The sequence below is a fragment of the Sorex fumeus genome, unplaced genomic scaffold, assembly GCF_029834395.1.
Source record: "Sorex fumeus unplaced genomic scaffold, SorFum_2.1 ptg000044l, whole genome shotgun sequence".
Lineage (NCBI taxonomy): Eukaryota > Metazoa > Chordata > Mammalia > Eulipotyphla > Soricidae > Sorex > Sorex fumeus.
The window spans coordinates 15,892,913-15,965,001 of record NW_026606101.1 but is presented as its reverse complement, the minus strand read 5'-3'; the positions used below and the strand labels follow the sequence as shown (position 1 = coordinate 15,965,001).

At 41.7% G+C, this 72,089-nt stretch overlaps 1 protein-coding gene and 1 pseudogene across 1 annotated transcript; both read left to right on the top strand.

The window, feature by feature from the left end:
- Positions 1-741, top strand: part of LOC130030557 (ras-related protein Rab-14-like) — a 775-nt pseudogene extending 34 nt beyond the window's left edge.
- A 19,772-nt stretch (positions 742-20,513) lies between these two features.
- LOC130030321 (signal-regulatory protein beta-1-like) lies at positions 20,514-63,304 on the top strand. Its single transcript, XM_056121568.1, is given in 6 exon segments — positions 20,514-20,586; positions 26,400-26,759; positions 29,638-29,937; positions 62,111-62,431; positions 62,977-63,189; positions 63,192-63,304. Coding segments are annotated over 6 exon segments (1,380 nt in total).
- The last annotated feature ends 8,785 nt before the right edge of the window (positions 63,305-72,089 follow it).

Genomic DNA, 72,089 nt, shown 5'->3' with positions numbered 1-72,089 from the left:
TTAAATATACTATTATCGGGGACATGGGCGTAGGAAAATCTTGCTTGCTTCATCAATTTACAGGAAAAAATAATGATGGCCGATTGTCCTCACACAATTGGTGTCGAATTTGGTACAAGAATAATTGAACTTAGTGGCCAAAAAATTAAACTTCAGATTTGGTATACAGCAGGACAGGAGAGGTTTAGGGCTGTTACTCGGAGCTACTACAGAGGTACTGCGGGGGCACTTACCGTGTATGATATCTCTAGAAGAAGTCCATATGACCACTTAAGCAGCTGGTTGACAGATGCAAAGAATCTCACCAATCCAAATACTGTAATAATTCTCATAGGAGATAAAGCAGATTTGGAGGCACGGAGAGATGTTACACATGAAGAAGCCAAACAGTTTGCTGAAGAAAATGCCTTATTGTTCCTTGAAGCAAGTGCAAAAACGGAAGAGAATGTTGAAGATGCTTTCCTTGAAGCTGCCAGGAAAATCTGCCAGGATGAAAGCCTGGACCTAAATGCTGCTGGTGTACAACACAAACACAGAATGAGTCTGGTGTACAACACAAACCTTCAGCTCAACAGGGAGGCCAGCTAAGCTGTGAACCCCAACCTCAGAGAGAAGGCTGTGGCTGTTAGTGACCTCTTCGCTATGGCCCTCATTTGACCTTTCACCCCTGTCAGTTGGAAGCAGTATTTTCAACTGCCTCGTTGTCTTCTGTACATCTTACTGGGTTTAATTAAAAAGAAAGGTAAAGGTAAAGGTAAAGGCCCTCCCATTGATCGTCGATTTGCTCGAGCGGGCCCAGTAACGTCTCCATTGGAGACTTTGTTGTTACTGTGTCTGGCATATCGAATTTATTACTGTGTCTGGCACAGCTCTGTTGTAAAGACAGTGTAACACAATACTAAACTGCTAACAACTAGATGTAATCAGGTTATCAAAGGCAAGTAGAGTAATAAATCTCTCCTGCAATTCTAGATTTACCATGCAGGAGACGATAATTAAAAAGAAAAAAAAAAAGAAAAAACAGCTCTGTTGTAAAGACAGTGTAACACAATACTAAACTGCTAACAACTAGATGTAATCAGGTTATCAAAGGCAAGTAGAGTAATAAATCTCTCCTGCATGGTAAATCTAGAATTGTTTTCCCCTCTTGATTGTCTTCTCATAGGTATGTCACCAGCACATAATTTAAACTGAACACTGATGCTGTCTTCCTGATTTTTATCTCTTTATGGGCAATGCTTTGTCTCACTGTATGGTTTAATTTGATGGTATCTTAAACCTTTTTTTCCATCTTTTACTGTTAACGTATGTCTGTTGTAACCAATGTTTATTGCTGTGAAATGACTTCTGGTAGTTGAGAAAGGGTTCTATAACTGCTTTTATTTTGTTTTTGTCATATAAATTCCCTCGTGTGGGTGGAATCTTTCTTGAGGAGGTTTGCTTGTTAGCCTTGCACAGAAAAAATAGCCATTTATCTTTTCCTCTTGTGCATAATAGCTTTCTTTTTTTTAACACCATTTTATTCCTTTTTCTTTAGCAAAAAGTAAATATGTATAAATTTTGAAGGAACTAAACTAAAAATACATTCTGTGTATATTATTTTAATGAAGAAAATAAATTTATTACTGGCATTGGAACAGTATAAAATACCAGTTTGCACAGTATGACCTATATGGGACCATGTTACTCCCTTCCATTTCACACAAGGAAATAGACACAACTGCAATTCAAGTAATACTGTCTCTACCTGTTGGTGCTGACAGTGTTGGGGACATTATGCTGAAAAGAACGCCTGGTGTGAGAGGATTAACACTAGCAGATTCTGTTCCATCTTTGCACTGTGGCTGACCTGCTGATTTTCTTAACTGTTCTGTGGAATCGACAATGTGCTAACCTGCTTTTCTCTTTTTGTAAACGTTTTGCATTACAGGCTGCATTTCTTGCCTTACTGTATAGAAAAAAAAAAGAAAAAAGGCTGGGATTATTATTGTACATTTTAAACTTTTATACCTTTTTCTTCTTGGAATGGTGAGAGTATGAAACAGAACCACAGGTCTGCTGTTAAGGGATTTTAAAATGTGCATTTTTCTTTTATTTAATTTTTTAATTTGATTTTTCACTATGAACAGGGGTTACTCCTGGCTCTGTACTCAAGAATTACCCCTGGCGATGCTCAGGGGACCATATGGGATGCTGGGAATTGAACTCCGGTCGGCCATGTGCAAGGCAAACGCCCTACCCTCTGTGCTATTGCTCCAGCCCCAAAATGTGCATTTTTAACACTACTGTAGAATAATTAAAAATATCCTTTGTATTGTTAGTGTGAGAGGCTATTTTATGACACTTTGACATAATTGTTTTGTAGAAGAGAAAGTTTCTAGTGGTATTTTCATGTTAGTGATGATATACTTGCACTAGGTGATTTTACCATTGAAAGGATACTGTATTGCAAGGGAAAATAATCTTGTTTAGACATCAAATTTTTGATTTCTAAGTTCTGTTGATTGATAACTAAGTTGATGGTTTGGACTTCAAATTGAGAAGTTTTTTGAAGTGAGGTAAACCTCAGCATATTTATATAAAATAAACTCAGCTGCTGTGTTTAAAATACACATCTCAAATCCCTCTTTACAGATATGGAAGAAAAAAATACATCCTTTTTGGGTTGTAAACATGTAGTAGTACCGAAGTATTGTATAGTCATTGTTAAATAAAAGTCAATACTGGAATGCGCAGATAGTAGGATCTGGTTAATTTGTGGGCTGGTTTACATTTGTGTCTTTAAGTTAAACAAACAAAAAAGCTTCCTGGAGTAGATTGGTCTATTCTGTTAAAGACTTAACAGTGATCCATTTTGCTTACACTGCAAGGACTGCACAGGGATCATGAACTATGGTGTGTATATATATTTACAAAAATAAAACAAACCAACCACCCATTGGGATATAAGGTAGCAATCACAACCTAAAGATTGCTAGCTTGTTTAGGTGCAATACCCTGATTCCCAAAGTTAGTTACAGAGTTGGTCTTATTGTTTTTGTGACAGGATTTATTCTGGCTGGTGTACACTTCATTTGATGTAACAAAATGTTATTAATCTAAATATTTGTAAATAAAGTACCTATATCTAGATAAAAAACAAACAAAAAATAAAACAAGGTGAGTGTAGCCAAACGACATCACTGTGCTCCTTGGAACAACAGAAATGACGCCATTCTAGGACAGTCTGACCTACTGTGCATGAGTCTGATAGCAGTGTGCGCATCACCCCAAAGCTTGTGAAACACTATAACCATAACCAAGGGAGGAAGGAAACTAAACACTTAAATATCTGAAACCAAATTCCCAAAGTTTGGAATTGGAGCCATTCCCACAATACTTCCAAATAGGCAAGACCAGGTTCAGACTCTTATCATATGTGCCTCACTGCCCCAGAGGACAGACTGGTGGAAACACAACATGAAGAGAGTGACCATCTGACCAGCATATGTTGAATCTGTGGCAAAAACAAGTTCACAGGAGGGAAGCCTAAGCCACAGCATGTGGCGGTAAGAAGTGTTGAGCAACCGCCCTGACGCTAGGACCCCAGGACATGTCCTCAGGCATACTCCTCTTCCTCATAAACAGTGGTGAGAGAGCTCCCTGACTCAAGGGTGGCAGAAGGTTTGAGAAGGAAGGCCAAGTCTCACCAAGGCCCAGGAGTCACTACCTTTCATAGAACAGCTTCCCTCTTGGGCAGGGTTTGTACCAGCAATTCCTCTGGTACTTTCTACAGGTTCTCTAGAATTGCTGAAAGGCGCCCTCTTTGTCAAAGATTAGCATTTCTTAAGATTGAGATTCTGGGGAAATTCATGTGATACTGATGGAGCTGGGTTTCTCTCAGAGAAGGTTTGAACTCACAACATTGCTCTTTCCATGGAAGTAAGGTTTGTAGAACAGAGGCATCCGAGTGTTCACTGGCCAGCGGCTCTCTCTGGTCAATCTTGTACTACCAAGTCATGTCAGTTCACAGATATTTCACCTCTGCATGTAGGAGCCTCTCTCTCATTATCCTGAGAACTGCAGGTAGAAAGCCCCTGGAATACCAGGATGTTCCCCTGAAGCTAGGCCCCCAGATTCAGTCTACCTAAAACGGAGCCTTGTGCAATCTAAGAGCCTGCTTCCCAAAGCTAGGCGCATTATCCTGGTTCCAGAAAAAGAACTCTTCTGAAATGCCCATTCTAAGACCTTGAGCCAAGACACACACACACACACACACACACACAGACACACTCTCAAACACTCACACACTCAAGAGAAGTTCTCCTTAAAGAGCATTTCTTTTATCACGAGGTACTGCCAGACTCCAGCAGTGTTTTTACCCCTGTGATGGTCCACTGTCCTTGATGATTAGTCAGAGTTCAAGTGTAGATAAAAAGGACAGGGCACAACTTTGCTAGAGAGCAGCACCTGGAGTGTAAATATCAATAGTCAACCCTGGACTAAAAGACCTTCGTCTTAGGTCCCCCCTCAACCCCACTCAAAATTGACTTTTTGTTGATTTTTTTGGACTTACATAATGAATTGCTGAGTGGCATGAAGGGATGGAGATTCTCTAATTATCCCCAGTTATTGTGTCCCAGCATGTTCCTTGAATGAGGATCCTATTCGACCTGCCATCAGGATGGACTGATTGAAGAACCCATCTAGAATAAGACAAGAGAAGAGGAGGATGGAGTATCATCACTAGATAGAGATAAAAGAGGAAATAAGAGTAGGAGTATATGACTTGCCCAAGTAATTAACTGTGGCGGACACACAAAGATTAACTGAGATGGGAACGGATATAACAGGAGTGGGGGAGGGGGAAAGAGAGTGGACAACATAGAAACTTATACAAAATTAACAACCTGTGGGAGGAACACTCATTTCTTTGGCTGTAATTTGCAAAATATAGTCATTTTGAAGTATATCCACCCACTGAGAGAGCACTGTGGGAGTCTAGAATGTGAGAGTAGGAAGCAGGAGCTTGAAAACTGTGGCAAGAATGACCCACACAACAAGGCAGCTTTTGCACTTGTTTCTAACATAACTTAGCCATCTGAAAAAGTTAAGACCATGTGGGAACCATAGTGGAATTCCTCCCTAATATGGAGTGTCAGAGGAACATTAAGATCATAGATTACTCTGTATCCAAGGTAGATACAGACATGCCTGCATGGTGCTCTGAAGCATTAGTCTCTAGTGGAACCCTTCATCTGATTCTGTGCATTCTCTTGAGAGGAAACTTCCCACTAGGCTGCAGACACAAGATTATATAAAGGAACAATTTCAATCGTCCAAGTCCACTTCTGCTGCCAATCAGGCCAGTCAAACGTTCCTCAGAGTGGATGGATAGAGAAAGAACTTCATTAGGATTGTGGCTGAAACTTGGGAGATGGTGGTCTCAAAACCTTGAAATCCAGAGTCTCTCACGATTACAAAATAAGATCCTATCAGAATGATCTTGCAAGACAGTGTTGGAATATCCAGGAAACAATAATAAAAACTTGAGTGGGCACTAATGTATTGGAGGCAGGTCTTTTATTTATTTATTTATTTGACTTTAAAAATTTTGTTAAATCACCATGACAGTTACAAGCTTTCATGTTTGGGACACAATCACACAATGATCAAACACCCATCCCTCCACCAGTGCATATTCTCCACCACCAATATCCCCGGTATACCCCCCTTTCCCACCCTCCCCCTGCCTTCATGGAAGACATGATTCAGCAAAATCTCTCTCTACTTTTGGGCATTATGGTTTGCAATACAGACCCTGAGAGGTTACCATGTTTGATCCTTTATCCACTTTCTGCGCACAGGAATCCCGACCGATTCCTCCAGCCATCTTTTTCTTAGCAATTCCTTTTCTATTCCAGCTGCCTTCTCCCCTTTGCTCATGAGGCAGGCTTCCAGCTATGGAGCAATCTATCTGTCCCATGTATACTATCCTTAGGTGTCAGCCTCTTGTTTTATACTCCACAAATGAGTGCAGTCCTTCTATGCCTGTCCCTCTCTTTCTGACTCATTTCACTTAGCATGATACTCACTGTCTATCCATTTATAAGCAAAGCTCATGACTTCATCTCTCCTGACAGCTGCATAGTATTCCATTGTGTAGATATACCAAAATTTCTTTAACCAGTCATCTGTTCTAGGGCACTTGGGTTGTTTCTAGATTTTGGCTATTGTGGACAGTGCTGCAATGAACATATAGGTATAGATGTCATTTCTACTGTGCTTTTTTGCATCCTCGGGATTAATTCCCAGAAGTGGTATTGCGGGGTCATATGGAAGCTCAATTTCTAGATTTTGAAGTACTGTCCATATTGTTTTCCAGAAAGGCTAGACTAGTGGGCATTCCCACCACCAGTGAAAGAGTGTCCCTTTTCCCCCACATCCATGCCAGCACTGGTTGCTTTTGTTCTTTTGAACGTGTGCCAGTCTATGTGGTGTGAGATGATATCTCATTGTTGTTTTGATTTGCATCTCCCTGATAGCTAGCTATGTGGAGCAATTTTTCATGTGCCTTTTGGCCAATTGCATTTCTTTTTTGAGGAAACTTCTGTCCATTTTATCTTTCCATTTTTTGGATGGGGTTGGAGGCTTTTTTTCTTGTACAATTCTACTAGTGTCTCGTATATCCTGGATATTAATCCCTTATCAGATGGGTATTGGATAAATATTCTTTCCCATTCTGTGGGCTCTTTCTGTATTTTGGTCACTGTTTCTTTTGAAGTGCAGAAGCTTCTTGGTTTGATATAGTCCCATTTGTTTATGTTTGCTTCCACTTGTATGGTCAGTGCTGTTTCATCCTTAAAGATGTTTTTAGCTTCAATGTCGTGGAGAGTTCTTCCTACATTTTCCTCTATGTACTTTATGGATTCATGTCTGATATTGAGGTCTTTAATCCACTTTGAGCTGATTTTTGTGCCTGGCATTAGACAGTTCATTTTTTTTTGCAGGTAGCTATCCAGTTTTCCCAGCACCACTTGTTGAAGAGGCTTTCCTTGTTCCACTTCACATTTCTTGCTCCTTTGTCAATGATCAAGTGGTCAAATATTTGGGAGTCTGTGACAGAATATTCTACTGTGTTCCATTGGTCTGCAGGTCTGTTTCTAGCCCAGTACCATGCTGTCTTAATTACTACTGCTTTCTAGTACAGTTTGAAGTTGGGGAGGGTGATGCCACCCATCTTCTTTTTCCCAATGAGTGTTTTAGCTATTCGTGGGGGTTTATTGTTCCATATGAATTTCAGGAGTGTTTTGTCTATTTCTTTGAAAAATGTCATGGGTATCCTGGTAGGGACCACATTGAATTTGTATAGTGGTTTGGGCAGTATTGCCATTTTGATAATGTTAATCCTCCCTATCCATGATCAGGGGATGTGTCTCCATTTCCTAGTGTCCTCTTTTATTTCTTGAAGTAGTGTTTTGTAATTTTTCTTGTATAGGTCCTTCACCTCCTTGGTTAAGTTGATTCCAAGGTGCTTGATTTTCTGAGGTACTATTGTGAACGGGATTGCTTTTTAATGTCTATTTCTTCTGCTTCATTATTTGTATATAAGAAAGTCATGGACTTTTGGGTGTTGATTTTGTAGTCTGCCACTTTACTAAACCGACCTATTGTTTCTAGGAGCTTTTCTCTAGAATCTTTAGGGTTTTCTAAGTATAGTACCATATCGTCTGCAAATAGTGATAATTTGACCTCTTCCTTTCCTATTTGTATTCCCTTGATACCTTTCTCTTGCCTAACTGCAATGGCCAGGACTTCCAGTACAATATTGAATAGGAGTGGTGAAAGTTGGCAACCTTGTCTTGTGCCCAATCTTAGGGAGAAGACTTTTAGTTTTTCCCCATTGAGAATAATACTTTCTTTGGGCTTGTGGGAGATGGCTTTGAGTATATTGAAAAAAGTTCCTTCAATGCCTATTTTGCTGAGATTTCATCATAAATGGGTGCTGAATCTTGTCAAATGCTTTCTCTGTGTCTATTGATATGATCATATGGTTTTTATCTTTTCTTTTGTTGATATGATGGATTATGTTGATTGATTTCTTAATGTTAAACCATCCTTGCATCCCTGGGATAAATCCTACTTGGTCATGGTGTATGATCTTTTTGATGAGTCGTTGGATTCTATTTGCTAATAGTTTGTTGAGTATCTTTGCATCTGTGTTCATTAGGGATATCGGCCTGTAATTCTCTTTCTTTGTGGCATCACTGTCTGCTTTTGGTATCAGGGTGATATTTGCTTCATAGAAACTTTTCAGAAGTGTTTTTGATATTTCAATTTGTGGAAAAGCTCAAAGAGGATTGGGAGTAAGTCCTCTTTAAAGATTTGGAAGAATTCACTAGTGAATCCATCCAGGCCAGGACTTTTGTGCGTGGTGAGACTTTTTATTACTGTCTCAATTACCTTGATGGTGATAGGTCTGTTCGGGTATTTCAGGTCTTCTTGGTTCAGCCTTGGGAGTCTGTAGGAGTCTAGGAATTTATCCATTTCCTCGAGGTTTTGATGTTCCGTGGCATAAAGCTTCTCAAAGTACTCCCTGAGGATCCTCTGAATTTCTGTGGTTTCTGTTGTAATGACCCCCTTTTCATTTCTGATTCGGTTTATTAGGGTTTTCTCTCTCCCTTTCTTCGTGAGTTTTGCTAGAGGCTTATCAATCTTGTTTATTTTCTCGAAGAACCAGTTCTTGGTTTCATGGTTCTTTCGAATTGTTTTTTGGCTTTCCATCTCATTAATCTCTGCTCTGAGTTTTATTATTTCCTTCATCCTGTTCAGATTGGGCTCCTTTTGTTGGTCATTCTCCAAGCTCTTAAAATGTGAGATTAGGTTACTTATGTCAGCTCACTTCTCCTTCCTGAGGAATGCTTGTAGATCTATAAACTTTCCTCTTACAGCTTTTGCTGTGTCCCATAAGTTTTGGTTACTCGTGTCCTCATTTTTGTTCATTTCCAGGAATGTTTTGATTTCCTATTTGATTTCCTTTCTAAGCCACTCGTTGCCAAATAGTGTCCAGGTGTTTGATTTAGTTTTCTGTTTTTGTGTGTGATTTACTTCTAATTTCAGCACATTGTGGTCTGAGAAGATTGTTGATACAATCTCTATCTTCTTAATTTTATGGAGGTATGTTTTGTGGCTCAGCATGTGGTCTATCTTGGAGAATGTTCCATGCACACTTGAGAAGAATGTGTACTCAGCTCTTTGAGGATGAAGTGTCCTGTATATATCTACTAAGTCTCTTTCTTCCATTTTTTTCCTCAGATGTGAAGTATGTCCTTTCTAAACTTGAATCTGGTTGATCAATCAAGAGGTGATAGAGCGGTGTTAAAGTCTCCCACTAGTATTGTGTTGCTATTGATGATGTCTTTCTTCAAGTCTATGAGTAGTTGTTTTAAGTACTTTGCTGGTTCCTCATTAGGTGCATATACATTTAGTATTGTAAGTTCTTCCTATTGTATGGGATCTCTTTTTTCCCTTTCCTTTTCTTCCTCTCCTCCAGTCATTGTGGTTCTCATTAGAGAGTTAGGGAGGCCTCGGATGTGTGTAAAAGCTCAGGTCAACCTTACCCATTCTGCTGCCCAGCATCTACTCTGCCAGAGTAGCTACTACCTGGGAGCCAGGGCAATAGGACAACAGGTAGAGCATTTGCCTTGGACAGGGTCACCCTGTTCAATCCCTGACCCTGGTTCCATCCCCAACATCCCATATGGTCCCCTGAGCACTGCCAGAAGTATTTCTTTTTTTTTTAAATTTTTTTTTATTAGTGAAACACCATGAGGTACAGTTGTAGATTTACAATTTTTTGTGCTTGGGTTTGATTATACAATGATCAGATACCCATCCCTCCACCAGTGCCCATTTTCCACCACCATGGATAATATCCCCCCTACCCCCATCCCTCCATCCCCCCCTGCCTCTGTGGCAGGGCAATCCCCTGTGTTCTCTCTCTTCTTTTGGGTGTTGTGGTCTGCAAAAGAGGCATTGAGTGGCAAACATGTTCAGTCCATAGTCCACTTTCGACATGCATCTCCCCTCCTGGGAGGGTCCTCCAAACACCCTTTATTTGGTGTTCCCTTCTCTGTCTGAGCTGCCCTTTCCTCTAGAATGCCTGACTGGCCACTAAGCTATGGAGTAATCCTCCTGGTGCTGATCTCAGCTATTCTTGGGTATTAATCTCATATTTTGTTCTTTTATATCCCCCAGATGAATGCAATCTTTCTATGTCTATCCCTCTCTTTCTGACTCATTTCGCTTAGCATGATACTTTCCATGTTGTACCACTTGTATGTAAATTTCATGACTTCATCTTTTCTAAGAGCTACATAGTACTCCATTGTGTAGATGTACGAAAGTTTCTTTAACCAGTCATCTGTTCTTGGGCATTCAGGTTTCTTCCAGTTTCTGGCTATTGTAAAGAGTGCTGCAATGAACAAACAAGTGCAGATGTCACTTTGACTATACATTTTTGCCTCTCTGGGATATATTCCCAGGAGTGCTATTGCTGGGTCAAATGGGAGCTCAATTTCTAATTTTTTGAGAATCGTCCATACTGTTTTCCAGAAGGGCTGAACCAGCCGACATTCCCACCAACAGTGAAGGAGTGTCCCTTTCTCACCACATCCGCGCCAGCATCGGTTGCTTTTGTTCTTTTGAATGTGGGCCAGTCTCTGAGGTGTGAGATGGTATCTCATTGTGGTTTTGATCTGCATCTCCCTGATGATTAATGATGTAGAGCATTTTCTCATGTGCTTTTTTGCCATTCGGATTTCTTCTTTGAGAAAGTTTCTGTTCATTTCATTGCCCCATTTTTGGATGGGGTTGGATGTTTTCTTCTTGTGGAGTTTAACCAGTATTTTGTATATCCTGGATATCAACCCCTTGTCAGATGTGTATTCGGCGAATATCCTTTCCCATTCTGTAGACTGTTTTTGTATTTTGGTCACTGTTTCTTTGGAGGTGCAGAAGCTTCTTAGTTTAAGATAGTCCCATTTATCTATCTCTGTTTTCACTTGCTCGGCCAGTGGCGTGGCATCTTTGAAGATACCATTAGCTTCAATGTCATGGAGGGTTTTGCCAACTTTGATTGAACACAGGCCAGCAGAATGCAAGGCAAAGGCCCCACCTGCTGTACTATCACTCCAGCGGGAATATTTCTTGAATGAGGAGCAGATGTTTAAGTGCGAACAGGTTTCTCACAGTTCCTGCAAGCTCTGCACCTGTCACATCAACCCCTGCTGCCTGCTTTCTTCCCAAGCAGCACAGTAAGAGGAGGAATGAGGAGAAGCTTCCAGAGTCTCTGTTCCAGATGTTTCCTTCTCTGTTCAGCTGCCTATCATGGGCTCCTGTGGCCCCTCCTTACACTTTCATGCCCTCAGTATTGGGTTTTCATGCACTGTTTCCCAGAAACACATACTGCCGGATCCCTAATTATCACCTGTTCCCTTTCTCATAGTGAAAACACTAACGATTCAATAAAATATGGGTAGAGGTAATAAAGACTTTCCAAAGAAAACATATAAATGCCTACAACACCACAATTTTTTTCTCTCTTCTGGAATATAAACAGAACCATAATGCAGTGTCACCTTACAGACTGTTGTCATTGAAAGACAAAAGCAAGTATGTCAGCCCAGTGTGAACAATGGGAATGTTTAGTCATTGGTCAGCTACTGATAAAAAAAAGTGGGTGAGCTACTGAGGAAATCGACTTGGAAGAACTTAAAAAATATGATGAACTACTATTGGATCCATTATTATGCCTTTGGATTTAGAAGTTAAGTCAGTAATTTTCTTAAAGAGATGTCTACACATCCAGGTTCACTGCAGCATTATTTTAGCATAGCTAAGACCTGGAACCAACCTCATCTCCACTTTTTTTTCCTTTTGGGTCATGCCCAGAGATGCTCAGGGGTTTATTCCTAGCTGTACTCTCAGGAATTACTCCTGACAGTGCTCAGGGAAGCAAATGGGATGCCAGGGATCAGACCTCAGACCCAGGTCACCCACATGCAAAGCAAACCCCCTACCCACTGCACTATAGCTCCGGCCCCATCATCTCTACTTCTTTACAATGAAATATTATTTTTCTATTTGTGACAATATGGATGGGTCCACTACTTCCACTACCCAGCCACTGCCATGCTCCAGGATGCTTTCCAGATGCTTGGGCTGAGACTCACGCACGAGTGAAGCCCCACAGAACCACGTAAGTGGAACTCTGTGACCTTGGACTACAGGCTCAACAGGACCCTGGAACAGAGTTTCTCTGCCTACTTCCACCAATCTCCGGAGACCCAGAGATTAAACCCAGAAACCCCACCCTGTCCTGCCCTGTCTGCTTCCACCAATCTCTGGCGAGTCAGGGAGTACACACAGAAGACTCACCCTACGCGTACCAGATAAACACCTCATAGGCAGACCTCCACTACCTCCACTACCTCCACTACCCAGCCATCGCCATGCTCCAGGACGCTTTTCGGACACATCATAAGACACTTAATACCCATCTTCCAAGACTACCGTACCATATTTGATGGCGTTCAAGTGTGATTTGAACCATGGGAACACCTGCAAGGGCGATTAGAGGCCTCTCTTTAAAGCCTCTATCCCTCTCGGAGAGCCTGGAACGCTTCCAAGAGTATCCCGCCTACACGGCAGAGCCTGGCAAGCTACCCATGGCATATTCAATATACCAAAACCAGTAAATACAATGGGTCCCATTCCCCTGACCCTGAAAGAGCCGCCAATATGGCAGTGTTAAGAAGGATGAGGAAGGAGAGGCTGATAAAAATCTCAAGGCCAAACTAGGCTGCCAAAACAAAGGAACAAAAATGACTCTGTACTTTCAATGCACATACACTGGCATCAGATGCATCCATCAAGGACCTGATGGTACAAGCATGAAATATCAAATATGACATCATTGGTCTGACAGAGATGAGAGGGCATCAGTCATATCACGCCATTTTCAACACTGGAGAAGAACTGTTCCTCAGAACATGCAAAAAAAGAGGTCAGTGGTGTCAGTGTCCTTGTCAACATGAACTTGGCCAGAAGAATTGATTCATTTGAATGCCTAAGAACCTGAATCAAACAACTACACTTGAATAGATGTGGTTTACTGCAGGCAGTTTCTATCTTCATTGTCTATGCACCAACATCCAATTACGATGAAGGAGAAATAGAGAAGTTCTACATGGAGCTAGAGAAGTTCTATAAACAAGACCATACCTTCTACAAGATTGTTGTCGGTGATTTCAATGCCAAGATAAGACCAAGAAGATCAGCCGAAGAACTTCACATCGGGATCCATGACCTAGAATGGAACGAACATGGTGAGAAACTATCTGAGTTCATCATGTCGACCAAGACCATTCCATAGTAACTCACACTTCCAGAAGGCCGAATCTAAAAACTGGACATGGGAATCTCCCGGTGGATGGTTCCACAACAAAATTGACCTCATCATAGTCAATGGACGGGTTAACCTGACATATGTTGCTGTTATTCTCATATTCCAAAGGGGATTAGACCACTGTCTCCTTTGTGCAAAATTCTACTTCACAGAGTTGGGAGAAAGGGCTGCAAAGTTTAAGAGAACTCCCAGAACCACCACCAACTGGGAGCTCTTTGGCACAATTGCAACACCATGGAAAGATGCCATAGTTGACAACATTGACGAAGAAAACGATTGACTGGTTCAGCACCTCCATGATTGTGCAAGGAATGCCGAGAGAGAGATAGCCACAAAAAGACACCTGTCTTTGAAAACTCTTGAGCTCATTCGCCAATGTGGCTTGGTGCAAACCTCAGTCAACTGCAAGTGAATTTTAGAGCTCACAAAACAGTGCAGAGAAGCCATAAAGAAAGACCTCAAAGAAAGAAGAGCAGCAGTGCTGGCAGATGCTGCAGAAGCCGGGAAAAGCATTCGCAACATCTGCCTGTCCTTCACCAACTACAAGACAAAGATGACTGCCCTCCAACGTCCTGATGGATCTATCACATCTTTCAGAAGGGCAATGGAGAAGATTATCCATGACTTCTACTCGTATCTCTTCGATAGCCACGTCCACCTACTCACATACCAAATTCCACAGGATGGATATGTCATTCCCAGTGTTCTCCCTTTTGAAATTTGACATGCCATTTCATAGGTAAAGAAGAGAACAGCACCTGGCCCAGACAAGGTCAGACCCGAACACCTGATGAATCTGCCGTCAGTACTCATCAATACACTTGCTTGGCTCTTCACACACTACCTATATGAATGCAAGTTTCCGTCCCAATGGAAAACCAGCAGGAACCATTTTACTGTACAAGAAGGGAGACATCCACGACATTGGCAACTATTGCCCCATCTGCCTGTTGTCTGTTGTCTACAAGCTGTTCACTCAAGTCATCCTGAATAGGATTGGAAGAACACTATATGAAGGACAACCATGCGAGCAGGCTGGGTTCTGAAAAGGATTCAGCACGATCAACCCTATCCACACGATAACCAATTTCATTGAGGTTTCCGGGAGTTCAAGATGCCGCTCTGTCTAATGTTTATTGATTTAAAGAAGGCCTTTGATTCTGTAGAGACTGAAGTGATCATCAAACCCCTAGCAAAACAGGGCGTTCAAACTCAATACATCTCAGGATCCTCCATGAGCTGTATTACAGATTCACTAACAGGATCTCACCATTCTACAAGCAAGCGATCATCCATGTCAAGAGAGGGGTTCGGAGGGTGATGCCATTTCACTGAAACTCTTCATTGCCACCCTCGAGAATGTCATGCCACAACTGGAATGGGAAGGAATGAGAGTGAAGATAGATGATTGACAACTACACCACCTCCACTTCACTGATGACATCATTCTAATAACACCAAACATTAGCCAAACAGCACAATTGCTGGCCGCCTTCAACCATGAGTGTGGAAAGGTCGGACTACAACTGAATCTCACAAAGACAATGTTTATGAGAAATGGTCTCGATCCTGACATTCCATTCACTCTCAACAGAATGAACATTTCTGAATGCAACAGTTATATGTACCTAAGTTGAGAAGTCAACATGACAAATGACCTGGCACCTGAGTTGCACAGGAGGAAGAGAGTGGCTTGGAATGCCTTCAAGAGCATCGAAGAAATAGCTAAGAGGACGAAGAACCTCCAGCTCTGGCCCATCTCTTGATTCCACTGTTCCTCCTGCATTAACATACGCCCGAGAGACCTGGGCCCTACAAAAACAGGATGAGAACACTATTTGGGTCTCCCAAAGAGGAATCCAAAGAGCTATGATTGGAGTATCATGCTTCATTCAAGTGAGAGAAAGAATCTGGAGTTCCGACCTCCGTCAATGTTCAAGAATCAGGGATGCTGATCAAGCGTCGAAAATCAGATGTGCTGGACATGTAATGAGATGTGGAGATGACCGCTGGACTAGAGCCATTACCGACTGGATTCCACGGGACATCAAAAGATCACATTGCCGCCCACCTACAAGATGGTCAGACTTCCTTGTCAAGACCCTGGAACGATCGGTTTGAGGCTCTTCGTGCTCATGGAGCAAGCAGACGTCATTGGGGTACACTAGCATGTGACAGGGATGAATGGAGACATTACTGGCTCCCGCTCGAGCAAATCAATGAATAACAGCAATGTCAAATGATCAAGTGATCAAGCAATGGCTGGGTATATAGTATTTTGCTAAATAAGACAGTCAGACAAAGATAGAAATAATATGACATAAGTAAACATAAATTTTAAAACATTTAAAATTTTAAAAATAATTAAAAATGTAAAGACACCAAATTCAAAGATACAGAGAAGAGATTGCTTGTCATAGAAGGGAAGGAAGTATAAGCAGCTGGGGAAATTGGTGAAGCTAGTAAAGAGACACAAAATTCTGGTAATTCACAAATAAGTCCAGAAATGTAAAGAACAGCATGATTCTTATAGGTATATTGAAAGCTGCTTATTTAGTAAATTGAAAATTTTCACCATAAGAAAAAAGTGTGACAATGACAGGTAATGAATGTTAGCCCTGTAGCACTGTCCTCCTGTTGTTCATAGATATGCTCAAGCGGGCACCAGTAACATCTCCCTTGTGAGACTTGTTGTTACTGTTTTTGGCATATCAAATATGCCACGGGGAGCTTGCCAGGCTCTGCTGTGTGGGCAGGATACTCTCGGTAGCTTGCCAGGCTCTCCCAGAGGGAAGTGGATGTTAACATCATATTATTATTATATTATTATATATTATTGTGATAGTCATTTTATAAAACATACATAAATCAAATCATTATGTGTAAAATGTATACTATATGTTAATAATATCTTAGTAAAATGGGGCCAGAAATACTAATCTTTCATTGAGGATTGTTCTTTTATTGTACATATTAAGGTTATTCTGTTATGAAATAACTCTGAGAGTAGATGCTAATTGCTCTTTAGTCTGTAAATAATAAAGTATAAAGTCATCCAAATAAAAGAGGTTTCTATACCAGTATTTCAAACTAAGCAGGCTAGTTTGGTCATTATTAGGTCTTTTAGATAGACAGTGATAAATCCAAGAGCTGAGATTAAAAAGTGCTCTAGGTACTGATGCAGGAGAGGCAGAAGCAGCGGTGGCAGGTCTCTGCGATTCCCAGGTTCTTCAATAATTTTAGGAATGAAAATATTGAATAATATGGGGCTGGAGCAATAGCACAGTGGGTAGGACATTTGCCTTGCAATTTGAATCAAATCCTGGTTTGATTCCCAGCATCCCATATGGTCCCCTGAGCACTGCCAAGAGTAATTCCTGAGTGCAGAGCCAGGAGTAATCCCTGTGCATCCCCGGGTGTGACCCAGAAAGAAAAAAAATTGTGAATAATAAAGGTGCTCAGACTCAGAGTTGGAAAGTAGAAAAGTTTATTGGAAGCTAAAAGAGAAAAGAAAAGAAGCTTCCCAAATGGGTGTTAAGTGGCTCAGCTGCTGACTGAGACACACAGAGACAGGACAGATATTTCAAAGTTTTATTTACACAACAAAACACTCATCCAAGGTATTCAGTGCTGAGGGTTCAGAAGCTGGGACTGCTCCTTGGACTTGGATCCCTGATTCCCTTCAGGGAGAGGGTAAGCCTTATGTCCTCCTACCTGTGAGTCTGGATGCCCCCTCGCTAGGTGCATGGGTGCTTCCTGCCATGTGCATTGGCAGGTGCTCATGGCCTTAAGCAAGCATGTGGAGGTATAGAAGTGAAACAGAGTGGCTAATGCATCTTGCTGCATTTACTTAAATCATCCTTGTCATCTGTGGTCAGATGTAGGGGCTTTTCATGCCCCTGGGGTCTGGCATGTTTTTCTTAGTAGGTTGTAAACTCATGACCCATAGGCACAAAATGGAAGCTGGCTTTCTGTCTCACTGGCAAGGGGAAACTGAGGCTTTCTCTTTCAGTACCACCAAACTTAATCCCAAAGTGAGACTTTGGTTAAAAAGATTCTTATTCTAAATTATCACTTGCACAAATTTCATCAGTGACTTAGCCAGAAAGCGTCTTCTGTGAACTCAATACATTTGAACTTCAGGACCTTTTCTTCCTTTTTGAAATTGAGTTATCATTGTTTACAATAATATTGAAATCATGATTTTAAAGTTGCCCAGCTATTACACTCATACCTCCACCAGGGTTTCAAGTTCCCTGCACCATTATCCTGCCATCTTCTTTCCTGCCACCTCAGTTTTCAATTCAACTGATCTTATCTCAGAATCAGTTTCCATTGGGGATTGTCTAATCCCTTTGCTTTTTTATACTTTGTATATGAGTAAGACCATTTGGTATTTCTTACTATTTGACTCACTTCACATGACATCCCCCAGCGTGATCCAAGTTGCAAAATTTCATCTTTTCTCATAGTTGAATATTCTGTTGTGACATTTTCAAGTATTTCTTCTTCCTCTTCCAACCCTTCCTCCTCTTTCTTCTTCCTCTTTTTGACATCTTAACCACAGTTTATGACTGTTTATTATATTCAAACAATTATGAAATAAACCTAGGTACTTATCTAATTTTTCAAACTTAAACATTATAATCATTACACAACTCTATACTTAAATTTTTATAAGTTTATAAAATTACAAACTTTAGTTGATAGTTAAAAACTTATAAACTTGATAGTCATTAGATAATTTTCCCCTTCATTTAGATACTAGAAATCCTCTCTCTGCTTCACCTTTCCATGAGTCTGGATACTCAGATAGTATAAGTAGAATCATATGGTAATTTTTGCTTTCTTATCTTAATTCACTTTGCATAATGTTTTCAGTTTCATCCATGTTATAGTAGGATGCCTTCCCAGTAGAAAGAGAGCTTGGGTTAGTCTGGAGTGTGTCCGTTTCTCCTACAGTGTCTATGTGGATTAAATTTGATTTTTTTTGTTTTTGGAACATACCTGGCAGTGCTCAGAGCTAACTCCTGGTTCAGGGATCATTTCTGGCAGGGCTTGGGGAACCATATGGGATACTGGGGATCAAACCCAGATCAACCACATGCAAGGCAATCACCATCCTACTGTACAACCTCCCCAGCCCCCACATTTGAGTTTTAAATATCAGTTTCATATCCAGCAAACTTTCAGAAATCTGTTGCTAGTGTTAATATTATGTACATTCTTTGAGAACTCCTAGTATTAATTTAATTATCTAAAAAATTTTTACATCTTGATCAAATTTATAGGCTGGAGAGATAGCATAGTGGGTAGGGTGTTTGCCTTGCATGTGGCTGACCTGGTTGGCCCAGGTTCGATTCCTCAGCCCCTCTCAGAGAGCCTTTCAAGCTACCAAGAGTATCTTGTCCGCACAACAAAGCCTGGCAAGCTACCCGTGACGTATTCAATATGTCAGACACAGTAACAAGTGTCACAATGGAGACATTACTGGGCCTGCTCTAGCAAATCAATGAACAACAGGTGGACAGTGACAGTGACAGATCAAATTACCTATACACATTGTTGAAGGGTCAATAGTTTCTGAAGCTGAACTTAGGAGAAGAGGGATCTTCTACCCTCTAACAAACACTTCCACCTGCCAGACACAACAATTTTCAACTCTTCTAACAGAATTTTTTCTAGATTTTATTGCCATATCTCAAAAATGATGTGAGCATATTACCACACTTTTAAAATTTATCATTCTTAGGCATTATTTATCGATTCCATACTTTGGGTGATGAGGATACACTGTTCTGTCACACCTGCACTCATGCATAATCTCTGTCCACCACACCCTGTCATTCTCTGTGACTATGAATAACTTAATAGTGTCCACATTATAATGATTATGAGATGGGTTTTTAGAATTGAGTCTTGTACTACTCTTAGCCATGATTTAGGCTAATTTTTATGTAAATTTTGGTCAAATCAACTCCATAGTTGGGATGCAGAGGAAGGTGATGACCACAAAGTTCTCTCTTGTGCTAGTTTTTAGTGATTTCAACAGTGATAACCAAAGAAAGTTGGAATATTGCAATCTCTTCCCTTTCTCAGTTATGTTGAAGACATTTTAAAGGGGGATCATACAAGTCAGAGGGAATCATACATTCTGAGAGGGACTTATTCAATCTATCTAGAGCCTTACAAGTTATAGCACTTGTAATCATTCTTCTTTTTGCTGAGTGCTATTTTATTCTATGGAAGCACCACAGTTGATCATTCACTTATTGAAATTTTTGTTTGCTTCCCATTACTTGACATACAAGTAAAGCTGTTATAAAATTCACTCCCAGGTTTTTGTATAGGCACATTACTTATATCTCTGAGATAAATACCTGAGAGTGTAATTGCTGGGATATACAGCCCAGTTATCTACTGAAAGAAGTCAGGAACTGATTTCTTTTATTTGTTGAAAACATATAAAAGGTCCTCAGTGACAATGGATTTGAGCTGAATTTTATCAGTATATCAGTAAACATTTGGAATGGGATTCATTTCAGAAGCAGATTTGGTTCAATGTGAAAGTTGCCAGATGTCAGCAAACTCTCTTCCTCTTGTCAGTTGATAGCTCCTGGGACTGAAGCTGGTGCAGCATGAGCCCAGGTAAGTCGCTTCTGAGTTCCTGAGCTTGGAGTTTGACGCACAAGATACAACCAAACATCAATCTTAACCCAGAACTTATGAATACTGAACCACCACGAAGCTCTCAACGTCAGGTAAGGGTGCCAAGTGAACATAGCAGAGGTCTCACATGAAGCGGAAGCATTATTTGTAACAGGCCTGTGCAGGTCTCACTGAGAATATTCATGTGTAACTTCTCAGCTTTATTACCCTCCTGGACTCCTTTTTCACATTGTGGAGACAATAATTGCTTAATTCTAGAGCAGGCTACTGCCTCTCAGCCACTTTACCCACCAGAGGTTCTTCTCTTGTGTCATATTAGGTGTGGCTTGTCTGCACCAAATAGGGCAGGGTTCCCCCACACTACCCCTGAACACTGCCAGCTCCATAGGCCTCCGGAATGCCGGTCCTTGTCTCCCAGCCCAGCTCTCCTCCTCCCTACCTGCTTCTGACTCTACTACTGGGACTCACAGGTGAGCAATACATTGGGTAGAATCCTTTTCCTCCATCCTTCTCCTGCCTGTAGGTTTGTTTGTTTGGAGGTCAAGCCAGGAAGTGCTCAGGGATGACTCTTGGTAATACTCAGGGGACCAGAGGCAGTTTGAAGGATTGAATCCATGTCAGCTGCATCCAATCCCCTTATCGAATACATCCAATGGATCCAATGGATCCAATGCATCCAATGCATCCAATGCATCCAATGCATCCAATGCGTCCAATGCAGTCTTATCCCCCGTGCTATCTCTACAGCCCCTGCCTGTGGATATATAAGACTTCCAGATAAATACTGTGTCCACCAAAAGCTAAGAAAGGACTCTAAGCACTTTCTCCCTGTTACCAGGGTTGTCAAAATAGATGATGTTTCAAGCAGCAGAAATGATTCTGTGCATCTCAGCCCCTCTGAGCCTCACCACATGCTGGTTATAGCTAGTCCTATTTTTTCTGACTTGCAGATGGGAAAAATGAAGCAGAAGAATCATCCCCTCAAGGTTTCAGAACTAAGTCAGAGGTGCTATTGAAGCTCAAGTCCGGGGTTAATAGCTCCAGAGGGTTTGTTTCTGGTTTTCTTTGTTTTTTTGTTTGACTTCTCAGTGGAGGATAAGTAGAGAAAAATTTAGAAATGCAGAGAACTGAGGAAAATAACTCCTCAAACATCACACATCTCAGAGGTCTCTAGGGTTCACCTTCTTTGTGTGCTTACAAACTACTGTAATGATGTGTTGGATAATTTGTATTGGATAATTCAAACATGACAGATTTTTTTACTGAGCATTTAAGTTTCTCTAGAATTTGACTTAATTCTCAAAACATACTAGCATGTTAGTCCCTACTTTATATTTATTTGTGATATTTGTGAATATATGTACTTAAATGTGTATCTGTCTGAGCAGGAATGAGAAGTGTAATACTCATACACACATGCAAGATTTTTAGAAAGAATTTCTTTTTTTCTTTATTTCTTTGTTTTTTTTTTTTTGGCTTTTGGGTTATACCTGGCAATGTTCAGGGGTTACTCCTGGCTCTGCACTCAGGCTCTGCACTCAAGAATTACCCGTGACAGTGCTCAGGGGACCATATGGGATGCCTGGGATCGAAATCAGGTCTGTTGCATGCAAGGCAAATGCCCTACCTGCTGTACTACCATTCTGGCCCTATTTTTTCAAATCATTCTGTGACCAACATGAAATGCATATTTATAAGTGTTTAATTTTCTAAGTCTCTTTGTAATCCTCTCTCTTTGTTTATCTCTAAACTTCCTCTCCTTTTCCCCCTCTAAACTTCCCCCTTCCCTCCCCCAATTTTAAGACAAGTAAGAATTTGTGCATGAGTATCTTGGAATGGAAGCACAGAAGATCTCAAGATCACACAGTGAAAATTGAAGAGCTGTGATAGAACTCAGACAGCCTGATTCTGGAGTTCATGGTTTATCTTTAGTACTGTCAGTTACTGTTGCTTCACTTCCATGCCATGAGATTTCTGGAGCTTCTGTCAGTGGGTGTGAAACAGGCTGGGGATAGGGCATACCCACCCAGCACCTGTGTGACAGGCTTGTTACTGTGATCAGGATCTCGGGTAGTTTGGATATAAGTCAGGAGAAGAAAATTGGGGGCTGTAGAGATAGTACAGGGTTCTAGGCCATTGGCTGACTATGGTTCAATGCCCTGGCACTGCATACAGCATACAGAGCCTTGAGCATTGCAGGAGTGATCCGTGAGCACAGAGCCTGAATACTATTGGGTGGAACTCCAAACTTAAAAATTTTAAACAAAAATAAGTGGGGGTTAGGGAAGATGGCTTGTGATGTTCTTCTTCAGGCCTCCTCTGCTTCTGGCATATATGCAAGTTACTTTTGTTTAGTACAAAGCCATCTACATGGGAAATTCATAATTTCCACATTTATGTTTCAAGGACATGCCACATTGGGCAATTCATTGTAGCACTCTAGCATTGTTCTCCCTTTGTTCATCAATTTGATCGAGCGGGCACCAGTAACATCTCCATTGTGAGACTTGTTGTTATTGTTTTTGTCATATCAAATACGCCATGGGGAGCTTGCCAGGCTCTGCCATGTGGGTGGGATACTCTCAGTGGCTTGCTGGGCTCTCCAAGAGGGATGGGGGAATCAAACCCAGGTTGGCCACATTCAAGGCAAACGCCCTACCGGCTGTGCTATCGCTCCAGCCCAGTTCACAAATCTTAAAAAATATATTTCATAATGAATCTAGTCAAAGTAGATAGAGTGTTAACTAGAACTCATCTGCCTCACAGGAATGGGGAGGGGTGGGAGGTGGGGTTCTATTGGGGTTCGTGGTAAAAAATAAGTATTGGTAAAGGGAAATGTGTTTGATATTTACAAGACTGAGACCTAAACCTGAAAGCTCTGTAACTTTTCCCACAGTGATTCAATAAATAAATAAATTATAAAAAGTATATATATATATATATATATATATATTTCAATGGGTAGCTGCCACTTGCCAGGAGCCATTATAGAACTTGCTGTGCCTTAGAGAATAGCATAAATAAAATAGTTGTCCTCTTGAGCCTTATATCCTAGTGAGAAATGACCATAATACACATAAATGTCACTTAGAATGTGTAAGTACTATGGAACAAGTTGGAATGTTACTGGATAAGAAAATTGGGAGATTCTGTAGGACGGGATACACTTCAAAGAGGGTGGGCATTTTGAGTGAACATCATTGAAAGGGAAGTTTGAGCAGAGATTAAAAGATGCAGAATGAACCATATGAATTTCTTGGAGAAAGAAGAGACTTCCTCATAGGGAACAGCATGTGCAAAGGCCTGAGAAGAAGCTGTTTCTGCTGTACTCAAGGATTCAGATTTTCGCTCAGAGTGAAATGATTTAGCATTACAGGATCTGAAGGCAAAAAGGTCATGATCTGACTTCAGTTTTAAACTATTGTACATTTAGTTGAGATTAGGCAATGCAGAATAGAAGCAAAAACAAATAGAGCGTGTAGGACATCATTCTGGGGGATGGAGAGATAATACATGGGGTAGGGCCCTTGCCTTGTATGTGGCTGACCTGGGTTCAATCACTGAAACCCCACAAGTTCCCTGAGTCACACCAAGAGTGATCCCCCAGAACACAAACTCAAAAGAAAGTTTTTCTAGGCATGGTCCCCAAACAAACAAACAGACAGACACAAAGGAATCATTCTACTTATACAAGCAAAACTAGTGGCTGCACCAAACCATAGTTCATAGAGACCAAAGTAATAAATTCAGGTTTAGAAGCATACTGAATTGGAGCCAACAGGATTTTCTGATGTATTGGATTGGCATGGAGAGAAAAAGCCCAAGAATAAAGCTGACGGGGCCAGGAAATAGTATAGCAGGTAGGGCTGTTGCCTTGCATGCAGCCAACCCAGGTTCAATCTCCGGCATCCTATATGGTCTCCCAAGCACCTCTAGAAGTAATTCCTGAGTGCAGAGCCAGGAGTAACCCCTGAGCACTTCCAGGTATGACCCTCAAACAAAAACAAAACCATATTCCTCCTCCTCAAAATAAATTTAAAAATAAAGCAGAGATATAAAGGTCATGTGGGAAAGTCAACAATTTGGTGCAGGTATGTTAATTGTGAGATGTTTACTTTCACCTTCCATTTACTTCCATAGCTGATCCTCTATGTAGATCTCTGCTACCAGAACCATGTTGGGGGAAACCCTTCAAATCACAAGAAACATTTTTATAGTTTTATATAATTCCAGAACATGCCTAGTCTCAGGGGAGGGAATCCAGCTGAAAAGTTCTTCATTTGGTATAAAAAATCAGGGTGACTCGGGTCCCTTCAACTCATAACTCATTGTCCATGCAAAGCTCTGTTCTTTCCAAACCACAAATTTTGAAAAGTGCTATTTCTTATTCTCTTGCCTCCTGGTCTGTCTTCACATTCAAATATGCACTGTAGCACTGTAGCACTGTCCTCCTGTTCATCTTTTTGCTCGAGCAGGCCCAGTAACATCTCCATTGAGAGACTTGTTGTTACTGTGTTTGGCATATCGAATATGTCATGGGTAACTTGCCAGGTTTTGCCGTGCGGGCGAGATATTCTTGGTAGCTTGCCAGGCTCTCCAAGAGGGGCGGAGGAATTGAACCTGGCTTGGACAGGTCGGCCGCATGCAAGGCAAATGCCCTACTGCTATGCTATTGCATGCATTTTTTAAAAAAACTGCCAACCTCAGATACTGTACATAATATATTTTCCCTTGAATCATTTAACTCAACTCAAAGACTAATGACCTTGTCCTAGTACACACTTGTTATTGTGCTAATTATATATAACACAAAGCCTTCCTATTGAAAGTATAAAAGTCAACATTGTATACTTGAACTTAATAATGAAAAACTTTCATAACTCTGTGAATCATGGTTAATTAAAACATATTCCAGTTATTTTTTAAATAAACAAAAGCAGCAATTCAGTACAATCACAATGGTCAATCATCAGCACATTTCTAGAACTTTCCAACATCCTAATCATGTGCCCCTAATAACTCCCCATTAGTTAGTAACTCTTGCTTACCTTACCCCAGCTACAAGTGACTTTTTCCTCTATGGATTTGCTCATTGAAAGTACTTTCTATATGTGATAAATATCTCTCCTTTTGCATTTAATCTCATTTTTTTCCCTTGTTGATACAGTTGTTGTTTAGAGACCACATTAGTGGTGCTTAGGCTTACTCCTGACTCTGCACTCAGGGATCATGCCTAATTGGCTTGGGAGAACCATATGGGTTTCTGGGGAATTGAACCCAGGTTGGCTATGTGCCAGGCAAGTGTTCTACCTGCCATACTATCTCTCTGGCTAGCTGCATTCAATTTATTTCAATTATTACAGTATTTTAAGGTTCATTTATTCTGTAGGCTGGATCAGAACTTTGTTAACAATTTGGGTTGGATAATATTTTATTTTCTACACACCACATTTTGTTTATCCACTCATTTGTTGATGAAATATTATATTGCTTTAAGGCAATAACCTTTTGGTAATGTTCACAGTGACATTATGATACTAATATGCATTGATCAGGCAATAGCAATTATGAAATACAGGGACCAGAAATCAGTACAGGGACCTACTCTAACTCAGTAATCAAGCTGAGGGGCAGACCACATCTAGGGAAGAGGCAGATGAATTTACTGGGGTCCTGACAAATCAACGATACCCCCAGGCACCTCCATCCCTCTCCTCATACTCGATGGTCAGAATAGTCTCAGGAAGTGGTGGTTGAGGGACAGGGGAGAGGCTAGCGACAAAGTGACCATACAGTGGGTAGGGTGCTTGCCCTGCATGTGGAGGACCTGAGTTTGATCCTCGGCACCCCATATAATCTCCTGAGCTTGCCAGGAGTGATCCCTGGGTGATCTCTCAGCACCACTAGGTGTAGCCACCCACCCACAAAAAGAATAGTCACATGCAAAAAGGTGTGAGACAAAATATAAAAATAGTCACAATGCAAAGGAGAGAAAGTCTAACACTTCCTAAGGCCAGACAATGGAGGAACAGACGCCTTGGCCAAAGCCAGATGGTCCAGAGAAACCAGTCTCTGCCATGTCCTTAACCTACTTGTTCCTCAGTTTCCTTGTTTGCATCACACTCACGAAATGAAGGTTCACTGTGGGGGAAACTCTGATTGATTCACGGCATGTGCTGGATCCATCATGCTGAACACTCAGCTAAAGGTGGTTGTTGACAGACACCTGGGGAATGCCACAGGCTGACAAGGACAAGTGAAGAGCTGCTTGTGTTTCCCTCAGGAGTGGCGAGTCAGAATGGGGAACTGCAGGTGATCCAACCAGAGAAGTCCGTGACCTTCACAGCGGGAGAGACGGCCACTCTGCACTGCCATGTGATTTCGAACCAGAGGGGGCCGCCTGCCACATGGTACAAGGATACTGAGAAGGGCCGGAAATTAATCTACAACTTCCAAGGAGGTCACTTTCCCCGAGTGACAAACGCTTCGGATGTCACAAAGAAAGGCAACGTAGACTTCTCCATCCACATCCATAACATCACACTCGCAGATGCCGGCACCTACATTTGCATGAAGTTCCACGTACGGCCTCCTTTAATCTTTGAGCCAAAGTTAGGACAAGGCACCCTGGTCACTGTGAGAGGTGAGTGGGGGCAGGGTGTGGCAGGGAGAGAGTCCTTCATCCTGTTGTGTGACCACAGACAGTCAGGCCAGTTGCCCTCCTCTGAGAGCAACAACTCAGGGCAGGTGGGGCGCTGTGTTGGTCCTCTTGTCAGTTCCACCATCAGTTTCGCGCCCTTCTGCAGATCAGGGAAGAAGGCTGCAGAGATCCTGCTGTTTGTTCAAGGCCCTCTGACAGGTTCCTGGGGCAAAGTCTGGAACCTGCTACCCCAATCTCCAGGGGTCCCATTCCCAGTGTGTCCCATCCCGTCAGCCTCATCCTGCAGGGATGAGGGAGCCAAGGTCTGAGTGACTTGCCCAGTCACCCTTTGGGCCTCACCTCTGTGCCCTGAGAAGGTTCCCCTCCGTAGGGGGCATCTCCTCTTTCCTCAGTACCTGTGGAGCTCCCAGGTGTGGCCGGCTCTTCACTGGGTGTGCTGGAAACAGCGGCCACAATTGGCAATTGCTCTTCTTGGCTGATGTTCCATGTTTGGCCTTGCAGGAAGGCCAGGAGGGGAGTAGGTGTATTTTGTTATTTCATCATCAGAAACAGGTTCAGAGAGAAGTACATATTCCTTGTTTAGCAGATGGCACCAAGTGGAGGGGGGCAGATTTGGGGGTTCAGTGTCCTCCTGTCCTGAAAATTCCTCCTGGGCTTCAGAAACAGATTCACTGTCCTCAAAGGCTCTGAATGAGCAGATCATACTCTGAATAAAATCTCAGAATGTCTCTCCCCTGGGAACAGTTTCCATGTGGTGACTGAGGGATTGTCCCATTAAGAAGCAAAATGGGTCAATTGGGGGTTTCTCCCCGAAGCTCAGAGTCCTGAATTCTGTCCTGGTAGCATAGTCTGAACTTGGACACCCTCCTGCTAAACTCCCCAGAACAGGGCAAAACTGGGACTGAGGGGAGACAGGGCCTGATGCCATGCCTGTGAGTGAGAGAATTGTCCCACTGTCCCAGGTGGTTTCCTGGTGTTAAACACATTCATGGAGCCAGGGGAAGGTGGGGGGAGCTGAGTAATAGTAAGGTATTTACCTTGTATTCGGCCAACCCAGGTTTGAACCCTAGCATCCCATATAGTCCCCCAAGCACTGCCAGGAGTAATTTCTGAGTGCAGAGCCAGGAGTAAGCCCTGAGCATTGCTTGGTATGGGCCCCAAACGAAACAAACCAAAAAAGTTTTCATGGGAAGAGTGTTGTGATGATCACACCAAATCCTTCCTTGATGCCAAACCTCTGATGCCACCAAGGCAATGAGCTGGGGCCCCTTCCATCAATTTCCCACAGAGCAACATGTGCTCCCATCCAGTTCCCTAATAGCCGACAGTGGGTTAGAAACTTTGCCAGCCTTCAGCCACCTCACCCCAAATTCCAATGAGGTGTCAACCGTGACACAACCAAGACTTGCCACTATGGAGACAAATGTTTTACAATCTGCTGACAACAGAGTTGCTCCCAGCCCAGGGATATAAAACGGTGCTGGGAAGATAACCAAGTCTACGCAGCCCTCTCCTCTCGGGGAGATGCCCTGGCCTGGCTGTGCTGATGGAGCTTTCATCTGTGTAAACAGAGTCCCACTAGACCCACCATCACCAGTTCAGACACAGGCAGGGAAGGTGGTTTCCCTGACATTGGAGTCCCAGAGGTGCACCCCTCATCTCGGTCATCACAGCTGCTTGCTTTGCTGCTCCCACCGAGTGTCTCCATCCTCTTTCCTCTTTCTTCTCCCTCCTGGTGCCCAGGTGAAGGTGATGCAGGTGAAGCGATGGGTCTCTATGTTGGTTCATGATTCCCAGGTTCTTCAATATTTTCAAGAATGAAAATGTTGAGTAATAAAGATGCTCAGACTCAGAATTGGAATGCAGAAAAGTTTATTGGAAAGTAGAAGAGAAGGGAAAAGGAATTCCTCAAGTGGGGAAGAACGTAGTAGAGAACTAAGTTAAAAGGGAGTTTTGTGTCTGTCCTTTTAAAGGCTCCTACATCTCTTACTGGTTGACAAAGAATTGCAAATGAAGCCAGAAAAATCACAGGATATCTGGCTGGTCTAAATCTCTCCAGGCATAATTGCCCATGATCTTAGTTTCCCTGTCAGTCTAAGCTCCAGGGCAGAGTTTTCTGTTCCTGGGATACCCTGGGAATGCAGAGACAGAACCTTGGGGGAGGAATGTGATAGGGGAAAGAAAGATGGAACATCTGGAAAGAGAAAACTGTGGCTTTCTCTCTCACTGACAAGAAGAAACTGAGGTTTCCTCTTCAAGAGCCTGGAGGAGGGGAGGCTGGGGGAGGCAGCGAGCAGCAGTGCTCCAGAGGCTGAGTGTTTCCTGGCATTTGCTTTCCCGGCAGCACCGCGAGGACCTTGGTCCTTATAGAAACAAAGGCTCCAGGTCTGACCAAGTAAAGGAGACAATATCTGAACCCCAATGGTCAGACTCACGGGCCTTGCTCTGCAACCTCCCCTGTGCTTCCGGGGGGACCCTGCTTGGGCACACAGCAAGCTTCACTGCAGGCCCTGTGGTTAAGCCCCCAGAAACATCGGCCTGCGGTGGTTCAAAAAACAAGAGCATGCAGCAGTCAGCCTCCCTGACCAGCGTGGATCACCCATGCCTCCTACTCCGTCTCCAGCACAGCCAGGTTGTTGCTGGCCCCGGGGAATGTGCGCTCCTGTTGTGTGCTATATATTGTGCTAGTGATTCCGTTCTTGAGCAAAGAGCACTCAGTGTTCAGCTCCTCACTGCTTAGCTCCGTAAGCCTCCCTCTGCTAGGATCAATCCCTGCAGTGGGTGGGAATTCCGTGCTGGAGCTCCACCCTTGTGATCTGTCTGTTCGCTGAGATCAGAGCTTCTGTCCTGTGCTTTTCAGTTCCACCCACCCTAGAGATTTATGAATTCCCTGAAGCAGAGAACCAGGTGAACCTCACCTGCCAGGTAAAGAAGTTCTACCCCCGGAACCTACAGCTGACCTGGCTGGAGAACGGAAACGTGTCCCTGACAGAAACGACCTCCCTCCTCCTAGAGAACAAGGACGGGACCTTTAACCAAACCAGCTGGCTCCTGGTGAACTCCTCTGCCCACCAGGAGAACGTGGTGTTCACCTGCCAGGTGGAGCACGATGGGCAGCCGGCACTCACCATATCACACACCCTGGAGTTGTCTGTGCCTGGTAAGGGTGCAAATCTACTGACCTAGACCTTCAGATTTAACTTCCTTTTAATGTTCAGTATTGTAATTAGTGCTTATTATGATGTAAATTAGAAGTCTGTAAGGTAAAATAGTTTAACTCCTCTGCCTCCTATTATTGCAAGAGGAACCACTAGAAAGATTTGTTGTTTGCTGTTTGGCATATACATACCATAAGAAATAAAGTGGAAAGGCCGTACTTCCTGGGGTCCTACCTCCCACCAGCTTCTCCTCACAGTGATGCCCATCACCATCTTTATCTGCTCACCTCCCCTCCTGTTCCCTAACCCTGCTGAGACTCAATTCCAAGCAGACCTTCCATCTGTAATTAGGAAGATCACCCAGATGACACCCACATCTTCTATCTGTGCAAACACATAGGAAAAGTCACTCAGTCCCTAACTCAAGTCCCTGAGTTAGGAACCACAAGCTTCTACATCTAATAAGTGATAATTAGATGCACTGTCCATATGTTGGGCACTGTTTAAAGACTTGCAGCATTTTTTTGTGAGAACAAATACATCTTCTCTCATGTAACACCATCAGATTTTTAGGAGACTTTAGTCATAGAAATCAGGTTTTAGTCAGATCAGGTTTTCAGAAAATTTCAGTCTAAGACCCAGCACCATTCCAGCATACCCTCTGGTGTTACCATCTGCTGGCCAGGGGAACTGAACAATTTTCTTAAAAGAAGATGCACACAGAAGTTGCTTGATAGTGTCCACAGGACCATAGCCTTGTATGTACATCCAGCTAAAAATTGAATCCATGATTATGCCATCCTATTAAGATCAAAACCAGCACAATTATGCCTTTAGTAAAAATAACACCTATTTCCCAATGCTCATAAAATGCAATATATATTAAAATTTCCAAAATGCAACAAGGTTTTGTGCTCCCAAAATGATTGAGATTCATCTATAAATACTTAGTAGAATTTTCTGTGAAACCATCTGTCCTTGAATATTTAGGGAGGATATTTTAAAACATGAACTCATTTTTTTTACTTTAGATATCTCTCTCATTGAAGCCCAAATTCACACTATTCATGTTCTCTGGGCAAGCTTCTGATGACCTGACAGGTTGGACTTGTATTGGCCTAAAAGAGAAAATCTGGGAGTCATTTTATCGAAGCACAGTGATAATTTATCTTGGTGGAATCTCACAGACCATGGGGAACTCCTGAATATTGAGTCTCAGTTTCCTATTATCATCATCATCATCATAATAATAATAATAATGTTGATGATAGTAATGTGACCCATAAGGGATTGAGGACCAAGTCAGTTAACCAGACTCCACTGAGGTGTCACTGAGCACATTCTCTTAGCACTTCATTCAAGGCAGACAATCCTCCTTTCTGAGAAGATATTATGGGAGAATGGGGATCCATTTTATACTGATTCCCCTGTCCTAACCTGGGGAACCTAACCTGGGTGCAAAAGTTTCAAAGTGATGGACTTACAGATTTTCAGGTGGAGCAAGTAGGGGCTCCTGGGAATGGACTTCTGTGTAGCTGTTCTAATATCTCCTCCTGTCCCTTGATTTCTAGATTCAAGGCCATCTTTTCTATTCCTCACACTTTCCCTAAGCCTCCTCTTAGGCACAAAGATGATGATGGTGATATCTGCCTCTATCATGTACCTCGTCAGGAAGTTAGAGATCTGACCATACATTTTGGAAAATGAAAACCAGGTTAAGGTCTGTCCCTGAAAGAGCAAATAGCAGCAAAAATAGAAAAAAATCTAAAATTTTATGGAACTACAAAAGAATTGAATGATCAAGATAATTTTGAAAAAGAAGATCTACATTGAAGGCATGATGTTTCCTGATTTTGCATTATACTACAAAGCTATAGTACTAAAAAATATCTAATTGGCATAAAAACACACATGCAGATAAATATAAAAGAATTGATGACAAACACATGAATCATCAAACTATTCACCCACATAGGTATCAAGAACATAAAATGGGAGACCCAGAAGTTCAAAACTTCCACACTCCACAATCACCACCATGCTGGCAGCAAACTCCACTGCCTCAGGACGAGACTCATCTAGAAATTAATCTGCTGAAAAATTCAGGCATGCGGGTTTTGTGACTAAAATCTCAAGGCTTTCACAGAGTCAGGATGGGCTATCTCCCCTCATCTCCCTATATTTCTGGAAACCCAGGCAGTCATACCCACGAACCATCACTGGCTCCATGTAAACTCATTTACAGACCAAGATCCAGAGACTCATAAATAAATCTCGAAAGAGAGCAACAACCTGCAGAAGACTCTTCTGGACACTCAGGCAAGGCTGAGTCATCAAGGGCATTCTGGAGTGGGGTAGGTCAGCCCAGTGCCTGCCCAAACAGAGCCCTGGCAGCCCAAAACTCCCACAATCCATACTCATCACCATGACCTCCTGCTGGACTCCACTACTGTGAGATGAACCTCATTCGGAAATTAATCTGCTGAAAATTTCAGCTATGCGGATTTTGTGACTGAAATCTCCAGGCTCTCACAGAGTCAGGATGGGCTACCTTCCACCATGTCCCCATACTTTTGGAACCCTGGCTGTCATGCACATGCCCCAAAGATGTCACCCCACCAAAAATTTATCTTCAGTTATACTACCTCGTTAAAAACTTCAAATTTCCTGGAATGACATCTTAAACTCTACAAAACTGATAAACTAGTAGCAGCACACCAGATTGGATGGGATGTAACAGAGAAAGCAGCCAATCTTGATTAACAAAATGTAAACACAAAAGGCTTAACCTGTAGTAACATCTTAGTAATCTCTTATACAAGGACTTAATGGCTCCATATTGAGATACAATTTTCATTAAGTTTTTTCTAAGGAAGCAATTTTTTAATAATTATGTTAGCAAATTATTGATAACAATCAATAAAAAAAATTATTGACGGCCTGCTATGGGGGCAGGCTTAAGAGTGGTTGGGAAAATTGGAGACAATGGTGGAGGGAAGGTGTAATTGTGGTGGGATTGGTGTTGGAATATTGAAGCCTATAACAAATCATCATGAAAAACTTTGCAAACCACAGTATTTATTATATAAGGTGTAAGGGGAAGCTTACATTTTTCTATTACCTTACCTATTGCCTTACCTATTCCATGTATAATCCAAAACATATTAACACTGAATTGCTTTAAAAGTGTTATTAATGTCAGGTGAGATGATTATTACTATAACTAGATCCAAGTATAAGATAAAATTTAATGTAATATACTATAGATTCCAGAGTTGAAAATGTAAATATGTAAATGAGAATAGGCATTTTTATATTATGTTGAATGATTCTAATTTTCTTATTTAATACATAGGTCAAAATCATAAAGTAATCACTAATTGGCCTTCACTGATTTATTTGCTGATCATCATATTTCTCAGATTTTAAAGTTTTATTGGAATAAATAATATAAAGTAAATTAGTTATTGTCAAAGTGGGCAGGTTGGGATATGGAGGGAAACTGCAGATATTGGTGGAAGGTGGTCACACTATTGGTGTTGGAACACTAAATGCTTGAAACAACTGTATAATGAAAACCTTATAAATCACTGTGCTGTTAATAAAATAATTAATAAAAAGGAACATAAAATGGGGGAAAGAATGGCTCTTCAAAAATTGTTGGGGAATGTTTTATTTTTGATGTGGGAAAAAGAATAAAAATGAACACCTATCATGTTCCATATGCAGAATTCAAGCTAATTGATTGGGGGCCAGAACAATAGTACGGCAGTTAAGGCAGTGTAGCATGCATCCTGAGTGCAGAGCCAGGAGAAACTCCTGAGCATTGTTGAGTGTGATATAAAAAGCCAAAGCAAATTGATTAAGGACTTGAATATAATAACTTAAATTTTAAAATTCCTAGAAGAAAATAGATATGAAGTTTTTGCCATTGCTTTCGATAAAGATAGCTGAAACAGACCAAAGTAAAGACAATAAATGCAAAAATTGGTGGGACCACAGTTAACTGCAAAATTTTTATGGAGCAAAGAAAACCATCAACAAAATGAAAAGACAACTACAGAAAGGGAAAATTTATTTGCATATTTATTTTATATCTTTTAAGGGGTTGCTATAAACTTTACATTAAGAACTCAAGCATTTCAGTAGTAAACACACACACACACACACCGCACGTACAGACTCTCTCTTTCATACACACACGAGTAAGCATTGGCAAAAATAACTGAATAGACATTTCCCCACCAATAAAATATTCAAGTAATCATCAGTTGCAAGAAAAGTTGCTCAAACAGATACTCAAAAGGGAAATGCAAATAAAAATCACAATAGAAGATTACTTCACAGATTATAATAACTTGCCAAAAAGAAAAGAGATCCAAAATATTGGTGAGAATGTGAAGAAAATAAAATAGCTTGAAGGCTGGAAAGATAGTACCACAAGTAGGGTGCTTTCCTCGCACACAACTAACCCAGGTATGATTCCTGTCATCCCATATGGTCATGGTCCCCTGAGCACCAACAGGAATAATTGCTGAGTGGAGAGCCAGGAATAACACCTGAGCACCACTGGGTGCTGCTCAAAAACTAAAAAAGACAAAAAAGTTTTGAGCTGTTAGATGAAATGCAAATTGGTAAAACCTCTGAGGAATAAAGCCTAGCAGTTCCTCAAAAAATTAAAAATAGCTTCCACAACTCGATTTCAGACTCTCTAGCCAAAGGAAACAAAATCACATTTTGAAGAGAGAGCAGTAGCTCTTATCCATTGCAGCATTATTTACAGTAGTTATGACACTGGAACAAACTAATTGTTAAGTATCTACACACACAAGGTACATCCATGTATGATAAAATATTTTTAGCTATGAAAGGACACCATGCCATTTGCAACAACACATATGAACCTTCTAGCCATTACACTGAGGTCTGTCAAAGAAAAATACTGTAGAATTTCTTTTTATCAAGAAAACTCTTATGTGGAATTGGTTTCCAGAAACAGAATACATGTGATTGGAGTGAGATTTGAGGAAATGTGTGAAAAGTGGTCAAAAAGAGCTGATTTCCTCTTATAAAATAAGTAAATCCTGTTGAGGCAGTGTACAACATGGTGAGTATAGTAAAGTAAGTAAGTAAAGTAAAGGCCCTCCCGTTGATCATCGATTTGCTTAAGCGGGCCCAGTAACGTCTCCATTGGAGACTTTGTTGTTACTGTGTCTGGCATATCGAATACTCTCGGTAGCTTGCCGGGCTCTCCGAAAGGGGCGGAGGAATCGAACTCGGGTCGGCCATGTTGGCTGCGCGCAAGGCAGACGCCCTACCCGCACAGCGGTGGTGAGTATAGTAACAATACTATATCAAACATTGCTTAGAGTATGTTTTAACACTGTCTTCTTAAAAATAATTATGACCATAAAATAATGAATGTTAGCTAAACTTGCAGTGTTATCTTTTTAATGTACAATACATCTGATTATTTCTTGTGCACTTTACTACAATTTTAGAAATCAATTCATTATGTATTCTTTTTTGTATTAAATCACCGTGAGATACAGTTACAAAGCATTCATGTTTGAATTTCATTCATAAAATGATCGAACACCCATCCCTCCACCAGTGCACATTTTCTACAACCAATGTCCCCAGTATCCCCCTCCCCCCACCTCACCCCTCCCCATGCATCTGTGGCAGACAATTTCCCCCCTAATCTCTCTCTCTCTACTTTTGGGCATTATGATTTGCAATATAGATACTGAGAGGCTATCATGTTTGGTTTTTTATCTACTTTCAGCACACACCTCCCATCTGAAACTATCCCTCCAACCATCATTAACTTAGTGATCCCTTCTCTATTCTAGCTGCTTTATCCTCCAGCTCATGAGGCAGGCTGCCAACCATGGCGCAATATTCCGGGCCCTGTCTACTGCCCTTGGGTGTCAGTCTCGTATAATATTATAGAAATCAATCCTAAATAGCAAAACTGGGCAAAGCATTAATCTTATTTAAGGAATTATTATTCTGTATTATATGTCTTTAGCATTAATACTTTTTTTAAAAAAATAATAATGAAAGTACATAGTAACTCCTTTTGAGTATATGTAATTAATAAAATGTAAATGGATTAAAATAAGAACTATAAAACAACTCAAATGTCCAAAAATAGATGACTGAACAAAGGAACTATGGCATATATACACAATATATTCCATATTTCATGTACTGACTACTCAAAAGGGAAATGCAAATAAAAATCATAATGAGAGATTACTTCACAGATTATAATAACTTACCAAAAAGACAAGAGAACCAAACTTTGGTGAGAATATGGAGAAAAGAAAATAGCTTGAGGGCTGGAGAGATAGTACAGCAGGTAGGGTGTTCTGTATATGAAAAAATAAAATCAGACAATTTGCATGAGCTGGAGGGTATCTTGCTGAATAAGTGAGCCAGAGGAGAGAGACAGATACAAAATGATCTCTCTCCATGCAAAATATTAATACCCATACTAAAGGAACAATATATTTTCAAAAACAACAGAATCTAAGAACTGATCTGTAGAACAGAGCTAATTAAGGGAGTGAGGCTTGGGGAGCGGGTGGAGACGGTGAGGCAGTCATGAGGAAGGTAAAAGGGGGTCCCTGGGAGGACCCTGGAGGGAAATGGGCATGACAGTGGAGGATCTGGTTTCGGAGTGTTGTATGTATAAAACCCTACCATTCACAGTATAGTAAAACTGAAAATCACAGTGACTGAAAGAAAATTTAGAAAATAATCAACATTGCTATGATAGGTAATGAGATGAAGAAATTAATGGAAGATGCAATTAATAACCTTGAAAAATTTTTAAAAGTGTCCAAATAGAAATGAAGGAGCCAAAGAGTACCGTAACTGAGCAAAAAAGCACAGTGGGACTTAAAAAGAATAGAAACTGAAACTCTAATCAGTGACCTTTAGACAAGGTTATATGATTACATTAACAACAACAATAAAAAGGACAACAAACGAGTTAAGAAATAGACACATGTATTAAGATGACATTATGGGAATTTCTAATGGAGATAAATGAGAAGGAAAGGATTTTGATGAAAGAAAAAATAACTGAAAACTTTCCCAATTTGTGAGCAGGGAGATATGCACCCTGACCCAGGTAGCTCAAGGAATTCAAAACAAAATAAATCCAATCAGAAGAACACCAAAATACTTCGTGGCAAGAACCAAAGAAAGAAAGATGGACCCTAAAAGAAGCAAGAGAAAGCAAAGCCTCATTTTGGGATCTTCAAAATATTCATAAGAAATTTCAAATAAACGTTTTTAGACCAGAAATAATGTGATATATCCCAAGTTTTAAATAAAATAATTAAATACTATAACCAAGAATCATCTACCTGTCATATTATCACTCAAATTTGTAACTGTGATAAAAAGTACTTTCAACCAAAAACAACTGAAGGCATTCACTGTCTTTAAACTTGCTCTATAAGTAATACAACTTCTATTTAAAAAAAAAATTCCATTTGGAGGCATAAAGATACATAAAAACGAAAAATGATGGAATGATGGAGATAAATCATGGGCACTCACAGATCAAATTTGAGACTTATTGTTTAATGCAAAATAAAAAAATAAGCTTAGAGCTCCTGATGGCAACTTTTAGGTAAAAATGCTTAGGAGAAGCTAATAGTAATAGGCAATAGATACTTAACACCTCATAAAATCAAGCCTCAAGGTGCAGGTGAGAGTAGAAAAAGAAAAAGCCCAAGAAACAAAGTCAATCTTTAAGAACATCCAAAATGCTCATAAGAGAATGGCCAAAAATTCATTTTTGTCAATTTCACTTAATGTTAACAATTTGCACCCCATCCCCCATCAAAAGGCACAGACTGACAAAATAGATTAGGAAATGAATAAAAGTCACTTCTACTTACAAGAGACACACTTAAACATTCACTATACACACAGGATCAGAGTATTAGTCTAGAGAAAAAAACAGACAGGAAAGTGGCAGCCTAAAAAAATGCGGGGATAGCCATACTTGTGCCAGATTAAAGAGCATTTAAATTTAGTTTAACAGTAGATATAAATTCTCATTATATGCTAAGGGATCAAGATGCATGCAGCAAATGAAGGAGCAGCAGAGTACTTACAGAGACTAGGTTGGACCTGAGGAGATACATTAATGGCGACACAGTAGCAGTGGGAGACTACAATAGCTCACTCTTATCACTGACCAGATAGAAAATCAATAAGAAAATCCAAGTCTGAAACGAGGATCTGTAAGAGCTGGCATTAATAGACATGTACAGGGCTCAACCCACACCCACCCCTCCCATCCCCAAATCCGTATGCACATTCTTCTCCAGTTCACATGGAACTTCTATAGGTTAATTCACATTCTGAAATTCAAAGCAAGTGTACATTAAGCTACAAATAGAGTAATCTTATAAAATCTCTTTTCAGACCACACTGCTATGAAGATAGAAATAGAAGAAAAAGCAAGGAAATGCTCAAATATTTGTAAGTTAAACAAGTGTTCTTCAATAATCTTTGAATCACTGTTACTGTTACTGTCCTCCCATTGTTCATCGATTTGCATCAATAACGTCTCCATTGTGAGACTTGTTGTTACTGTTTTTGGCATATTGAATACATCATGGGTAGCTTTGCCAAGCTTTGCTGTGTGGGTGAGATACTCTCGGTAGCTTGCAGGCTTAGGAAAGGACAAATAAAACCTAAAATACAGAAGAAAGAAGATAATAATTTTAAATAAAAGAATACAAATTACACTGGTGGAGGGATGGGTGTAGGAATACTGTATGACTGAAATCCAATCATGAACAGCTTTGTAAAAAAATAAATTAAAAAAAGAGTATAAATCAAAAAGGCAATGCAAAATATAAAAAAAAACACAGAATCTGGTTTTTGGAAAGAATAATAAGAGATTGTCAACTCTTTAGACTCCCAAGAAGAAAAAGAGTGAATTCCAATAAATCAGATCGAAAATGAAAAGGAAGAAGTTACCCCAGAAATTTTAAAAAATCTTAAGATATTACTAAGAATACATTGATGTCATCAACCTGAAGAATCTAGAAGAAACAGACAAAATTTTAGAATCATTAAAACTGAATTAAGAGAAAGTACAAAATAATGCACAGATAAATTGTTTGCAAAAATGTAAACATCAGTAAGAAATATCTCCCCAAACAAAATCCAGATCCCAACAAGTTCATTAACATATCTGTGGTCCATTCTAAAAGGGTTAAATACTCATACTCATACTTTTCTATTTCTTCCAGAGAATTCAAGAAACTGGAATTCTTTCTAATAACTTCTGTGAGGCCTACATTACCCTAGTACCAAAAGCAGAGACACTACTGAAAAAGAAAATTACAGAAAAAGATCCATAATGAACATAGAAAAAATCTCTGACTCTTAGGAAACCAAATTCAATGATATATAAATATATCAAAAGGATCCTACATCATGAATTAGTGATACTATAGGTCTTCAAGGATTGTTTAACATATGCAAATCAAGTTATATGATATAGCATGTCAATGTCAACTAAAGCAGATGGTTACATAAACAGATGCAGAGCTGTTTTTGACAAGTTGAACACCCATTCATCATAAAAATTCTCAACAAAATAGGGATATAAGGAACTTGCCTCAATATAGTATAGGTCACATATAACAAATCTACAGCTAACTTTGAACTTAATGGTGCAAACCTCTCTGAAATTAGCACAAGGCAAGGATGTCCACTTTCACAACTGTTATTCAATATATTATTGAAAGTTCTAACCATAGCAATTAGGCAAGAAAAAAGAAATCAAAGGTGTTCAAATTGGGAAAGAAGAAATTAAATTGTTGCTATTTGAAGATGATATGATAACATCTATAGATGACCCTAAAGACTCCTCCAAGCAACTTTAGAAACGATAAACCAGTATATTACGTATCAGGCAACAAAATCAATGCACAAATGTATGTTGCATTTCTGTATGCAAACAATGGATAAGAGAACTATTTTAAAAAAAAAGCATTTAACGTTGTTGCACACAGCCGAGCCGGGTTCGATTCCCAGCATTCCATAAGGTCCCCCCAGCACTGCCAGGAGTGATTCCTGAGTGCATGAGCCAGGAGTAACCTCTGTGCATTACTGGGTATGACCCAAAAAGAAAAAAAAATCAAAAACATTTAATGTTGTATCCAAAATACTGGATGATCTCACTCACCTGTGGTATGTAGAGAAATAAAGGAATAAATAAATCCTGGATACTGGATTGCAGACCTGAGAATATGAAGTACAGGTACCTGAGGTGGTGAGGGGAGTGACGAGGTGACACAAGGATGTTGGTGGGGTCTTGGGCACTTTGATGATGGCAATGTGAGGTAGTACATACTCAAACCACATTTGTCAGTCAACAAATAGGGAGGGTGTGGTGGAGAGGGGAGGGAATAAAGATCAGACAAGGACAGAAGCGATACAAGGACAGTGGCAGAGGGCCATGACAATTTTGTTGTTAGTAAGCACTGTAGCACTGCACTGTAGCACTGTCCTCCCATTGTTCATCGTTTTGCTTGAGTGGGCACCAGCAACATCTCACAACAAATTGTGAGACTTGTTGTTACTGTTTTTGGCATATCGAATATGTCACAGGGAGCTTGCCAGGCTTTGCCGTGAGCGAAATACTCTCGGTAGCTTGTCGGGCTCTCTGAGAGGGGTTATTGGTGGTAATGTGTAATAACTTTGAATGCCAATACTATAAACTTAAAAATGATTAAAACCATATCACCTAAACTATAGGGTTGGAGGGATAGCACTGCGGTAGGGCATTTGCCTTGTGTGCGGCCAACCTAAACTATAATAGAAGAAATTAGGTTGTGTCCAGAAATAACAAGTAACTAAGAATCAACTTAACAAAGGATAATTACTCATATACCCAAAACTACAAATCACTGTTGAAAGAAATAAAAGAAGACACGATAAAATGGAAACAATATTCCACATTTGTGACTAGAAAGAATTAACACTGTTACAACGATGATTTTACCCAAAGAATTATGTTGATTCAATGCAGTCCCTGAAAAAATGTTTCATCGACATTTTTCAAGCCATACAACAAAAACTACTAAAATTTGTATAGAACCATGCACTTCCTGATGAGCCAGAGCAATTCTAAGGAAAAAGCATAAGTAGGGAGGCACCTATTTACTAATTTTATTTTATTTTATTTTTTTCTTTTTGGATCACACCCAGCGTTGCACAGGGGTTACTCCTGGCTCTGCACTCAGGAATTACTCCTGGTGGTGCTCAGTGGACCATATGGGATGCTGGGAATCGAACCTGGGTCATTTGCGTTCAAGGCAAATGCCCTACCCACTGTGCTATTGCTCCAGCCCCAGTTATTTACTAATTTTAGACTACACTAAAAACTGCAGTAATCAAATAGTGTGATGACAGATTAAAATTAGACTTCCAGACCAGTAGAATAACGTTGAAGTCCCATTGTTTGGGTTTTTAATTTTAATTTTTCTCTTTCACATTGAAATAGTTTTATTTTGTTATTATCATAATTTGGCAACATATTGATAATTTACTGAACTCACGCTTCACTCAAATGAAAGAATCCTGAGTTCCGACTTCCATTGACAATCAAGAATCAGGGACGCTGTCTCATTTGCCAAGGTGTCGAAAATCAGATGGGCGACAGCATTCAGCCAATGAGAAGGACAACATGGAGGGCGGGATCCACAGATCCCGAAGGAAAAATAAATAAATAAAAAACAGGTTCCAAAAAGAGCCGAGACCATCGGGAAGCCCCAGATGGGGTAGGTCCCGCATCCCGCCTCCCCCAGATGGAACCCCGGTGACCAGAAGCCTCTACAACCACAGCCGAGTATGCGGGAACTTGGACTTTTCCTCAAAACCGCGCGGCCGCTCACGCGGCCGCGCAACATCTCTCTGTATACAAAGTGATCCATGGGAAGTAAACCACCCAACGTTTCTCTCTGAAAATCATAGTTAAGCTTGGAGCATGGCCACAGCCCCAGAAACACAAGGACTTAATGCATAACCCAGCAGCTTGGAGCAGAAAAGTGAACGGGCTATGCATTAATCCAGGCCATCATGACTATCCGGAGGGGAAAGGGTGTTGCCCCATTCGCCCTCTCCTCTCTGGAAAGAAAGATGGCGGCCACATGGGAGCCTTGTGGACAGCAGGTATGAGCCCGGGGTGAGGGGGCGACTAAAACCTCATGGGAAAGGGGGCATTCCGGTCCGTCCTTCACGCCCTACCGAGGTCGACAGTTGCCCCCCACGAGCGGCTCTCCAGCACGGCCACGGCCCCAGAAGCACAAGGACTTAATGCAGAACCCGACAGCTTGGAGCAGAAAAGTGAATGGACTATGCGTTAATCCAGGCCATCAGGTCTGTCCGGAGGGGAAAGGGTGTTGCCCCAGTCGCCTTCTCCTCTCTGGAAAGAAAGATGGCGGCCACATGGGAGCCTTGTGGACAGCAGGTATGAGCGGGGGGTGTGGGGGCGACTAAAACCTCATGGGAAGGGGGGCGTTCTGGTCCGTCCTTCACGCCCTACCGAGGTCACCAGTTGCCCCCCACGAGCGGCTCTCCAGCACGGCCACAGTCCCAGAAGCACAAGGACTTAATGCAGAACCCAGCAGCTTGGAGCAGAAAAGTGAAAGGACTATGCGTTAATCCAGGCCATCATCTCTGCCCGGAGGGGAAAGGGTGTTGCTCCCTTCCGCCCTCCTCCCTCTGGAAAGAAAGATGGCGGCCACATGGGAGCCTTGTGGACAGCAGGTATGAGCCGGGGGTGTGGGAGCGACTAAAACCTCATGGGAAGGGGGACGTTCCGGTCCGTCCTTCACACCCTACCGAGGTCACCAGTTGCCCCCACGAGCGGCTCTCCAGCACGGCCACGGCCCCAGAAGCACAAGGACTTAATGCAGAACCCGGAGCTTGGAGCAGAAAAGTGAACGGACCATGCGTTAATCCAGGCCATCAAGTCTGCCGGAGGAGAAAGGGTGTTGCCCCATTCGCCCTCTCTTCTCTGGAAAGAAGGATCACGGCCGCATGGGAGCCTTGTGGACAGCAGGTATGAGCCAGGGGAGCGGGGGCGACTAAAACCTCATGGGAAGGGGGGCGTTCCGGTCCGTCCTTCACGCCCTACCGAGGTCGCCAGTTGCCCCCCACGAGCGGCTCTCCAGCACGGCCACGGCCCCAGAAGCACAAGGACTTAATGCAGAACCCGACAGCTTGGAGCAGAAAAGTGAATGGGCTATGCGTTAATCCAGGCCATCATCTCTGCCCGGAGGGGAAAGGGTGTTGCTCCCTTCCGCCTTCCTCCCTCTGGAAAGAAAGATGGCGGCCACATGGGAGCCTTGTGGACAGCAGGTATGAGCCGGGGGTGTGGGGGCGACTAAAACCTCATGGGAAGGGGGGCGTTCTGGTCCGTCCTTCACGCCCTACCGAGGTCACCAGTTGCCCCCCACGAGCGGCTCTCCAGCACGGCCACAGCCCCAGAAGCACAAGGACTTAATGCAGAACCCAGCAGCTTGGAGCAGAAAAGTGAACGGACTATGCGTTAATCCAGGCCATCAGGTCTGTCCGGAGGGGAAAGGATGTTGCCAGTCGCCTTCTCCTCTCTGGAAAGAAAGATGGCGGCCGCATGGGAGCCTTGTGGACAGCAGGTATGAGCCGGGGGACTGGGGGCGACTAAAACCTCATGGGAAGGGGGTCGTTTCGGTCCGCCCTTCACACCCTACCGAGGCCACCAGTTGCCCCCCACTAGCGGCTCTCCAGCACGGCCACGACTCCAGAGCACAGAAACCAATTTCTTAACTATCTGACTTTCTGTAGAAATACTTCCAGGGTCAATAAGTAAAATAGCAGAAATCCAAAACCAACATATAATTCTTGAACCCAGCTGTAGACAGCAAATCACTTCACAATGCTTTGTCAGCATGTCTGACTTGGGGGGGGTTGGTGAACTCTAAATAATAGTGGTGAATCTTTTATTGAAACAATGAATCTAATCAAAGCAGATAGAGTGTTAACTAGAATTCATCTGCCCCACAGGGACTGGGAGGGGTGGGGGGTGGGGTTTTATTGGGGTTCTTCATGGTAAAAAATAAGTTTTGGTAAAGGGAAATGTGCTTGATATTTGCATGACTGAGACCTAAACCTGAAAGCTTTGTAACCTTTCCCATGGTGATTCAATAAATAAAAAAATTTAAAAAAAATCAGATGGGCTGGACACGTAATGAGATTTAGAGATGACCGCTGAACTAGAGCCATTACTGATGGATTACACTGGACATCAAAAGATCGTGTGGACGCCCATCTATGACATGGTCAGACTTATTCGTCAAGACCCTGAATTGAATGATCGGTTTGAGGCCCTTCATGTTCCTAAAAAGAGCAGACGTTAGCTCTTAGGGCTACATTAGCATGCAACAGGGACGAATGGAGACATTACTGGCACCAGCTCGAGCAAATCGATGAGTAACGGGATGTCAAGTGATCAAGTTGATAATAGTTTTAGACAAAGCACTGTTGCACTGTAGCACTGTCCTCCCGTTGTTCATCGATTTGCTCCAGCAGGCACCAGTAACGTCTGTTACTGTTGTGAGACTTGTTACTGTGTTTGGCATACTGAATACGCCACAGGGAGCTTGCCAGGCTCTGCTGTGCAGCCGGGATACTTTTTGTAGCTTTCCTGGCTCTCTGATACGGATGGATGAATCGAACCCTGACCAGCCGCATGCAAGGCAAATGCCCTAACAGCTGTGCTGTTTGTTGCTGGGCTGGAGCTAGCACAGCGGGTAGGGCATTTGCCTTGCAAGTGGCCATCCCAGGTGACCCGGGTTTGATTCCTCCACCCTTCTCAGAGAGCCCCGCAAGCTACCAAGAGTATCTCGTCCAACGGCAAAGCCTGGCAAACTACCCATGACATATTCAATATGCCAAACACAGTAACAAGTCTCATAATGGAGACATTACTGGGCCCACTCGAGCAAATCGATGAACAACGGGAGGACAGTGACAATGACAGTTGATAATAGTATTGGATACATACATATTTTGAAATAATTTAGTTGAACAATCACTTTTATAATAAGTAATAATATAAAAATTTATATGAACCTACTGTTCTGTCTTGGAACCTATTAGTATATTGCTATTTTGTTCCATGATCATTTTAAAACAACATTCTGACTATGGGATTTATATTCTCTAGTATGATTTATCATTTTACCACCTCTCTCTATATATGCACACACATAAATATGAGGAAACATGTCATATATCATTATATATTTTAAATGTCATTGGATACTCATTTTATTGTATACAGTATTCAGGAACTTAGTTTTGTTATTCCTCACATAGCTTGTAGGATTTGCTCAAGATACATGTAGCTCCATTTCATTAATTTTCCATTACTCCAAAGTTTTATGTTTAAGAAAAGCTCTCAACTGATTCTCCTCAAACTGAATAGTGAGGCTCTGTTAAAGTTTTGTTAGCACAACTTTCTTGTTTGTCTTGTTTTGTTTTGGGCCACACCTCACCATGCTCAGAGCTTATTCCTGGATCTGCACTCAGGAGTCACTCTTGATGATGCTTGAGGGACCATATGGAATGCCAGGGACCTAGCTCAGGTTGGCTGCATGCAATGCAAACACCTTACCTACTGTACTATTGCTCTGGCTCCTCCTAGCACAACTTTACAACAAACATTCTTTGGTAGAATCTCTTCTGTTCCTGTGATATGAGTAGCAGTGTTGTCTCATTTGTTTATTATTTTTCCTTTATTTTTTTTCTTAGTTTTTTTTATTGTATCACTGTGAGATATACCCTTACAAAGCTGTTCCTGATTGGGTTTCAGTCATACAGTGTTCCAACACCTATCCCTTCACCAGTGTACATTTCCCAGCACCAGTGTCCCCAGTTTCCCTTTCATCAAGCCCCCCCCACATCTGCCTCGGTAGCAGATACTTTTCTTTTCTCTCGCTCTCTCTCTCTCTCTCTCTCTCTCTCTCTCTCTCTCTCTCTCTCGCATTGTGGTTTGCAATACAGATACAGAAAGAGCAACAGAGATATTACTTTACCTACTTTTAGCACTCAGTTCTTGACCAGTGTGATCATTCCCAGCTATTATTGTCATACTGGTCCCTTCTCTATCTTACCTACATTCTGCCCCACATACACAGCCAGTGGTTGATTTCAACCACTGGCTGGTCCTTGTAGTTCCTGTTTTCCCTGGCCGTGGATATTAATCTTGTAATATATACATATATACATACCACAAATGAATGCTGTCATTATATATCTGTCTCTGACTTATTTCACTAAGCATGGTACGCTCCATGTCCATTTATAGACAAATTTTCATGACTTCATTTTTCCTAACAGCTGCATAGTATTCCATTGTGTTGACTTGCCTTTATTCAATTGTCTGTTCTCAGGCACTCAGGTTGTTTCCAGATTCTGACTATTGTGAATAGTGCTGCAATGAATATACGAGTGCAGATGGTGTTTCTGCCAAGTGTTTCTGGACCTCCAGAGTATATTCCCAGAAGTGGTATTGCTGGGTCAAACAAGAGCTCAATTTCCAGTTTTTTTGAGGAATGTCCGTATTGTTTTCCAGTCTTCATTCCCACCAACAATGAAGGAGAGTTCATTTGTGTATTTTATAAGCATAAAAAGGTTTAATTTGAACCATGCCACTGGATCCCAAGGCAGGCTATTTCAATCAGGGCTCCCCAGAGGAGGGTGGGTGAGACCCCCTCCCTGCCCCTAGGGGCCCAGCCCCGGAAGCTAAAAACCTCCAGAACTCAACTGCTGTCATGCTCACGGCTACTCTCCTCACCCTTGGGCTGAGCCTCACCCAAAAGTGTACCTATTCTTGGACCACGCAGCAGCTCACAGGACACACCCTACCTATACTTCAAGAATACCACACCACATTTAATGGGGTTCAAAGTAGGAGGCAACCAATCTTAGAGGGAATTTTTTAACAGACCTATATAAGGTTTTAATGGCCCCCGGGTGAAATACAACAATCTTTACACTCCTTTCTCTAAGGGTACTTTTTTGTAGCATTTTCAACATTTTTTCATAACAATACAAAATATATTATTTCAGTTCTGCTTTGTGGCAGGGATTGGGGTTCTGGATGTAAATATCTGAAATATGGTGATGAGAAGGTGTAATGGTGGTGGAGTTTTTGTTTGAATATTAAATGTAATCAAATATTGTGAACTACTTTATAAAATAAAAAATAAGGTTTTATTTAATTATGAACATTTTGTTTTGTCCATTCATTTATTTGATGTAATTCTATTTTTCTGGAGGGGTGTTTGTGTGTGTGTATGTGTGTGTTTGTGTGTGTGTATTTGTAGGGATAGTAGGGATCTTTTCTGTCCTAAAATACTCAGCACTCACTGTTCTCAATGCCATCTCCACCTTATATTTCCACAAAACTTGTCATTTGATTCCTTAAACAACACTAATCAGACAAAATTTGTTTTTAATAATATCTTATTGTTGTTTTAGATGAGGCAGCAGGTTAACAAGAGTATTAACATTTATGTAGAGTAAATTAGCTTTTATATTAAATTTGAGAATGATAAAATGACAACTTAAAAATATCTCCTAGACTCAGTGAAAACAATCCTAGTTTCAATAAAGTGGAAGGAGACTGGAAGAACTTAATAGAGCGGTCTTTTGGGGGAACTTTGGATTGGGAATGATGAGAATTAAATACATATAGAGTTATCATGATAAAATCCCTAAAATTTCATCATATTGTCAATTAGTAGCACTGTAGCACTGTTCTCCTGTTGTTCATTGATTTTCTTGAGCGGAAAACCAGCAATAATAATTTATCTTTTAAGACATCAATAATCAAATAGTTCCACACATGAAAATTTAACATCCCACAATTTTCAACCTTCCAGAAGCAACCACTTTCAACTTGTCTAATGGATTACTTAAATGTTGCTGCTGTATCTAATTCAGTATCCTTGCATGCTGCATTTTGATTTCTTGCTCTTAGATATTGCTTACTAACTTCCCTATTCAGGTGATGAGGAAAAACTGTTCCATCACATCTCACATGCACACACGTCTAGAATACATCACCCTAATGTCATTCTATTATAATTTGGGACGCCTTCCAACATCTATATTATAAAGATTGTGAAGTTTTAATTTATGGCTGAATCTTATAATGTTGATTCTCTTATGCATCTAGTTGCAATCATGTTCACACTAAAATGCAGAACAAGTTCATGACCACAAAGGTCTCCTGTGGGACAATGCTCAGAAGTGACTCAATTATTACCACCTAGCCTCTGCCAAATACTGATTTGTTCTCTAGCAATGAAAAGTAACTGAATTCACACATTTTGATATTTTGCTTTTGGGCCACACCATACTTCTCTTGCCTCTGTACTCAGGGGTCACTCCTGGCAGGGTGTGGAGAACCATATGGGGACTGAACTTGGACCAGTAGCATGCAAAGCAATTTCCCTACCTGCTGTACTATTTCTCCAGCCACCTTGATTTTATTTTTTCATGAAATGTAAGATTATTGATTCATTTACATGTGGTTGCACATATGAAAGACATCCCTTTTTTATTGCTTGTTATCAGTTCTTGGAGTGGCAGTATAATGCTGAAAGTAAGGCTTGTGTTAGAGAGGACAAAGAAGCAGGCTGAGTGGACAGAACAACAGGGACCTGGGGGTCAGAACACTGGTGCTGGCTGACTGGAACACACTGAAGTAACAGTCCTGAATGTGTTCCCCTGTGACCCGACTTCCTTGTATGAGAAAGCAGACCCGTAGGAAAGTTTTGCCCCAAACTGCCAAGGCATGAAGTAATGAAGTGACTTAGCTTAGAAGAGTTATTGTAAGAATAATTATGCTTATAGTCAAAGTATTATGTGTGTCCCCTCACCACCCAAGTCCCAAAAACAATGTCATTCCCCATTCTGGTTTCCTAATGGAAGGCAACAAACACATTCTGCAGGAACAGATGGGCTCTTAGTCTGGGAGAATTTTAGCCCCTTGATCTCACACCTTTTCCTCTCATTCTGTCTTGCTTCTTAATCCTTGGTGGCCCCCCATCATCAACAATGTTCACCTGAGCTGGTCCCAGTCCAGTGGCCCCTTAAGAGTCTGATTGATGGGAGCAAGGAGACTCTGACTGATGGGAGAAACTGAGAATCTACAAGGGGACCTGGAATTCAAGAAGGAAATTTCTGCTAGAAAGGAAATTGCTGCTGAGCAGGATTCTGAGGATTTGTCACTCAGGGTAGCATTAAAGCAAGTACTTTCAACATGAGGAGCTTATTCAACACCTAAGGGAGCTACTGCGATGTCCAAGGTGAATGGAAATAAAAGAAACTTTCACAATTGTTCCAGACTCTTCACCCTCAGAGGCCCATTGTTTTTACTGTTTTAAGAGGACAAAGAACTCCAGCTCTGGGCACGTCTTTTTGACCACTCTTCCTGCACTAACATATGCCTCAGAGACCTGGGCCCTACAAAAACAGGACAAGAACACTATTCGGATCACCCAAAGAGGAATCGAAAGAGCTATGCTTGTAGTATCATACTTCACTCAAGTGAGAGAAGGAATCCAGAGTTCTGACCTCCATCAACGATTGAAGATCAGGGGAGCTGCCTCGTTTGCCAAGTTTTCTAAATCAGATGGGCTGGATATGTAATGCAATTTAGAGATGACCACTGGACTAGAGCCATTACCGATTGAATTTCACGGATGTCAAGAGAATACCTGGCCACCCACCTATGAGATGGTTTCACTTCTTAGTCAAGACCCTGAACAAACGGTCTGATGCTCTTCGTGTTCCTGGAGTAAGCAGGAGCCATTGGGCTACATTAGCACATGACAAGGTCGAATGGAGACATTACTGTGCCCGCTCGAGCAAATCAATGAACAACAGGATGACAAGTGATTACAAGTGATTACCCCCTCAGAAAGATTAGAGTTAAAACAGCAAAAAGATTTGATAGCTTGGTTAAGGAAGACAAACACAGAGGGAACAGCGATCCCAATATCTGATAGGTCCCTCAGAAACCTGGTATCTCTGAACTTGGAGAAAATGCAGCACCTGCTGTTCTTGATCAGGAAAACTCCCCCCTCCCCCCAGAAGTCCTCATAGTTTGTCCTGTGCCATTTGTGTGAAACGCTGGAATGTTAGAGTCTGTTGAAATCAGAAGTAGGCATGGGAAGATTTAATGATGGTGGGATTGGTGTTGGAATATTGAATGCAATAAATCATCAAAAACAACTTTATAAAAATGAAATAATTTTTTTAAAAAAGAAGAAATCATAACTGGGAATCCTCAGGTATGAATCTGACCTGACCAGTCAACAAACAGAATAAGCTTCACCATCACTTAAGATCACAGCAGTATGTACCCAACAACATTTAAAATTGGGGTGCTTTAATTTGTTAACTATAACCTTGTAGAACCATAATTAAACTGAAAGATTTTTTTGTATATATTTTTTATATGAGGGCTACATCCTGTGGTACTCAGGGCTTACACTTGAAGACATGAATTGAACCTGGTTCACTATGTGAAAAGGGAAGGCCCAAATAGCTATAATATAGGTTGAACCTATAAAAAAAACTGACTGTTGAGTCTATAAAAAAAACTGAACTTTGCCCCCACACCCCAATCTTTTTTTTTTTGCTTTTTGGGTCACACGTGGCAATGCTGAAGGGTTAGTCCTGGCTCTGCACTCAGGAATGACTCCTGGCGGTGCCCAGGGGACCATATGGGATGCTGGGAATTGAACCTGGGTCGGCCGCGTGCAAGGCAAACACCCTACATGCTGCGCTATCACTCCAGCCCCTCACCCCAATCTTTATACTCTCACTTCTATCTTGTTTCTTAATCCTGTGGCTCACCTGCTTTGATCTTGTTCATCAGCGCTGGACCCCAGCAAACCAGTCTAACCACACACTTAGTGGATACTTAGGGGACATTGCAATTATTTCTAGTTGGGTTATTACCCCCAAACAACTATCACGCATGCTAATTCATCAGTTGTTGTATGGACACAGTTTTTGTTTCTCAGATAAATGCCTGACAGTCTAATTGCTGAGACACAAAATTCACATTCTCTGTGCCTGGCACTGCATCACTAGATCCAGGTTCTGACTCTCAGACTCACATACTGGCCTAAGCATGTCATCTTTAGGAATGAGGCAGAAACTGGCTTCTTTTTATCATTTGCTTACTAACTTCCCTATTCAGGTGATGAGGAAAAACTGTTCCATCACATCTCACATGCACACACGTCTAGAATACATCACCCTAATGTCATTCTATTATAATTTGGGAATAATTAATATAATTCTATTATAATAGAATGGCATTTTCTATTATAATGTTCATCCACATTGCACTCTTACATCAACAATAAATGTTGCCAGTGACATTAATAAATGGTTGGAATAAAGAGGTTTTTCATAAACCATATGACTCTGTCCTAAAGTTTTCCAGCTCCCCTAAATACTCTTCAAATCTGCTGAACCCTGCCTGCAGAATGTAACCATAAGCCCATCATAGTCAGGAGCACGAAAGTTGGAAGTCTGGGACACAACTCACACTCAGACATCACTCTTGCCTGGGAGCTCCAGAGTGTGAAATCACCATGATGACTCCAAGATGTATGAAAGTTCAAGTGGAGACAGCATGGGAACCAAGGTGAGGAGGAAGCATTATCTCTAATAGGCTTGAGCAAGTCTCACTGATGACACTTGATGTGTAACATCTCAGCTTTAACCCCATCCCTGCCTGACTCCTCTTTCACAAGGAAGAAGAAATGCCTGCATGTAAAGCAGGTTACTGTCTTGCACTCATTTTATTGGTGAGAGTCAGTTCCTCTCATGTCAGGAAAGGTTGCACGGGGCAATCTTCTCTGCACGGAGCAGAGTTGGTTCTGCCAGCACACGCACTCAATACTTCAGGCTCCTTGGATGTTCAGGATGTCAGTCTTGGTCTTCTGGCTCTACCTTCTTCCTCTCCACGTGCAGCGGTCTCCACTGCTGGAACTCACAGGTGAGAATCATGTTGGGTAGGATCCCCTTTATTTCTAACGTACTTGTGGATATTTAAGTCTCTAGTAAACTTACAGGAAGCCAGGGTCTAGGTGCTATATTGGAGTAGGAAGGCATGGTATGAACTCTTTCTCTGATCCTTTCCAACTATCTTTATCATAGCTGTCCCTTCTCTACTGTTCTTGGATATTAGTCTTATACTACATTTATTTTATGTCGCACAAATGAGTACAATCATTTCGTGTCGGTCCTTTTCCTTCTGACTATTTCACTCAACATGGTACTTTCCATGTTCATCCATTATATGCGAATTTCATGACTCCATTTTTTCTAGGTCTGAAGCAATAGCACAGCAAGTAGGGTGTTTGCCTTGCATGCAGCCAACATGGCCGACCCAAGTTAGATTCCTCCACCCCTCTTGGAGAGCCTGGCAAGCTACCGAGAGTATCTCACCCGTGCGGCAAAGCCTGGCAAGCTACCCGTGAAGTAGTCGATATGCCAAATACAGTAACAACAAGTATCATGATGGGGACATTACTGGGTCCGATAGAGCAAATCGATGAACAATGGGAGGACAGTGATACAGTGATACATTTTTTGTAACAGCTGCGTAGTATTCCATTGTGTATATGATTGCTCTGGATAAGAACTGCGTGCTGCCAGGAGGATTACTCCATAACTTAGAGGCCAGCCGGGTATCCTAGAGGAAAGGGCAGTTCAGATAGAGAAGGGAGCACCAAAGAAAGGATGTTTGGAGGATCCTCCCAGGAGGGGAGATGCATGTCGAAAGTAGACTATGGACTGAACATGTTTGCCACTCAATGCCTCTTTTGCAGACCACAACACCCAAAAGGAGAGAGAGAACACAGGGGATTGCCCTGCCACAGAGACAGGGGGGATGGGGGGATGGGGGTGGGAGGGATATTATCCATGGTGGTGGAAAATGGTTACTGGTGGAGGGAGGGGTATCTGATCATTGTATAATTGAAACCAAAGCACAAAAAATTGTAAATCTACAACTGCAAAAAAAAATAAAATAAAATAAAGGGAAAAAAAGAAATTAAAATTAAAAAAAAAAAGAACTGCGTGCTGAAAGTAGGTATAGGAACAAACATGAAAATCTCTCAGTATTAGTATTGCAAACCATAATGCCCAAAAGGATAGATGGAGTGAGAGATAAAAGGAAAATGCCAATCACAGAGACAGGTCTAAGGGGTGAGGTGGCAGGAAGGAAACTGGGGACACTGATGCTGTAAGATGTACACTGATAGAGGGATGGTTGTTGGAATATTGTGTGACTGAAACTCGATCATGTACAGTAACTGTGTCTCTCACCATGATTCAATAAAATTAATTAATAAATAAATAATAAATAAATGAATAAATAAGCTGTTTCTCTGTGAACCTATTGCCTACAGTTGTTAACATTTATGGTGAAACAGATAATGCAACTAAAAGCAACCTGAAAAGCAGGCATTGAGTGCTTAACTTCAGTAATTCTCACAGCATCTCACGTGAATGTTATAACCACCTTATCTGATTTGAAGATGGGGAGAGGAAATAAGCTGTCCATCTGTTGCATGAGCGAGACTGATTGATCAGTCAGTTGAAGGCACTGAGGCAGGTCAAGCGAGAGAAATGGTGAAGCACGGAGGACCACAGCTCTCTAAGCTTGTGGCCAGAGAAGCGTTTGCCGTCTCTTTATGTTCTTTCCTATCGTAAACCTCTCTAAAGAATCCAGCAGAGCAGATAGAATCATTAACAAAGGAATGTGGGGGCACAGAATAAGCATATCTCACAAAGACACCAAAGCATATATTGTATTGCATGCCCATGAAGCAAATAGCTACAATCTCCAGGGAGAAAAGCATGGTCTAGTAGGTAGGTTTCACAGGTCAGGACCTCCTCACATCTGGTGTTTGTGATAAGCAGGAGGGCTGTTTAGGAAGGCTGTTTTTTTAATGTTTGAACAAAGCAGATATAGGAAGACCTGTTAACCCTTTCTAGATCAATCAGACTCACAAGCTTCAGTTTGCCCACTTAGTTCAAAGTGGGGTCCTGGTTCTGCTTCCAGCTTGCAGGGAAGTATCCAAGGACTTGTCCTAATATTCTGGCTAGGCACCAACATCCATATAAATCAATAAGTAGATCATCCAGGAATCAAGCCCAGGTAGTACAGATTCGGATCATGTTTGAGCCTTGTTATGCTCCTTAGCTTCCTGAGGAAAGCAGAAGAATGAGAAAATACAGAGAGAAAACAAGACCAATAGATATCCCCATCACTGAGATCACCAGAGTTCATAGTTGGCTATATATATTCCTATACTTTTGTTCCACTCTACTTTATTATGTGCTGAGTTTTTAGCATGTATTGTAATTTCTTTATTTTTGTGGGATATTTATTTGGGCTACACCTTGAAGTGCTCAGGGCTTATTCTTGGCTCTGTGTTTACAGATCATTCCTGGCTGTGCTTGTGGGGCCATATTTGGTGCCAGGTATCAAGTCACTTGCAAGGCAAGTGCCTTAACTCCTGTGCTACATTTCCAGCTTCATATGCTAGAATTTCTCTTTTTAAAAGTAACAAACAATTTATTGGACATTTATTCTTTATTAAGGAACTATTTAAAAATATAACAAATAGAATGCTAACACTCATAAAATTGTTGAAAAGATACATAAATAAATATTTCTGTACAGAAGAGAAAAGACTGAGATTGATCCCATTATGAGTTCTTGATTTCATTTATTTATATTTTTTCAATTTTATTTTCATAAAGTTGTTCACAATAATTGATTATATTCAGTATTTCAACACCAATCCAACCACCATTACCCCTTCCCTCCATCATTATTTCAAGTTTTTTCACCAACACTAAAGTCTGCCCCATAGATAGATGCTAAATAATATATTTTATATTGCTTGCTAAGAATTATATAGGTTTTGTGTGGCCACAAACATGGTTGCATGCTCCTGAATATCTCAAACTTTAAATAATTGGGGTGTGAAGACATTTCTGCAGCATGCTGCTCTCTTCCAAGATTCATTTGTGAATCTCTGTATCTTGGCCATTAATTTGCTAAATGGCATGAGGACGCAGTTCATGGGTGTGACAGCCAGGCCACTGGATTAGCGGGGAGATAGAGAGCTATGGCCCATATCCACCACCATAGGGCCTGGAGTTTTCGGTTACTGGTTCTGTATACCTGGGGTTTTCTTCTGGAGGTTTGTGGCCACAGGGGTTCATCTGGAGTAGGTGGAGAGAGAGAACACTTGCTCCATCTGAGGCACCCCAGTGAAATCAGCTCAACACATGGTCCAGGGATAGCTCTGTGGTAAGCTGCCATCTTCTGCGATTCTTTTGTGAGTCTCGAGTTCTTAATTATAGTGGCTACTTTCTTTACATCCTCAAAACAACCTTGTTTTCTAACATAGTGCTCCCTTCTTTTCCTTCCACTTATCCCGTCCCCCTTTCCCTTGCTTCCTCTTCACTTACCCTTCTCATGTTTTCTCCTCACTCCTTCTCACTTCCCCTTTCCTTTCCCTCCTTTTTCCTTCCACAATATTATGGACTGAAAAGCTCTCACACATCCATGCAGGCAAATACTCTACCACAGAGCAACGTGTCTATAAAGTCTCAATTAAAGTAGTTCTCAGTTTACACGAAATGCACATTGAACATCGGTTTACTTGCTTGTGTCTCAGTTTCCCTACCTCCTTTCCTGCTTTTCTAAATTTACTTCTCCCTTTCCCCAATCTCATAAGACATGCTAACTTCTCTTTTGACATGAGTAGAAATTTTTACATTACCATACTGGAACACCTTTGGGAGAATTATTATCAATATCTATTTTGTATCTATATTGGCATCCTCTATGTCACTTGAAGCTTCACCACCACAGGAAAAACAATGTTGATACATGTTCATATTCATGAACATTCACTAAATGCCAGGTTGAAAATGCCCCAGCTGTTCTGTCCTGGGATAATCTGAATTAAATACACTTATTCCCCCCAACCCACAGATGAGAAAAGGGAGGTGGATCATAGGGATTCAAGGTCACTTAAGGTTAAAGGATATCTGTAACTTGAATTCAGGGAGTCTGATTCTAAAGTTCATACTTTAACTCTAACCCCTGCCAAATACTCATAAATCTAAACAAATACTTTCAGCCCATATTATCTCTATAACTGCTGCCAGCAGGTATGAAGAGTAGGGAAGAGAGAATGTGGGTCTCTGTTCCTGGGATTCTCTTTTTCCTGCATGTAAGCAGGCAGCATTTGTTTTATATGAACTCATCTACTGAGGAACCAGTTTCTTGTGCAATGTCCACTGAAATTATCACTAAAAATAAAACCCAATTATCAAGGAAGTGTCACATTGTTCACATTTGTAGACATACAGTTATTTATTAATCTCACACTGTGTGCCATAAATTGTTATGAAATTGGGGTGTACTGACAAATAGAGACAAAATAGTTCCTCTTATAATGCTTAGTATTGGGGGGATAACAGTGAAACAGACATCATAGGTAATTAATATTTAATTCTATATAAGAAAGTGTTTTGTGAATTAAAAATTAGAAAGTACTGCAGACAGAATATTTGGGAGTAGATAAAGAATGAAGGATGAGATGTGTTTTAAACAGAAGTCTGATGGACATGAAAATAAGAGGGGAGAGTTGAGCAAAGCTTAGAAGACAGTGCAGGGTGGGCCATGAGGATAATTGGGGGGAAAGTGACAGAGAAAATGTCTGCAAGAACCCTGATAAAAAAATTCTTCCTTTGTTGCTCAAGGATTTAATTGTGCTCTGATCGTGCACATTTTTTGCAGTGTCAAAAAAAATAGGTTTGATATTGCAAGGTTTTGAGGATGGAAGCCACTTTCTTCATAATGAGTATGAAATGATTCCACATGTAGTTGAGAATAGACTAGACAACAAAGATTGAAACAACTAGAGGATTTCAGAAGTCACTGAGTTCATGCACATAAAACAAGTTGACTGTGACAAGTCAGTAGTTAGTACAGGTAAAAACCAAGAGCTCGGCTCTAGGACATGAGCTTATGAGCAGTCAACAGGATTTCCTGTTGCACAGTGCTGGAGTAGAGAGAAAAATCCAAGAGCTTTGAATCTGAGATCTGGGAGTATCAAGCTGATAGTGAGGGCAAGGGAGGAAATGAGGAATTCACTTCTGGGATGTTAACTGTGTGATGTTTACTTCTGACTAAGAATCAAGGTCCGGGAGAATTGTACAAAAAGTCCAGAGTTTGGGGGAAAGGTCTGGCCTTGAGTGTGAATGTGAGAATTATGGATCTACAGAGGACAGAGTTTCTCTATTGCCTGGTTTCTGTCAACCTTCTGGTTTTTCTTCTTCCTTCTCTCCACTATTCAGTTTACTCATCTCTCAAGATTCAGTCATAATTATTTGCACTTTGTGACATAAACAGTCACTTTTGTCACAAAGTCTCTCGTTGTCTAATCATCTTCTCTTATTTTTATGTATAGAGTTTGGGGTTTGGTGCCGCAGCTGGTGATGTCCAGGCTCTGTGCTCAGGAATCACTCCTGGGGGTTCTCAAGGCATCACACGCAGTGCCAGGGCATTGACCCATAGTCAACAGAGTGCCTAGAACCCTAAACTATCTCTGCAGTCCCTAATCTTCTCCTGACTTAAAACTCAAACCACCCGAGGCCCTGACCAGAGTAACGAGCCTGGTGTGCCCTGTGAGAGCAGCGCCTCCTTAGGAGCCAGGCTGGTCACACAGGTGCTGAGTGGGTGCGCTCTACCAGCTCACACTTGCAAAATGGAACCACAACTCTATCTTGTTGAGCACAAGAAACAGAAAAAGAATATTGTTACAATCCGGTGTCTGTAAGACCATACAAAGCAATGAACTCTGCAACAGAAGACTTTATTTGGCACAAGTCAAACAAATATGGAGTTTAGAAAGCTGATAAAAAAAAACCCAAAAAAATAAATCTGACCAGTTGGGGCCATCACCTCTAGTAGGAGAGCGACCCCTCTCCCTTGTTTCCAGAATTCATTTATACTTTAAAAACTCAATAGGCTTCCCTGACCTTCTTGTGACACTCCCTAGTGACTTTTCCCTTGATTGGTTTGGTATTTATGTCCACTGACTTCATGCTGGATAATTCTGCTTTTTCATCTGATCCTCATAAATGGATGTTATCCGGTTCAACTGACAGTTACTGGCCAAAGCTGTGCTTTTCCAAAATGACTCTGCTGATGATAAGCAAGGCTAAGTGTTGTGGGAGGGGAGTAGGCCTTCACAACATGGGATTTAATTGTGGTCCAACAACAATAGTGGTCCTCTGATGCAGATCTGTTACCAGAACCATGAGACACTACAAATCAGAGGAAATTATTTTTATATTATTTCATAAAATGCCTAGTCTTTGGGGAGGTAATCCAACTGGAAAGTCCTTCACTTGGTATGAAAAATCATGGAGTGACTCACGGTCCCTCAATTCATAACTCATTTTGTCCAAGCAACTAACTGCTCCGTTTGTTTCAAAACACAAATTTGAACCTTGCTGTTTCTTGCTCTCTTGTATCCTTGATCTCTCTCCACATTCAAATATCTATGTATAAGAAGTACACCTTCCTCTGTATCACTTTTGTTATTATTTTTTCCTTAAATCATTTAGCTCAAATCAAAGACTAATGACTTTTTTCTAATATGCGCTTATTATTATGTTAATTATACATAAGATGAACCAGCCTGTTAAAAGAATAAAATTTGTAGGAATAGAGCACATTCACAATGGTGAAATCATCAACGGCATACATTTCTAGAACTTTCCATTAAGCTGAGCAGAAATTGTGTACCCCAAAAGACTCAAATCTCTCTGCTCCCCAAGTTCCAGTGTATTTTTTCCTCATTGAATTAGTCTATTTTTGGTATACTATATATGTATGTGAATATTTCTCTTTTTATATGTGATTCATTTCAATTAACAAAGTATTTATTTTAAGGTTCATTTGTATTATAGGCCGGATCAGAATTTCATTAATGAGTAGGAATGCAAATATTCCATTTTATACACATAATAGATTATGTTCATTTATTCATCTGTTGAGATAATATTCTATTAATTTAATACAACAAGCTTTTGATAATTATCACAGCAGAATGATGACACCAAAATATATTGATCAGGCAATTAAAAAAGTATAAAATCTCAGGGACATGATACCATGTTCAGTTTCTGAGGAATTTCCATGTATATGTTAGAATTTGCATCTTCCTCTCAGTACTCAGGCTGAGAACAGACACTGCCAGGAGCATCATCTGGGGAAGAGAAGGATGGATTTACTGAGGCCCTGGCAGGTCAGGGATATCCCATTAGCACCACCGTCCCTCTGCTCACACTCATTGGTCAGAAAAGTCTCATGATTCCTCATAATGAAAAGAAAAAGTCCAACATTCCCCGAGTCGAGTCAGACAGTGTAGGAACAGGAGAGTTGCTAATTCCAGACATTCCAGGGAAAGCTCCTAAACCACCCTCTATGCCATGTCCTTAAGCTCCTAGTTCCTAGATTCACCCCCGAGTGACCGAAGCTTCGGATACCACCAAGAGAGACTTTTCCATCCGCATCTGTGACCTGAGTCCAGCTGACACAGGCACCTACTACTGTGTGATGAACATAATAAATATGGAGTTCAAATATCTGTCAGGCACTCAGGTCACTGTGAGTGGTGAGTGCAGGGGAGTCCTTTGTTCTGCTGTGTGACCGCAGTCAGTCAAGTCAGCCTCATTTCTGAGAGCAAGAACTAAGGCCAGGGGAGGAGCTGGTGCTTGTCCTTTGATCAGCTTTACAGTTCACTTCACCTGCCTTTGGAAATCAAAGAAATGAAGGTCACTGAGTCCTGCAGTTTGCATCTGAGGAGAACACTCTGAGAGTTGTTCTCAATATGGAGCATCTTCTCTTTCCTCAGTACCTCCTGTGTGTCCAGCCCTACTCTGGGCACAGTGGAAACAGGGGTCATCGCAATGACCAGAGGCTTTACTCCAAAATAAATTATTTCTATTCCCTCTAACAACGTGCCAGCAATAGGGCTTCGTTTGGTTTTGTTTGTGAAACATCACTGACAAAAGGTGATAAGAGGCACACACTCTGTTCAGTTTGACAGTCTGAAAGTCACGGGGCTGCCCAATTTCAGAAGGGCTGTAAGGAAACCCTGCAGTGGTTCAGAGAAAGACTCACACAGTCACTGAAAACTCTGAGCAGAGGAAAATCTCAACCAGGGAAAATTCCTCAGTCAGGTGACAAAAGGCTGCCTGATGAGATGACGGGAAGTCCTGAGACAATCTTTAGAGGACTCAGTCTTCTCATTTCCAAAATGGCAATAATAATGGACTCCTTTTAGGAGAGTTGAGATGCCATTGCTCAGAAGCTCTGAGTAGTCCCAAACCAGGGGCTAGATGAAAATTGTGAACCAGCTTCCTCCTGCTCATCAGTCTACTTATGCATAGAAGGCAACTAATCCACCAATCTTTGTGGGAAGGTGTAAGATGCAATGAGCCTGGTGAGAGAACAGATGAGTGTTGGGAACTAAGGGTTAAGTTAGACAGGATGAGGAAAGAGCCGGGGGTGGGGGAGGGGCAGAAAAACAGGACCTTGTGTTGAGAACACTGGTGCTAACTTACGTGGAACAGCACTGAGGCATGGACCTGTATTGCTCCATGTTGGCCTGACAGACTTGATATGAGAAAACAGATAAAAAGAAAAAGCCCTCAAGAAAGATATTTGCCCTGGGCTGCCCAAGGCATGAAATTTAGTTTAGAACTAAGCTTGGTTTAGAGTAGGTTTTCTGAGAGCAGTTGTGCTTGTAATCAAAGTATCCTGTCCCCATGCTAAGAATATTGTCCCCCCAGTTCTGGTTTCTTGACATAAGGCAATAAATGTGATCTGTAAGGTACCAATGGGGTGCACAGTCCTAAGGGTGTTAGCCCTGTGACCCCACTCTACAGTCATTTCTGTCTTGTTTCTTAACCATCGGTGGCACTCTCTTCATGGGGGCTGGTCCACAGCAGATGAGCAGTAGTGCTGTCATCCCAAAGCTGTGGAAGTCTCAGTGTCTGAGATCCTCCTTTTCTCCATCAGTGAAATAGTGGCTTTAGTTCAAGTCTGTGAGTTGTAGGGATGGGTACGAAGTCCTGTGGAAGCATCACTATCATCACTAAGCCCCAGAAGAGAGCCTGGTGAGCCGCCTGCCTGGACTCATGTTTGTGCTCTGCCTCCTTGTCTCTGTGACCTCTGACCTATCACTCCACATGGGACCAGGGTCCTCTTCTTTATTTTTATTTTTGGAGAGGAGAAAGGGGGGGGAGGGAGAAGAGTGGAAAGAGGGAAGATATCTGTTTATGTTCACAGCTGGGGCAAGACATGTGGGTTTGGTGTCTGTGCAGGGAGGTTGAGAAGGCAGAAATGGCTGCAGTGTTGAGACTGGGGACAAGGAGAGGGAGGAAGGCCAGAGGAGAGGGGTGGCAGGACCCCGGAATGCTCACTGAGGAGTGTAGTTCCACACAGTGCCATCTCCCTGCAGGGGAGCCAATGGACCACTGGTGTCCCTGGAGCTAGAGATGTGCAGAGGTTAAGGATTCTGGTTAGAAACCTGGGGCAGCCTGAGATCCAGCTGCAGTACCTTGTGTAAAGGCAGAGACCCTGGACTGTGGTTGTGCAACTGTGCAGTCTGTAATGGGGAACCATTTTGTAGCCTTCGCAGCATTGGGCTCAGGATCTGGCAGATATGAAGGGCACAATGAACACTGCTGAGAACTGACAGAATGAAGGAAGGTGGGAGGATGGACTGACATTCTGTCAGTGCGCACATAAAGGGTCCAAAGGTCCTTCTTTGTCAGCCTCCACACTCCACAAAAGCATGCATGGGAGAGTGACTGCTGGGAAGCACTTGAGCTCTGTAAGTTGAGGAGGTTACTGCCTTGTAGGTCATGATGTACTGAACATAGGTGTTTGTCCTTGGTGCACACTCTCCCTGTGCTCACTGTGTCCAAATGCTCCCTTTGTAGCCAAACCTTCTCATCCAGAGGTCTTAAACCCTACAAAGAGGGTCCCACGTGGGCATACAGTGAACTTCACCTGCAAGTCCGATGGCTTTTTCCCCAGAGACATCAGTCTGCGGTGGTTCAAAAATAGGAACACACTCTCGGCCTCCCATACTATTGTGGAACTACAGAGGGAGAGCACCTCCTACAGCATCTCCAGCACAGCCAGGGTGCCACTGACCTCAGGGGGCGTGCACTCCCAGGTAATCTGTGAGGTCACCCACGTCCTCCTGCGTGGGGGCCCTCCTCTCCGAGCGATGGTCAGCTTGTCTGAGATCATCCGAGGTAGACACCCTCACCCCAACCCCTGCATCTCCTTGACCGCTTCTGCCCCCTGAGTTTTGATCTACTGTTCTGGAATCTAAATCCCATCTGCCCTTCCTGATTGCCAGCGTGCTAGATGTGCCCACCACACATGCCTCTTTCCATGGCAAACCTACCTGTATTCTCATACTGTACAGAATATCTCATTTATTTTGTGAAAAGCAACTGAAATTCCTAATTACCTAATATCAACCACCCCCGTGTGCATTCTTTATTTCACTTTTTGGTGATATTATTATGTTCATACTGCATGCAAGAGACTTTGCTTATCCCACTTGTTTCTTCCCTAGTAGAAGCTGTGCCTGACGACTATTCTGTGTGAGATACTGTGCTATTGGTTTCATTCTTGTGCAAAGAGCTCTCCCAGTGTGAGCTCCTACCTAGCTCTGTGTGCCTGGGACTGTTGGGGTGAGTTTCTGCTGTGTATTGGAATTTAAGCGCTAAATCCTAGGTCCTGTGACTTGTCTCTCCCCCGAGATCAGAGCTTCTGCCCTGGGCTTTTTCAGTTCCACCCACGCTGGAGGTCTCCCTGTTCCCTGCAGTGGGCAACCAGGTGAACCTCACCTGCCAAGTGAAGAAGTTCTACCCCCAGAACCTACAGCTGACCTGGCTGGAGAATGGAAACATGTCCCGGGCAGAAATGGTCTCCCTCCTCCTAGAGAACAAGGACAGGACCTTTAATCGGACCGGCTGGCTCCTGGTAAACTACTCTGCCAGTAGGAGAACATGGCTTTCACCTGCCAGGTGGAACACGATAGGCAGCCAGTGCTCACCAAATCACACACCCTGAGCTCAAATGAACAACCTGGTAAGGGTACAAAACTACTGATCTAGCTTCCTTTTGATCTTAAATATTATAATCATACTGATTGTACAGACTTTTAGAAATCTCTGCCTCCATCATGCATTCCAAGAAGAACCACTAGGATGAGGTTGGTGCCAGGTGTTGGACATAAATAAATCTTGAGAAATAAAGTAGGGAGGGACCGAGATATACTACAGTGAGTAACTGCTTGACTTACATTCAACTGATTTGTGTTTAATCTCCGAAAACCCAAATGGTACCCCCCCAAGCTATCTAGGAGTGACTCTTAACTGCAGAGTCAGGTGTAAGTTGTGAGCAGAGACAGGTGTGGACAAGCCAATAAAGAAATAAAGTGGGGAAGGAAGGTCATAATTCATGAGTCCTGCCTCCCACTTGATTCTCCTCACAGCGATTCCCTTCACCATCCAACTCAGCTCATCTCCCTCCTGTTTTCTAACCCTGGTGAGACTTGATTCCATCCCAGACTTCCATTTGTTTCATCTGTTTTGTAAGATCACCCAATCACACTGGGACCTTCTGTCTGTGCAGACACAGAGGAAACCCTACCTAGTTGAGTCCCATTGGTCACCTGCGTGTGGTGATTGGAATCAAGGATTTCCTGTGTCCTCTAGTTTGTAACAATGGAACTGCATTCATCATCAACATTCTGCACGGTTACCACTGGAAATTACTTTCCATATACAATCTCCTTTCTGCTTAAACCATCCCCTGAGTTTAGATTTTTACAGAAGAGATTTGGGGAGCAATGAGGGAAGGATGATTTAAGACTTCCTACTTTAAACCAGATGGTCGGAATGAAATAATCCAGGTCCATGACTCCTGAGGCAGAAACCACTACCCATGACACCTGATATGTGATTGTTGATGTGCTTCCCCATTGTTGATGGCATTATTCAAGGACTTGCAGTTTCTGTTTATGTGAACAAATACATCTTTTTTCTCCTTCATGAAACATGAGGACAATCCAGTCAGGTTTCTGGGAGAACCTTCCAAAGTATGTACACACACACACACACACACACACACACACACACATACACACACAAAGACCCAGCATTATTCCAGCATGCCCTAAAGTTGTCTTTATCTGCTGGTCAGGGGAATGAGAAAATTTCCTCAAAGAAGATGCACACGGAATTTATTTTATTGTGCCCATAGCACCACAGTCCTATTTGCACGTCTAGCTAGAAATGGAACCCAGAACTATGTTGTTCTATCATTGTTTTCCATTTTCATTCTGGTACCAGAATTAACAATACAGTAATGGTATATTGTTCCATCACCCACACCACAGTAGACAATTATTCCCACCAATATGCCAAGAAACCCTTCAATCCACCTCATCTTCCCTCTACGTAAGGACAGTTCTATACACTGTCTTTATTAACTTTTAATAGAACATTTATTGCACTGTTCGATTCCTCCGCCCCTCTCGGAGAGCCCGGCAAGCTACCGAGAGTATTCGATATGCCAAACACAGTAACAACAAAGTCTCCAATGGAGATGTTACTGGGCCCGCTCGAGCCAATCGACGATCAACGGGAGGGCCTTTACCTTTACCTTTACCTTTACCTTTATTGCACTGTAGCACTGTTCTCTCGTTGTTCATTAATTTGCTCGAGCGGGCACCAGTAATGTCTCACAACAAATTGTGAGACTTGTTACTATTTTCGGCATATTGAATATATCACGGGAGCTTGCCAGGCTTTGCTGTGTGGGCAAGATACTCTCGTAGCTTGCCGGGCTCTCCAAGACAGGCCGAGGAATTGAACCTGGGTCTGCCACGTGCAAGGCAAATGCCTTACCCACTGTGCTATCGTTCTAGCCCATAAACATTTATATTAATAAAAATTAATCTCTTCATTTAAAAAATTTTAACAATGTAAAATAGTGTCATCAATCACTTTGTTTTTATTTGGGGCTACATCTGACAATGTTCCTACTTACCCTGTAGGAGGTGCCAGGATCAAACCTGGGTGGCTGTGAAAGGCATGAGTAAATTCATAAGTGTATGAAGAAAAATGGTGAATACAAATAGATTGGGGGTGCCAATAAGATTTGGTTTACTTTGTGAAGCATATTCTGTTTACCTCAATGCTAAATGTTTCTACTGCTTGAATTATTCCTCCCCACAGGACTGGAAAAGAGACATGCCTGCTGTTCCATTTTTTAGGTAGACACTGGGGGTACCAGTACCAGCCCTCTGGATAGGCCATTGGATCAGCTCCCTGGATCCCACTGTGGCACTGCTTCCCTTGTAATCCCTCTAGAAACACTTTCTCTAACTTTGGGAAAATTTCCAACAGTCATTCCCAACTCAGAAAGTTGGATACACAAAACTGTTTTCATTGGGTTGCCAAGTAGACATAAACCAGGTGTTAAGCACTGTGCAGGGTAGCTTCAAGTACTTTATAATTCATATCTCAAGTAAAGCAACTATAATTAATCTCCTCTATGTACACAGAGATTCCTATACTTTAGGACAGTTACTATTTTCTTGTTATATTTCAGGGACGGTTATTGTGGACTTCTATTTTTTGTTTACCCTGATAGACCGTAACATTCCTTAATCATCTTTCTAAGGCCTGAGCACTATGCTAGTGACACTTTCAATAAGCAGATTCCCTTGGTGTGAGCTCACTTTTTCTAACAATTTTTTGTCTCCTTGGTCTGTCTTTTGATGTGGGATTGCCTAACTGATGGAGCTCTTCCCCTACGATCTGTCTGCTCACAGGTCAGAGCTTGTACCTTGTGGAGTTTCAGACCCACCCTCTACGGAGACTTTTCAATCCCCCATGTTAGGGAACCCATTGAGAAGTTTCACATTTAGTCTGAGGATTAGCTCAGTAAATTAAATAACAAATTTTGATATCTGACTATGCTTTCTCTTCATCCTCCTTCAATGAAGACAATCTGGGAGGTTTAGCCTGTGACTGATGAAATAAAGGAACCTCTTCTTTTTGGGCTTTTGGATCACAGTCTGAGATTCTCAGATTCTTCCTCTGTACTCAGAAATTACTCCTAGTGGTACTTGGACAATCATATGGAATGTCAGGAATCAAACCCAGGTTGGCTGCATGCAAGGCAAACACCATCTCCCATGGACTATGGCTCTGCCCCAATATTAGGGAACTCTTTACCTTGATTTCTTAATTGATCCTGAACCAGGACAGCAGTGAAGTTCAAAAGTTTCAGTATAGTTTCGGCACTGGCATCACAGATGGAAGAACTAGAGTTGCCTGAGAATTCACTTCTCTATAACTCCTTTAAGTAAACTCTCGTGCATTGATTTCCAGGTCCATCCCATATACATTTCTTCCTGGGATTCCTCTTTTGTTCCAAGGGAGCAAAAGAGTTGGTGCTGTTAGTAATTGCTGTGTCGGCATTTACCTCTACAAGAAGTTGAGCATGTGACTGTAAGTTTTGGGGGGAATGTGGGGTGGACATTTCTTCCTAGGATTCCTCTTTTGTTCCAAGGGAGCAAAAGAGTTGGTGCTGTTGGTGCTGTTGGTGATTGCTGTATCTGGCATTTACCTCTACAAGAAGTTGAGCATGTGACTGTAAGTTATGGGAGGAAAGTGGGGTGAACATCTCTCCATCAAGGGAAAGTGAACACAAGGGGCCAGTCTGCAAATCACACATGGCCAGGACCCATGTGAAGTTAAGAAACATTAACACGCTGTTCTCAAAACTTTTGGGCGATGATGAATTTTTCTAAGATTCTCAACATCTAAGAAACAAATGAGTCCTTGGGATAAGACTGAATTAAGAGTGTTCAGAGATTACCACAGAGCTCTAGGCAAAGGAAGAAAGGGGATAAATAAGGACCAACTGCATGAAGGGTATCAGAGACTTTTTCTAGAATATTTTATCATGGAGATATTAGATAAAGAATTCTCATCGAGAGTAATTCTGAGAAATCCAATATCAGCTGCTCTGAGATATTTTTATCTTCTCGAAACCTTTTCTGACAGGGTGGGAATGATAAAAAATGTTGTCAAAACCTAGGAGACTGTTGATGTGCAGAGCCCTCTCTCAGGAGATGCCCATATTTCCAGGAAAGGTACTTCAGAAGGAGAGCAGCACCAGGACTCACACAGGGAAGTATTCCTTGAATAAACAGATACTGAAGTGTGAACTGTTTCCCACAGCTATTTCCTCAAATCCTGCTGTTATCGCCTCAGTCTCTGCTGCCACCTTCCCTTTCTGTGTAGTGTGGCCAAAAGAAGTTGGGATGAGAAGAAGCTTCAGAATCTACTTTAAATGCATTCCCTCTTCTGAGACATCCACAAGATCCTGATACCTTTCCTTCATGAAGATGCCCCAGTTTGGGGATTTCATCCACACTTTGAAGCAATGTTCATGAGAGAACACTCAGAAAATTAACTCCTGACATCACCGTAGAATATGAGAAAGAATCATTAGAATGTGAAAAACAAGACAGATCTTTGTATCTCAGAATACTGCTCATTCACTGCTCTGGGGTGGCCCTAATCTACAGTCAAGAGTTATCTGATCTGACTTTTTTAATCCTCAAATTGTTGAGGTTCTCTATTGATAATTAAGCATTAAATCTATAATTATCCTTACTTTTATGCTAATTATTTTATTTTAACTTTAAGTGACAGTAAATTTACTTCATTTTGTACAATTTGACTTTCACTGAGCAAAATTCAAATTATCCACATGAATCAATGCCCGTGGAATTTTCCTTATAATTCACTTGGGGTATTTTTTTCACCTCCAACATCCTCTTTATAGCATCTGATATATTTTTTATGTATTTTTAATTGAATCGCCATGAGATAGAGCATTACAAAATTGTTTGACATTGTGTTTCAGTCATACAATGTTCAAATACCCACCAGTGTAATTTCTTAGCACCCAGTGTCCCCAGTTTTACTTCCCACCCCTTCATGTCACCCCCACTCCAGCCTATCTCTATGACAGGCCCCTCTTTTCTCTCTTTCTCTTCTCTCCTCTCAATTTAGGCATTATATTTGAGTACAGATGCTGAAAGGTTATCATGTATATTCTTTTACCTGCTTTTAAGACTTAGTTCTTGTCCAGATGATCATTTCCAACTAATGTTATAATGTATCCTCCTCTATCTCAACTACCATCTATCTGCACACCATTAAACACCATTGACTAGTCCCCCTGACCCACTTTCCCTGGCAATGGGTTTTAGTGTCATACTGGTTTTCTTTAAATCCCACAAATGAAAGCAATCATCCTATATCTGTCCTCTCTTCTGACTCATATTATTCAATATGATACTCTCCAAGTCTATTCATTTATAGGCAAGTTTCATGACCTCATTTTTCCTTATAGCGGTATAGTATTTCACTATGTAGATATATCATAGTTTCATTATCCATACTTCTGTTCTCGGGCATTCAGGTTGTTTCCAGCCTCTGGCTATTGTGAATAGTGGTGTAATAAACATAGATGTGCAGATGATATTTCTATGGTATCCTTGGACTCCCCAGGGTATCTTCCCAGAAGTGGTTTTGCTGGGTCAAATGAGAGCTCAATTTCTGGCTTATTGAGGAATTTCCATATTGTTTTCCAAAAGGACTAGTCAACATTCCCATCAGCAACAAATAAGGGTCCCTTTCTCCCGAAATCCTCACCAGCACTGGTTGTTCTTGTTCATTTGTATGTGTGCCAGTCTCTGAGGCATGAGATGATATCTCATTGTTGTTTCTGATGGTTAGTGATGAAGAGCACTTTTTCATGTTGTTTTTGGCCCATCAAATTTTTTTTTGAGGAGGTTTCTGTTCATTTCTTCTTCCCATTTTTTAATGGGTTTTGGTGTTTGTTTTTTATAAGGTTCTGTAGTGACTTGTATATTTTTTAATATTAACCCCTCATCAGATGTGTATTGAGTAAATAGTTTTTCAAATTCCATGGGCTGTCTTTGTATCTTGGTCACTGTTTCTTTTGAGGTGCAGAAGCTTGTTACTTCATTGTATTTCCATTTGTTAATCTTTGCTTCCACTTGCGTGGCCACCGGTGTTTCAACTTTGAAGATGCCTTGAGCTTCAATTTTGTGGAGGATTTTGGTCCAAGTTTTCTTCCATATATCTTATGGATTCAGATCTGATTTGAAATCTTTAATCTATTTTTGAGAATACTATTGTATATGGCTTTAGGTAGAGGTCAGAGTTCGTCTTTTACATGGAACAGTCTAGTTCCAAGCATCACTTCTGAAAAGGGATTTCCTTGCTTCACTTCATATTTCTTGCTCCCTTATCAAAGATGAGGTGATTGTATATTTTAAGGTCTGTTGCAGGATATTCAACTCTATTTCATTGGTCTGCAGGTCTGTCTTTATTCCAATATGATACCGTTTTAATTACTATGACTTTGTAGTAGAGTATGAATTGGGGGAAGGTGATGTCACTCATCTTCTTTTTCTCAAAACAGCTTTAATTATTCGTGGGGGTTTATTGTTCCATATTTATTTCAGGATAGTTTTGATCAATTTCTTTGAGAAATGTTATGGGTATTGTTAGGGGAACAGCATTGAATCTGTACAGTGCTTTGGGGAGTATTGCCATTATGATGATGTTAATTCTCCCAATCCATGAGCAGGATCCCCTGTTTCCAGTTCCTTGTGTCTTATTTTTTGAAGTAATGTTTTGTAGTTTTCTTTTATGTACAGGTCCTTTCCCTCCTTAGTTAATGTGATCCTGAGGTATTTGAGTTTCTTGCCGCAATTGTGAACAGGATTGTTTCTTTAATAACACTTTTTTCTTGTTCATTATATGCATATAACAAAGCCATGCATTGAAATGATCGTCTGTACTTTCAATGCACGTACGCTAGCATCAGATGCATCCATCGAGGACCTGATGGTACAAGCGCGAATGATCAAGTATGACATCATTGGTCTGACCGAGACAAGAAGGCACGAATCTCACCATGCTGTTTTCGACACCGGAGAAGAATTGATCCTCGGAACATGCGATAAAAGAGGTGTTGGAGGCGTCGGTGTCCTTGTCAACACAAACTTGGCCAAGAGCATTGATTCATTCGAATGCCTAACAACCCGAATCGGACGTTTACATTTGAATAGATGTGGCTCACTGCCTGCAGTTTCTATCTTCGTTGTCTACGCACCAACATCTCATTATGATGAAAGAGAAATCGAGAAGTTCTACATGGAGCTAGAGAAGTTCTATAAAGAAGACCACACCTTCTACAAGATCATTGTGGGTGATTTTAATGCCAAGATAGGACCGAGAAGATCAGCTGAAGAACTTCACATCGGGACCCATGGCCTAGAATGGAACGAACAGGGTGAGAGACTGTCTGAGTTCATCATGTCGACCAAGACCATTCATGGTAACTCACAGTTCCAGAAGGCAGAATCTAAACGATGGACATGGGAGTCTCCCGGTGGACGATTCCACAACGAAATAGACCACATCATATTCAATCGACGGTTTTGCCTGACTGATGTCGCTGTTGTCCCAAAATTTCGAACGGGATCGGACCACCGTCTCCTTCGTGCAAAATTCTACTTCACAGAGCGGGGAGAAAGGGCTGCAAAGTTCAAAAAGAGAACTCCCAGAATGACCACCAACTGGGAACTCTTTGGTACTATTGCGGCAACATGGGAAGATGCCATTGTTGACAACATTGACGAGGAATACGATCGACTGGTTCAGCACCTCCATGAATGTGCGAGGAACGCCAAGAGAGAGATAGCCACAAAAAGTCGCCTATCTTCGAAAACTCTTGAGCTAATTCGCCAGCGTGGTTTGGCGCATGCCTCAGGCAACCGCAAGCTAACGTCCGAGCTTGCAAAGCAGTGCAGAGATGCGATCAAAGAAGACCTCAAAGAGAGAAGAGCAGAAGTACTGATAGATGCGGCAGAAGCTGGGAAAAGTATTCGTAACGCCCGCCTGTCCTTCGCCAACTATAAGACCAAGATGACTGCCCTCCGACGTCCTGATGGATCCATCACATCCTCCAGAACGGCAATGGAGAAGATTATCCATGACTTCTACTCAAATCTCTTCGATAGCCATGTCCACTTGCCGACATACCAAATTCCACAGGATGGGTATGTCGTTCCTAACGTTCTCCCTTCCGAAATCCGACACGCCATTTCGTTGGTAAAGAAGCAAACAGCACCCGGCCCAGACAAGGTCAGACCTGAACACCTGAAGAACCTGCCGTCAGTACTCATCAATACACTGGCTCGGCTCTTCACTCGCTACCTGTCTGAATGCAAGGTTCCGTCCCAATGGAAAACCAGCAGGACCATACTACTGTTCAAGAAGGGAGACATCCATGACATTGGCAACTATCGCCCGATCTGCCTATTGTCTGTCATCTACAAGCTGTTCACTCGAGTCATCCTGAATAGGATTGGCAGAACACTAGATGAAGGACAACCATGCGAGCAAGCAGGGTTCCGCAAAGGATTCAGCACCATCGACCATATCCACACGGTAACCAAGCTCATTGAGGTTTCTCGGGAGTTCAAGATGCCGCTCTGCTTAACGTTCATTGATTTAAAGAAGGCCTTTGATTCTGTTGAGACGGAAGCGGTCATTGAAGCCCTAGCCAATCAGGGCATTCAAGCCCAATACATCAGGATCCTCCGTGAGCTGTATTGCGGATTCACTACCAGGATCTCACCATTCTACAAAGAAGTGATCGTTGATGTCAAGAGAGGGGTGCGGCAGGGTGATACCATTTCACCGAAACTCTTCAGTGCCACCCTCGAGAACATCATGCGACGACTGGAATGGGAAGGAATGGGAGTGAAGATAG